The sequence below is a fragment of the Mytilus californianus genome, unplaced genomic scaffold, assembly GCF_021869535.1.
Source record: "Mytilus californianus isolate M0D057914Y unplaced genomic scaffold, xbMytCali1.0.p SCAF_12, whole genome shotgun sequence".
Taxonomy (NCBI): domain Eukaryota; kingdom Metazoa; phylum Mollusca; class Bivalvia; order Mytilida; family Mytilidae; genus Mytilus; species Mytilus californianus.
The window spans coordinates 20,871,895-20,943,983 of record NW_026262604.1 but is presented as its reverse complement, the minus strand read 5'-3'; the positions used below and the strand labels follow the sequence as shown (position 1 = coordinate 20,943,983).

At 33.6% G+C, this 72,089-nt stretch overlaps 1 protein-coding gene across 1 annotated transcript; it reads right to left on the bottom strand.

The window, feature by feature from the left end:
- Positions 1–39,766: 39,766 nt before the first annotated feature.
- Positions 39,767–62,710, bottom strand: LOC127721535 (zinc finger protein 160-like). The gene is made up of 2 exons (XM_052228295.1): positions 62,667–62,710; positions 39,767–44,220 (listed from the first exon to the last, which is right to left on the bottom strand). The coding sequence occupies exon 2, from the start codon at positions 44,177–44,179 to the stop codon at positions 42,425–42,427; it is 1,755 nt and encodes a 584-aa protein (XP_052084255.1). The 5' UTR covers positions 44,180–44,220; positions 62,667–62,710; the 3' UTR covers positions 39,767–42,424.
- Positions 62,711–72,089: the final 9,379 nt, after the last annotated feature.

The window sequence follows — 72,089 nt, the reverse complement described above, 5'->3', positions numbered from 1 at the left end:
CTCTATTCTTTATATAATAGTCAACAAAAGAAACGATACACAAGTTTGAACTCCAATTTATCATATAATATAATAAATGAGGGGCCTGATGGGTTATTTTCGTTCATCGTGATCGGCGTATTTTCGCTATCGTGATCCGTTTTTCTACAGATTTTTTTTTTTATATTTTCGTGATCCGTGTTCATGGAAATTTATTTTCTGTGAATCGTGATTGACAAAAAAATCAACTCGTGAATCGTGATGAGACCCCCCCCCCCCCCCCCATCAGGCCCCTTATAAATAGGAACAAGAGGCTGTCAGAGTGACAGCAAACCGGATTTTCCTGCAGAGGTCAAACCCTGAACAGTTGAGCAAGTATGGACACTTCATTTAAGCTTAAAACTGCTCTGAATTTGGATTGTGGTTGAATATTTGACACAGCATAGGTTTGTGACACAAAATGAATGTGGTCAAAGAAATGAAATATTTGAAATTGGACATTTACCTATTATGGTCCAATATCCAAAATCTAAGTACATTGTCAGAATCAGCATATCAAAGAACTCCAAAAATTCATTTTTTAATGAAATCAAACAAAAGTTTAATATAGGACCCTTTGGACAACAATGTGGACCAATTTGACAAAGGAGCTCACAATCCAAAATCTCTCAATACATGGTATGATTCAGCATTTCAAGGAACCACATAAATTCAATTTTTGTGAATCAAACAAAGTTTAATTTTGGACCCTGATTTGGACCAACTTGAAAACTGGGCCCAAAAAGTCAATATTAAAATACAGGTTTAGATTCAGCATTTGAAAGAACCCTATATATATTTAATTTAAGTTGAAATGAAACACAATTTAATTTTATCCATATATTTTCTGTACAAAGGGAAATAACTCAAACTTGATAAATAGATATGGTTATAATGAATACAGTGATGACTAAGTTATATAAAATTAGATATGATGTAATTTTTCAAATTATAATCAATTACATAATAACAACAACCAGTGATGACTAAGTTCTCTTAAATTAGATATGATTTAACACTCAAACTTAGTTAAAATCAGCATATCAAAGAACCCAAGAATTCAACTGTTGATTAAACAAAAGTTTAATTTAGGACCCTTAGTAACTCGATGTTGTATTATCTAACTAATAATGAAAATAAATACAGGTTTAGATTCAACATTTCAAAGAACCCTATATATAGTCAATTTATGTTGAAATCAAACACATCCTGATTTGAACCAACTTGAAAACTGGGCCCAAAATCAGAAATCTAAATACAACACTTAGAAAACAGAAAATTTTCAAATAAATCTGTCACTCAAGATAAGACATTAAACCATATGTTTAGTAAACTGATTACAGGACATATAAACAGCTGAAAATTATTTATAAAGGCTTAGTGTAATCAAACTTTATGTTTATAATTAACAATTTCTGTTCAAAGGAAAATAACTCAATCACAAAAAAGACCCCAGGGGACTCGACTTTTATTTCATTTGATTTGTTTTATTGTAATATACAAGAAGAAAAATGGTTTCAGGGTGGGGATCTTGACTGTTTACAAGTTTTCAAAAAAAAAAGAGGGTGGGGGTTACCCCAGGGGACTTCCCCTAAATTTCATTTGATTTCTTTTATTGTCCCATAAAAGAATTATATATGGTTTAGGGGTGGGGGTCTCAACCGTTTACAAGTTTTCAAAAAGAAGGGGATGGGGTTTACCCTCGTGGACTTCCCATAAATTTCATTTGATTTGTTTTATTGTCCCATACAAGAATATATATGGTTTAGGGGTGGGGATCTCAACCGTTTACAATTTCTCAAACAGAAGGGGGTGGGTGTTACCCCAATGGACTTCCCCTATATTTCATTTGATTTGTGTTATTGTCCCATACAAGAATATATATGGTTTAGGGGTGGGGATCTCGACCGTTTACAAGTTCTCAAACAGAACGGGGTGGGGGTGGTGACCCAAGGGGACTCACCTTTTATTTCATTTGATTTGTTTTATTGTAACATACAAGAATATATATGGTTTCAGGGTGAGGAGCTTGCACATTTACAAGTTTTCAAAAAAAAGGAGGGTAGGTGTGAACCTGAGAAATTCCCAATATTTCATTTGATTTGTTTTATTGTCCCCTACAAGAATATATATGATTTAGGGGTGGGAATCTCGACCGTTTACAAGATAAAAGCACATTCTCAAATTCTCAAATTGAAGGGGGTAGGGGTAAGAATATATATGATTCAGGGACACTTAATTATCTACAAAATGTCTAATAATGAACAGTAAATTTCAAACTTTATTTATACAGTCCTACTAGTAAGTTTCGAACTTTATATATACAGTCCTACAGATCTTATCAGAAAACAGAAAATTTTCAAATAAATCTGTCACTCCAATGATTATCATATGCTAAAATATTTCAAAGATCTAATTAATAATGAAAATGAATCATTATCATATGCTAAAATATTTCCCTGATCTAATTGAACAGAACTATGGTTTAACATAGTACTCTAACATTACATATATAATAATAATTAATAATGTAATAATCTTCAAAATGTCTAATGATATAGCTTATAATCATTACCACTTAGGAAATAGATAATTTTCAAATAAATCTGTCACTCCAATTTTTATTGTGAGATAAGACAAATCATAACATGATAACAAGAGTAAAATATTTTAAAAATCCACTTTTGGATATTAAAAATGGCGATAACTCAAAAAGGAGAAATACTAAAATCTTGAAAATTGAACTAGACCTTCATTGAGTCCCAGGAAACAACATATTTAAATTTGAAAAAAAATTGTTAAAGCGTTTTCATGTTATTGTGGAGACACTGTTTGGCAGCCGCCCGTCCTCCCGCCCAGCCGCCCGTCCTCCCGCCCAGCCGCCCGCCGTACATCCCCATTTTAATAACCGATATTTCCTTCGAAAATCCGGTTAAAAATTGTTGGAATATCCAATGAAAAACATTCATTTACAAAGCAAATGCATTTGATGAAAAGATTCTGCATGACCAAATTGGAAAGTTAGAAAATACCGAGTTATTGAACACATGGGTCAAATTTATTTGGCGGAAAATGATGACAAAAGTCGGCACTTAATTTCGAAGATGAGAATTAGTTTTCAAATAACTGCAAAGGCATTCAAAATTTTAAGCAGACCATGTTAAAGTTTTAAATTTAAGTTCTAATATCGATTTTTGAAATGAACAAAAATTAAAACAAAAATTTCGCGTGTTTGCTTAAAATCAATGGTTTTTATAAGAAAATAACACTCTGTAAAAATTAGACCAATTGGGCAATTATTTACTTTGGTACAGTGTATCCAATTTCATTATATACAGAAAATACATTGCCATATCGTTTCTTTTGTTGACTAGTATATTTTACCACCCTATTTTCCCTATTACTTTTTTGTCCTATTTGTCTCTATTTTTTATATTTTAACAACCCATTATTCTGCATTTTTGTCCATTATTCTCTATTCTGTAAATCCCATCCATACAAAAATATATTAAAAAGTTTTCAGGAAAAATTCTGGAACTGCTGGGAAAATCAGATGAACAGGTGCAGCATTTTAAAAATATCCTAATTCACTCCATAAACTATGCAAAATTGCTGCAAAAGGAGTACAACAAATGCATTTTAATAAACCTAGATTTGTTCAATCCGGCCTTGTGTTACTTTTTTTCTATAATTACCAGTTTTAATATGTCCCTTTTCTGGGATGAAGAAATGGTTCTGAAATAAGTGATTTAAAACATCACTTATTTAAGTATTTTCCTATGACTGTATATAATTTGTTCAAGTTTCGAGCAGGTATAAACGAACGATATACATGTACTAGTATTATATAACTAGATTACACTCGCGACATCGGGGGATCCGTGGCTCAATTAAAATACATAGGCCTTTTCTATAGCCTGGATTGTAATTCAGTTGCACTAAAAGATATAAAAAGTATTCAATTACGCTTTTTACATTTCTAAAATTGAGGAGAATGGAAACGAGGAATGTGTCAAAGAGACACCAACCCGACCAAAGAGCAGAAACAGCCCAAGGCCGCCAATGGGTCTTCAACACAGAAATCTCGCGCTCCGGGGCGGGCTTCCGCTTCAATATTTTAGGACAAAAATATTTTATGAAAGAATGTATATACCCTTTTTGTTATAGTATTTTAATTTTCAAATTTATATTTTTTAAAAAGGAGTATTAAAATTAAGTCCGGCTGTCCTATTTAGTTATTTAAAAAGTTGAATTCATTGATTCGTCGTTTTTACGTAATGCCGATCGGCTAACAAATTGGAACTCGTTATTCTAGTACTAGTATCGATTGGTATAACCATACATTCGTGATAAAATAATGCAGTCATTGTCTTTAATTGAATGATTGTTTTTGCGTAACGTGCAATGGCAAACATGTCATGCATGATCAGCATGAAGACAAATAAACACTGATTAATACAATAGGTGCTGTAATAGATGATCGACAGTCTAGAAGGGTATAACATTAGTAATGCCACTGGAAAATGGGTGTCATTGCACAAAGTCATGCGTTTCTCAGACCGTTTATGACGTCTTCACACTAAATCCGTTGGATGTGCATTGATTTATACTTTTGTCTGAGAAAACATGATTTATTTTTTAGTTGTAATTGACTTAATTTTAACTATCTTTTAGTAACTACTACTACTCTCATATCGGTGCTTAGTGTCTATTGTTTTTATGTTAGTTGGTCTATTTGTGCTTGTACCGATTTACTGCAATTAATTTTAACAGTTTGTTTTGTATGATATGATGTACCACCAATGTCCTTGGTTATGGGTAGGATTTAGCGCTATGCAACATGTTTAACACCGCTACATTTTGAGTCTATCCCAAGTCAAGAGCCTGTTATTAAGTGATTGTCGTTGGTTCATGTCTGTCATATATGTTTTTGTAAATTATATTGTATAAATTAGGTCGTTAGTTGATTAATTGGATTGGTTCACATTTTTCATTTTTAGTATTGGTGTCTTATTGTTGAAGGTCGTCGTACAGTGACCTATAAATGCTTTTATCTTTATCATTTGTTGTCTCATTGGCAATAAAGAATAATGGACAAAGAATCATGATAAAGAATAGAGAAAAATGGACCGAAAAAATAAAGAATAGAGAATAATGACGTGCTAAAATATTAAGAATACAGAATGATGGACAAACAGGATAAAGAAAAGAGAAATATGGCCCTAAAATTAAAGAATACAGAAATGAAGGACCATCTAATCTTCCTCAACCCCATCCAGAACCTCGAATATATGTTCTCAATCGCCTGTAAGTTTACATTTTATCATAACCTCTACTTAATACAATACATTTATAATGTTTTTTTATTTATTTCCAGTATGTGTTTTAATGTGTCTCTTTAAAGCATTTCTTTTTCGCCGAGCGCAGCTGGATACGACCGCAGAGGTCCAACCTTGAACAGTTGGGGCAAAAATGGACACAATACTCAAGCTTGATACAGGTCTGAATTTGGGTTCCTGTACATTGTAATTAAATATCTGACACATTATATAGGTTTCTGACACAGAATAAATGTAGTCAAAGAACTTGAAATCGGTTATATGATTTGAAATTGTATTTATATTTATATATTTCTTACTGTTGTGCAATACACTATGCTGTTGCGTAATACTTAGTAAATTTGTTTTCAGACTATGTACAAAGAATTAGCAAAATAAAAATTGGACCACATACATTACAGCCAATAAGGTTTACCAACTACATCACATTCATATGGTTAATATCCTGTATGTGTTCTCATGGATCTCTGTAAATAACTATGCCGACTAAACCCTTACCACATACATCACAGTCCTAACGTTTATCACCTGTATGTGTTCTCATGCGTCTCCATAAATTACCTAGCCGACAAAACATGTAGATTATCATGCTGACTAAACCCTTTACCATATGCACCACAGTCATAACGTTTATCACATGTGCGTGTTCTATAATGTGTCTATGTAAATAACCAAGCCGTTTAAACTCTTTACCACATACATCACAGTCATAAGGTTTATGATGAATATCACTTGTAAATTGCTAAGATGATTAAAACCACCTGTTAATCACCTGTATGTGTTCTGATGTGTTTTTGTAAATTACTTAGATAACCAAACCGTTTACCAAATACATAACAGATAGAAGGTTTGTCCCCTGCATGTGTTCTCATTTGTCTCTGTAAATTACTAAGCCTACTAAACCCTTTGCCACATACATCACAGTCATAAGGTTTATCGCCTGTATGTGTTCTCATGTGTCTCTGTAAACTACTATGCTGATTAAACCGTTGATCACACTCATGAGGTTTATCACATGTATGTGTTCTCATGTGAATCTATAAATGACTATGCTGACTTAACCGTTTACCACATTGTGACATACATCACAGTCATGAAGTTTATAACATGTATGTGTTCTCATGTGAATCTGTAAATGTCAGACCATGCTGACTAAACCGTTTACCACATACATCACAGTTATGAGGTTTATTACATGTATGTGTTCTCTTGTGTCTCTGTAAATGACCATGTTGACTTAACCGTTTACCACATACATCATTGTTATGAGGTTTATCACATGTATTTGTTCTCATGTGAATCTATAAATGACCATGCTGACTAAACCCTTTACCACATACATCACAGTTATGAGGTTTATCACATGTATGTGTGCTCATGTGAATCTGTAAATGACCATGTTGACTTAAACCTTTACCACATACATCACAGTCATGAGGTTTATCACCTGTATGTGTGCTCATCTGAATCTGTAAATGACCATGTTGACTTAAACCTTTACCACATACATCACAGTCATGAGGTTTATCACCTGTATGTGTGCTCATGTAAATCTGTAAATGACCATGTTGACTTAAACCTTTACCACATAAGGTTTATCACTTGTATGTCAATTAGTCAACATGGTAATTTACAGAGTCACATGAGAACACATACAGGTGATAAACCTCACAGTTTTTTTTTTTCATGACAAAATAAATAATTTGTTTAACGAATTAATTAAGTTTGTGTAATGAATAAATTTTAATATCTTTGAAAATTCAAATTGGTCTAGCTCTGAATCATTTAAGTGGGACTCACAAAAATCAAAACTAAAATTGCTTGACCACTTATCAGATAAAACTGTTTTAAACAATATTTTAGACTTTGAAATGAAAAACTTTAGTAGATCGAAGAGGTGTTGATGATGAATGTTGTAATTGTTGAATTCCGAGCGTTCATAATTTATAAATAAACACAATCTTTGTAGAAAATAACACGATTTATTCACACTGCATGTATTATACAGACATTACATAAAATACAAAACACACGGCATACACTCCGACAGTTCAAACCATTTCAGCCATCCTGTTCATTCGTACACATTTCCATCCAAAAACATCTCTCTAATCATGGACATGTAGACAAAGTCACAGTCACAACAATGAAACAAATAAACTTACAACTATTCTATGTAATTTAGCTCAAAACAATGGAAAATTCATGTGTAATTAAAACAATTTTTTTGTTAAGAAAAACAAACCAAAGAATAGACAACCATGGTCAGAAAATGCAATAACAGATTTAAAACATCAAATAAATGCCATCGGTAGAAATATTAAAGCAAATCCATTTGATAAATAATATAAAACGAGATATTCTAATCTGCTTAAAACTTTTAAAAAGATGGTTTAACATAAAAAAGCTAAATATAAAGCAGATGTTTTGAAATACTTGAAAACTGCTATAAAAATAATTCAGAGGAATATTGGAAAATTCTTAGAGAAATGAAAAAGACCACAAAACAGGAAGATAAATCTGAAGAAATATTTAAAAACTTAGAAGAGCTAGAACAACATTTTCAAACCCAAGGAAACTGCTCTACTGTCAACAAAGAATTTGAAAAACATATAGAAATAGAATTTAAAAACATTGAAGAAAAAATGCTATTTATAAACACCACTGACGAATCTTCTACACTGTCAGAGATTAAAATTGTTATAAATAAACTAAAAACAGGTAAATCTTCAGGACATGATAAAATTTTAAATAAAATTACTAAATTCAGTAGCCCTGTTACACTTAAAAATCTTTTACAAAACTTTTCAATGCTTTACTAAAATCTGAATGCTATCCCAAATTATTGGAAAAATCATATATTATTCCAATTCATAAATCAGAGACAAATATGATTTATATAACTATAATGGAATTGCTTTAATGAGCTGTTTGTCAAAAGTTTTTAGTGCATTGTTAAATAATAGACTCAATAAACTTCTTGAATCCAAATATTACCACTCCGAGTTTGGATTTCGAGAGAATCATAGAACTTTTGATAGCTTGTTTATTCTTAAATCTATTATAAATAAATACCTTCATAAAAATAACAAAATGCTTCGCTGAGCTCTAGCTGAAACGACCCCAGAGGCCAAACCCTGAACAGTTGGGGCAAGTTTGGACACAATATTCAAGCTTGATACTGTCTGAATTTGGATTGCGACAAAATTTTTGACATAATATAGGTTTCTGACACAAAATAAATGTGGTCAAAGATCTTAAAATTTGAAATAGGACATTTAATTTACCTAGAATGGTCTGATGTCCAAAATCTAACAACATGGTTAGATTCAGCATATTAAAAAAACAAAAATTTAATTTTAGTTGAAATCAAACAAAGTTTAATTTTGGACCCTTCAAACCGTTAATATGGACTTATTTAAAAACAGGGCCCAAAATAAAAAATCTAAATGCACATTAAAGATTCAGCATATCATACAGCTGCAATAATTCAGTTTTTGATGAAATCAAACAAAGTTTAATTTTGGACCCTTTTGACCTCAATGTAGACCAATTTAAAAATGGGGCCCAATATCCAAAAAAGTAATACAAGGTTAGAACCCCCAAAAATTAAAGACTTTAAATTAATCTAAAAGATTTGTATTTATTTTCAATTGAAGATTTCTTGCTATTGCGCAATACTGTGCAATTGAAGATTTCTTGCTATTGCGCAATAATGTGCAATTGTGCAATTGAAGATTTCTTGCTATTGCGCAATACTGTGCAATTGAAGATTTCCTGCTATTGCGCAATACTGTGCAATTGAAGATTTCTTGCTATTGTGCAATACTGTGCTATTGCTCAATACTGTGCAATTGAAGATTTCTTGCTATTGCGCAATACTGTGCTATTGTGCAATTGAAGATTTCTTGCTATTGCGCAATACTGTGCAATTGAAGATTTCTTGCTTATGCCCAATACTGTGCAATTGAAGATTTCTTGCTATTGGCCAATATACTGTGGTATTGTACAATACTGTGCTTTTGTGCAATACTGTGCAATTGAAGATTTCTTGCTGTTACGCAATACTGTGCAATTGAAGATTTCTTGCTATTGCGCAATACTGTGCAATTATTTGAAATTTCAAAAATTTTCAAAAAAAAATTATGAACCCCTAAAAAAAATTGGAAAAAAATCCCCCCCAAACTTTTTGACCCCCCCCCCCCCCCCCCCCTTTGGAGTAATTACCCCCAAACTCAATCCCAGCCTTCCCTTTGTTGTATGGAACCTTGTACAATTTTAGAGAGATCCATACACTTAAACACAAGTTATTGTCTGGAAACTAGAAAATGTTTGTTTTGGACCCTTTTTTGCAACTAATTACTGAACGTTTAGGGCAATAACCCCCAAACTCAATCCTAGCTTTCCCTTTGTGATATGGAACCTTGTGGTACAATTTCATAGAGATTCATACACTTACTCACAAGTTATTGTCCAGAAACTAAAAAAATGCTTGTTTTTTGCCCCTTTTTCGCCCCTAATTCCTAAACTGTTGGTACCATAACCCCCAAAATCAATCCCAACCTTCCTTTTAAGGTATTGGACCTTCTGGTTAAATTTCTTAGAGATTCATTCACTTATTATGATAAACTAAAGTTGTTGTCCGGAAACCAAATGTCTCTAAGACGCAGACGACATCATAGCATTATACGACGCAATAATTGTTTGCGGTCGTATAAAAATAAAATATATATTTGCTTCATAGACTTTAAAAAGCCTTTGACTCTCTTTGGAGGCTAGGACTAATGTATAAATTGTGTAAACTAGGAGCTGGTAAACACATCTTCAACATCATTAAAATACTATTCAATCATACTCTTGGTTCTTTTAAACATAAAAATTCAGAGACTAGACTTTTTATTACAGATAAAGGTGTAAGACAAGGAGATTCTTTAAGCTCCGCACAAAAAAAAATATTTTTATTAAAAATTAATGACTTAAGTCAGTGTAAGTCAGATATTTGAAAAGCAAAACTGTACCCTGTAAAACTTATAAATTCAGACATAGGAAGTCTCCTATTTGCAAATGATTTAATTAATTTAAAATATAAAACAATGATATTACAAAATAAACCCAGAAAAAGAAATACACCCTTTTTAAAATTTAACGGAAAATACCTGGAAAAAGTTTATGACTATAACATGTATTAATACCTTTGATGTGTTATAACATTTAATGGCACTTTAACTAGTTGTAGTTCAGATCTTGCAAAAAAGGCAAGAAAAGTTTTATTTGCTATCAATTCTTACTCATCAGGCTTTGGACAACTTCCTGTGAGAGTGTCTGGCAACCTTTTTGAAACATTGGTTAAACCTATACTAACATATAATAGTGAAATATGCTATAAGGACACTTATATTCAATTTTATAGAGCTAAACTGCGAGCTAACAAAAATAGCTCAACACCAGATGTCATTCATTTTATTGATAAAACTATCTTAGAATAAATTGCTTCGCCGAGCGCAGCTGGATACGACCGCAGAGGTCCAACCCTGAACAGTTGGGGCAAAAATAGACTCAATATTCGCACTTGATACAGGTCTGAATTTGGATTGTAATTCAATATTCGACACATAATAGGTTTCTGACACAGAATAACTGTAGTCAAAGAACTTAGAAAATTGGTTATATGATTTGAATTTATATTCATGTTTTTGCTTTTTGTGCAATACATGATGCTGTTGGGAATTGACCCCCCTCAAAAAAAAAAAAAATTATCTCCCTTTTTTTTTTTTGCTTTTGTGCTATACACTATGCTGTGGCGAATTGACCTCCCACCTCCTCTAAAAAAAATTGTTTACTCCCTTTCTTTTTAAAAAAATTTTGTGGCCCCTAATTCCGAAACTGTTCGGACCATAACCCCCAATATCAATCCAAACCTTCCTTTTGTGGTTATAAACCTTGTGTTGAAATTTCATAGATTTCTATTTACTAATACTAAAGTTATTGTCCGGAAACCAAATGTTGTCGGACGACGCGGACGACGACGACGTGATACCAATATTTATCATATACTTAAATAAAATAATGGTATAATTGTACCCCTTGATAAAACTTATTTGTTCATATATTTATTCATTAAATTTGAAGAATTGTCTTAGCCGTGTGATATGACTTTTGTTATCAACTGCTTCCGGTTTATATCAACTGCTTCCGGTTATTATCGCATGCCTTTCTGTAACGTTATCCTGTAGCATTTTGACGTCATTCTGCAAATTCCGGAAAATGCACCTCAATGGTACATTTTTAGTGAAAAACATAACTAAGTATGATAAAAAAAAACAAATATTAGGAAACAGGAAAAAATATTATTAAAAAATGCAAAAAAAATGATACGATAAAATCAGGGGTTCAAATTAGCGGTGGTCCGAGGTCCGCGACCTTCCACTATTGCAATCGGACTTTCGTTTTGGTTACTAGCTACGCCCGACGGACCTTCGATTTGAAAGAAAATAAAAATTAACTTTGCCGACCTTTTTAACCATCAGTATGGTCATTTCAAAGCCATATTACTATTGACATCGTATACCCCTCCATGGATTTTTCTGGCATTCCACAGGGTCCGGTATTCGGACCCATTCCCAATGGTCCGAGTACACAGTTATTTCGTAGTGCATTTCTTTTAGACAATAAATGGAAATTAAAAAAATCCCACCTGCGCTTTCTCAATAATATTTTTACAGTGTGTTGTACTACTTTTGGGACAAATTATATCAAAATTATAGAAAACTTCATCGGCTCTAACTCAAAATATGGACAATTTCATGCTAAGGGGGTCTTCAAATCTTTTGACAGCTTCCGATGTGCTAATTTTTAACATTTTTCAGCTGGACCAAATCACTACTTTACTTTAAAATTCATGACCCAAATTTTTTTACAGTGTCATTTCACCCCCCTACTTACTATTTGAGTCATAAAACATGGAGAAATAAATTCGGAAGGGGTATAAAAAAAATCGACAAGTAACACACTGTCCACACTAGGGACTATATTCGTGGACAACGAAAATCAAAGGACGATAACTGTGTACCCGGACCCAATGGCAAATACCCTACTGTGGCCTACATTTTTCCCAATTTTGGGACCAAAATTTCCAAACGATCTCAAAATTTATTTTCATCTTTATTATTCATGACAGCGATGTTCATTTTGTTTAACCGCTAGCTTTATACCGAAAATCGCCAACAAATAATGTGTAAATCAGAGTCAAATCGTATCTGACTGACAAAAACAACATTGAAACACAATGGATGCCATAAACCGGAAATGAAGACAATAACAATACCGGATCAGATTCTGGGGGCGGATAAGGGTAATTCCGAGTTTGCCGATCAAATACAATAAAAAAAAATAATTCCAGGCAGGTGACAAAATACATCTATGATGATGAAATATAAACACTAGAATTGAAAACCAAAAGATATATGGAAAAGAAAGAAAAAGCAGGAAAAATTTTATACAGAAACTCAAAATTACTTTTAGTTCACAAATTTTCATGTCAAAATCCAATAAAATGTGACAGTAATTTTCTTTATCATTAATAAATGTTGATATTACATGTAGATGTTTTATAGTGTAAACATATTACTACAATTCCAAGAGGTAATTTCTTCTCAATTTTGAAGGGCCAGTAAAAATCTGGAAGTTTCTTACTTTATTTTCACAGAGGAACTAATATAACAGTGCAACTAGATATGATACACTTAAACAGCTTTGAATTTGAACTGTCTGTTACTTTAATTGTATACTCGGGTATGAATTGAACAATATAAAAAAAGAGATACATATAGCCCTTTATATTATAGTAAAAACCAAACATTGTAGCGCCTTGAGTGAGCACTTCTCTTCCAAATCTCACCACTTCTCCCTATCAGTTTCAAAAAGAGAAGTCACTTCTCCCTATGATTCTGAAGTATTGTGAGCCCTGAGATAATGGTATAATTAGTAAAAAAGAGATACATATAGCCCTTTATATTATAGTAAAAACCAAACATTGTAGCGCCTTGAGTGAGCACTTCTCTTCCAAATCTCACCACTTCTCCGTATCAGTTTCAAAAAGAGAAGTCACTTCTCCCTATGATTCTGAAGTATTGTGAGCCCTGAGATAATGATATAATTAGTAATTAATTACCAATCGTTGAGACAACACACCCACCCACAGTGACACCCTCCACAATACCAAAAAAAAAGATTATTTGAATTCATAATATACAAGACAATTACATTTATTATTAAACATGTTATACAACTGAAACAAGCTAACCTAACACCAAAAGCACATTAATTTTGTATCTTACTGAGTTATGAAATATTTCAAGTAAAAGTAGGACCTGTAATTTAGGTTGTGGACCTTTCAGTTTGGAGTGTCAAAGGTCCTGGACCTTCCAGTACCAAATGTTAATTTGAACCCCTGTAAATGCATTTTTCAAAGTTTTAAAAAAAGTTCTTCTCTGTATGTCGTCTGCGGAAGTATATGATAAAAAGAACATAACATGTCATTTTTCATATCAGACCCCTTATCAGCCCATGGTCAAAATCATCCCTCGAGCCTGTCGGCTCTCGGGCTGATATCATGACCTAGGGCTGATAAGGGGTCTGATATGAAAAATGCTATGTTATAATCTATATATATACGACCGCAATTTTTTTTTTATTAAAAACCTGTCTAGCGCGTCGGCAACAGTGCAAGGCGATTTGGTGCAACGATATCTCAGTAGCATGAGTTCGAATCCCGGCCAGGGAAGAACAAAAAAATTGCGGAATTACAGATCTAACATTGTTGGGCTGTTATTTTAGACGAATTATAATATAGTTTTCAGCCTTGTATCACCTTCACTGGTGATCCGATGGATAAATTCTGTCATAGTGTTGTCACTGGTTCAGACGTACTTTTATGTATACAAATGCAAGAGTCTATCCTATCAGAGACATATATACATATGTGTATATATGTCTCTGATCCTATTAAGGTAAATTATATGGCCTTCCAAATACCGTTTCGATCCCTAACATCACTGAAGAGACATTAATTGTCGAAAATCGGATATGGTGTACAAATTTTTGCACCTCATGTTCGGTATACCATCTTTTCCGCAAGTTTATTGTTTTCTGTTTGGTATTAAATTGATATGTAAGATCCAGTTTTTACATCTGGTGATCAATTTATTTGGCAATCGCCAATGGCGGTCAGCAGGGTTTAAGAACATCAGTTGTTCGACCTGTTAGTCAAATGCGTTTTGTTAAAATATACTTTTTCACTTTTTGGTCTTCTGGAAAATGTTGTTTGTGCTGTATATAGACCCCTCTACCAAGAAATTTGTTTTACATGCACACGTATAAAAATTGCGGTTTTTATCCAACGCAATCATAGGACTGGTTTGAACATTGTTTTCAATTTATACTTGTTTATATTTTTTCGTTTGGGCTTGTATTATATTTTCCTTCGGGTTTATATGATCTGTTCATCCTATTTCGACTCTTTAAAATGCAAGAGTCTATCCTAAATTAAGGTAAATTATATGGCCTTCCAAATACCGTTTCAATCCCTAACATCACTGAAGAGACATTAATTGTCGAAATCCGGATATGGTGTACAAATTTTTGCACCTCATGTTTCGGTATACCATCTTTTCCGCAAGTTTATTGTTTTCTGTTTGGTATTAAATTAATATGTAAGATCCATTTTTTACATCTGGTGATCAATTTATTTGGCAATCACTAATAGCAGTCAGCAGGGTTTAAGAACATCAGTTGTTTCAGTCCCAGACACAATAATATCTCAAAGAAAGTCCTACATTGACTTTGTTTTAATACAGTTACTTCAGAGTGGAGTGGAGGGGGGCATCACTTTATCTAGATTCAAAATCCTGGATCCACATTTGAGAAAACAACTGCCGTCATACTGATCTTTACCCCACATCTCCTTTTACATTTGTCTGCATGTAGTTGATGCCGACTTAATCTACATATATTTTGGCTATTTTTGTCGGGTTGATGTCTCATCGACAAACCCCAATATTTCCTGTCTTAGATATCAATTTTATTGAATAGTCATTTTTTTTTTATTTTGCACTGAACACATATGAAAAAGAAGATGTGGTATGATAGCCAATGAGACAACTCTCCACAAGAGACCAAATGACACAGAAATAATTACAACTATAGGTCACTGTACAGCCTTCAACAATGAGCAAAGCCCATACGCATAATTTGTTTCACTTACATAGAGGTATTAATTTTTTCAGATTATAAATATCCTCATGCATTTCATTTGGTCCAGCATTGAACATTTTTTTTCTTAGAAGTGTTTTTTTTATCTTTTGTTTGATCATGTGTAGCATCTGTCATTTTCTGTCTGAACAGCTTTTCGATGGTTTTCTTTGCTGTTTTGGTCAACAATACACAAGATAACAACAATAAGAAATGCAAAATGTTTATTTAATTTTGTCATTTCACTGTTCTTTTTCAATTTTTCTTTTGTTCCATTCTTTTTATTTCTCTTGACTTCTGCTGGCTTCTGTAAAGAAAATGTTAAAAAATTAGTCCTGTTGTTTAGTGAGTAAACTAGTAGAGTTAATTTAAATTTCATCATGCAAATTACACAAGAAAATTCTATTTTAATCCAGTCTGGTTTCATAAAAATTGATATTGAAAAGCGACATCTAATCAGTGTGGCTGGATTCGGAAGGAATATGTATAGCTATTAGATATACACGTACATCTGTGGAGTTTCAGGTGTATTATTATCATATGAGTCTGTAACGGTACGAGTTCACCAGTACTAAAATAAAACTGTACAGTACCATTTTCCCAACTGAGATAACTTAAGGACCTGTAACCTTTACTTGGTCTTACAAAAAATCAACTCTCTTAATGGTAATTGTATATTTTAACACAAATACATTTTTGTGATATAGATTGAGGCTATAAAAGGATAAATACCTTCACACAATCTGCTCCTCCAGAATGTTTTTAATCTAGGCTTATAAATTTTGGCTCTTCTAATTGATTCTACAAAAGATAAAAAAAAAGTCAAAATATTAAATAAAATACAGTCAAGAAAAAATCACATTGTACTAGTCAGCTACAAAGGTCACAACATTCAAAAATGAAAGAAAATTCAAACAAGAAAACTAATGACTTGATTTTAAATTATAAAATAAGACAATAAAAAAACAAATATATATGTATATATATCAGAAATTAACCAACTATAATTACTAAATTAAAGGCTCCTGACTAGGATTGACACATTAACAATTATCTATACTTACAAAAAATGTATCTGGCCTGGCCTGAAGGGCTAGCGATTAATCACAGGCACTTGTCTCAGAAAAAAATGTCCTATATTCCTTAATATAACACGTGTTATATTAAGGTATATTTTACTATTTTAAATTACTTTTCTAACTAATACACTGTTGATGACGCTGAAAACAGCATACCTAATATACGCTATGTCTTGCTTTTGGACTCTGTCAAGGCAAGACAAAAAGGAAAGAAATCAATGATTCAAGTTCAAATACATTGATTGATTGTTGGAATCTTAATGTCCTGTGACAAATATTTAATGCATGTTCCAGCCTAAGTTTAATTAAACAAGCTAAGGAATGGTTTGAATTTTTTTAAAACATGTAGGTAAAGATTTTTTAAAGTACTATTACACATGATAGATTAAAATGTTAGGATTACAAAGGAGGTTTCTGCTTGCCATGAAATATTTGAAAAACAAGATATCAAGTGGATTTAATGGTATAACTAATGAAATTTTGAAAAATTCTTGTATGCTGAATGTTGGACATGATATGTATATAAAATTATGAAACACTACTTTTTTCTTAAAAATTACTAAAATTTTCTCTCTAGCAAGAAGTTCTTATTGGAGAGAAAATTTATTTAACCCATATTCAAAGGAAGATGTTTTAATAGCCCTTCAAACAACAGAGGTATAACCCTTTTTACTAGTTTAGGAACATTTTTTTCTATAGTATAATAGTTTAGAAAACTATTAAGAATCTTATAAGATTATCTGCCAAGAACAGATAGGATTCAAAAAAGGAGGTAGAACTATAGGGACCACATTTCTAAGTTTAAAAAATATTTAGTTGGGTTAGTTTTCATAATTATTTTCTAATCAATTTTGCAGAATTTGAAATTATTCCATATTTAAATAATTCCTTCAGTTGTTTGAACTTGAATTGCAAATAAAGCTTCATTATAGATGTACATCTCTTTGACACATTTCCAATTTCCATTCTCAATTTTACATATCTTTTAAAATTTTCAAAAATGGCCTCATCATGTTGTTTGTAAAAAGTTTGCAGAGAAGGGCCTTTATATTTTTTTTACAGTGTCTTTTTTTTTAGGTTGATGAAGCTGAAACACATTAAAAGATTTAAAGATTAAAAATGTAGAATCATGTCTTGTTTAAAAGTGGTATTGGGAGGATTTAATACTTTCCTTGTGTAATTGTCCCATATTCAAAAGTAATAAATTGTTTATATATAACTAGGACTATTATACTATTAGTATATAATAGTCCCAGTATATAACAAGTTAAATTTAATTTTCCCTTGCCCAGTCTGCATGGTCTGTATCACATTTCATGGCCAACAGATAATATCTGTATAGAACCCCTATTTTTAATTATTAATATACAAAATCATTTAAATGTATCCTAGAAAGTATAATTATACATTCATATTTTCTATTTATATGTTCAGTGGGTTTTTGCTTTTGTTTTTTTTTCTAACTTGGGGTACATGTATTTGTCACTTGGTATTATACACTAAATATTTCATATAAAATTGCATTTCAAAAGATTATTTAGGGGACATTTCTGATTTGATTTTATGCAACTTGGTACCATTGAACAGCAGAATAATTATTTGTTTATTTTCATTTTCTTCTGAGATAAACATAAATAGTATTGTCTATTATAAACAATCTTGCTATATAATTATATTTCAACCAAATTAATGGAGCTACCATTTGATTTTTATAAGGGGGGGGGAGGTAGGATGAAATTTGAAAAAATAGGCAGGACAGGAGTTTTGAGTAAAAAAAAAGGCAGGATGAGACACTTGCAAAAAAAAAAATCAGGACGACAATTTTGGGTAAAAAAAAAGTGAGGATAAACTAAAAAAAAAGGCAGGACAGAATAGAGTGAAAAATAAAAAGGCAGGACAGAGATTACAGCTAAAACAAAATACAGGACACACTTTTTCATCCTAGCGCCCCCCCCCCCCCCCCCCATAAAAATCAAATGGTAGCTCCCTAAATTGTAAAAAATAGTATATGTGTTCACATCAGGAGAAAATAAAAAAACAACTGATGACAGAGCTATGACATAACAATCAAATACTCTTTATATACAATTCAGCGTTTTTCAACACCATGAATGCCTCCAATAAACGTGTTTTTATATGAAATATATAGCCCAAAAATGTAGGTGGCGAAATCTTTTTGGCCATGTACTGTAGCGGCGTGTCCGCTTATAATAGAAGAAATCTCAATAGTTTTTAAATACATCGTTTACCTTTCTATAAGATCTATATTTCTATCTCAGATTCTCTTGTGACAGATCCACGTAACGTTAGTTCTGGAACAGACCAGGTGATGTAATCATCGGATGCCATACACCTTATCGCTAATCCCGCTTGACCCGAGAATCTGTCCCGCTCGAACTTTTGACGTCATACAACAATCACTTTTCCATTGTGGCGTCAGACATTTGGTATTATGACGTCAAAATTTTACGGGAACCTGTGTGATGTCCAGTAATGGCGGACAAATAGCGATAAGGTGTATTGTTTACGTTGTAAATACAGATGCAAGCGTTTAACGTGATTGAAGCGTTCAAATAAGCACTTATGGAACCGCAGCGCCGCCACGCGTGAAAAGTCGTGAATGATTCCTATTTACAGGTAGTCTCGATCATCCAGCCGCTTTATTTTACAAAGTATAGCGTCTGGATGACAAGTGAAATAGAAATGGTAATTTATGACAATCGGAATAATATCGGCTTTTTTAGCTTGTTTAAATGAATAATATCCAAGACGAATAACCAAGAAGTTGGTTATTGACTTCGGAAGAAATGACATTACGATAATATTATTGAAAAGCCCGAGCGTTTCGATTGTTGTTTAAAGCTATTTATATTTTTTTTGTGACGAAATACAAGTCATGGAAAACACCAGACAGCATGGCTTCCATGGCCGCGAAGGAAAATAACAGCACATCCAACCTTCGTAAGATGATATAACAACACAAACTGTAACCTAAAAATTGAGTAGTTATATTCTTTCATGCATGTCCGTGCTATGCAAACGAGTTAATAATAATACAATAAATGGCAATTTTTGTATCGACTGGGACCACTCGAACTGTCGTACACGCTATAAATACATTTTGGGGTTGATGTGTAGTATCTTTAACTTTATAAATACTTGATGGAAAAGTGCTATGACGCCGAAATATGACCTTCATCCAAGATCAGTGTGTTGTATCTATCTGTATAAGGGAGTTTGCATCTTGATATGTGTAAAAAAAGGGGGAGGAGAGATACACAATGATGTACACATTCAAAGGAGGGAACGCAATCCAAAACCATAGGTAGAAGAAAAACAGACAAAGTGTATCTAGAAGATACCATTTTGTACATACACCAAACGGTCAAAATGTTTTATACTCGATTTTTTTTTATAACAAATGCATTTACAGAGTTTGTCTTTAGTGCTGTGTGGAGACAGTAGAGTGCCTCCCCGTGCTTCAGGTTTATGCTCTTATAATATACTAGATTATGGAGTGTGTGTCCGAGCGAGAACTTCTCTAGTTCATTACTTTAGGAATATTTATCAAAAAGTAGTATTTCAATATGCAGCCCCATTCTACTATTTAGTCAGACGTCAGTCGCTACCCTGATATACCCTTTCTTTTTCGGGTAATTAATACGGATAGCGTTTGACATCTTTAGCCGAACAGATTTATCATTTTTACATAATTTAAGACCTGTTGGTGACCTTCTGCTGTTGTCTGTTCTGTGGTCGGGTTGTTGTCTCTTTGACACATTCCCCATTTCCATTCTCAATTTTATTTAGCTTATACAATACAGATTAGAAACAGGACACGTTGTTATGAAAAGTAATTTCGTTTAACTCATATTTCACTATCTAAAAATTTAAATATACTGTTAGTAAACAAAGTCTGGACCGGTCAACTTAAAATAGAAAAATACATTTTTTGCACTATTAAAAGGCATTTTTTCACACACAAAAAGTTCATAAATGAATAAAAATGTTATCAAGGAAGATACCAAGTGGCAATCTAAACCTATATATTTTTTAATGTTGAACAAAACTGTGGCTTGAGAAAAACACTGAAAATTTGATTTTCTGCAAAACAATAGACAGTAAAACAATAGATTCCGCATCAATGAAAGGAGGTGTCATTGAGGCAGCCGTGAACCGGTGAACCCAATGACATAAATAACCAAAAGTAGACATCAAGAGGTCATCATGTAGACTAAAACAAAAAGTGAAGATAAAAGTACCAAAATGTCAACATTATTCAAAAAAAGGAGATGCGGTATGAATTCCAATGAGACAACTATATATATATCCACCCAAGTTCAAATGAAGTGGATGTGAGCAATTATAGGCAACTGTATGGCCTTCAACAATGAGAAAAACCCATGCATGGTTTGGATAGAGAATAGAAACAGGGAATGTGTCCAAGAGAAACCAACCCGACCAAAGAGCAGGAAACAGCCCAATGCCACCAATGGGTCTTCAACGCAGCGAGAAAATCTCGCACCCGGAGGCGGGATTCAGCTTGCCCCTGGACAATAATTTGTACAATTTATTTCTATGATGTTTTTTTACAAACAATTTATTTTTCATATATACTATGCTGGTGACCAAAAATTAATATGATTTTAATATTTACTTTCTTTTGTAGACAAACCAATGATGATTTCTGGACACAGATTTTATGTGAAAAATGTGAAGAATTAAAAAAATATATAATGTTCAGGATATTCATTGTATCATGCTTAAACAGCTTCAATTTTATAAGAATACGATTCAAAGATTTTTTTTTTTAAAAACTGAAGTATCGATCAGTATAAATAAATCACAGTACCAAAAATGTTGGGTAAACATTATTTTGACAGCAACCACAAAGCGAAAAAAGGTACACAGACGTATATTAAGTAAATAAAACAAAAATCAAGAAACACATTGTTGTCAGACATGTTAGAGAATTAAGATTTGTATAAACAAATTAAAAATCATATAAACAATTAAACAGTTAGTTTTCCCGTTTGAATTGTATCTCATTTTTCATGTCGGACCCTTTTATAGTTGACTATATGGTATGGAGTTTTCTCAATATTGAAGGCCGTGCAGTGACTATATTTGCTTATATCCACGTCATTTGAACTCTGCTGGGTTGTTGCCTCGTTAACAATCATACCATATCTCCTTATTTTTATATAAAGGTTCACAGGAGAAGATATTGTTCTTGTGAAGCTGTCCTGTATTGCATGCTAATACATGATGGATAGTATAATAGTTGGAGAAGTAGAATAAACTTTTGAGATATTGGTTTTTTTTACATGTTACCATGCAGTATGGGATAAATCCCATTCCATCTTCTCCATGTGCATGATACAAACATGCATTCATAGAGTATTGGGTTTCATGAATGACTGGTTAAGTTCTGTATTTCTTTCATAGACACGGGGTAACATGGCATTGTGGTATTGTGTGAAGGTTGGTTCCTAAATATTTTCTTCCCAAAAGGATTAGGCGATATAGATTATTGGTGTAAAAGCTAAGAAAAATTCAGACTATTCTGTCGTTTGCAGTTAAGATCAGTTAATTTTTTAAATGAAAATTGAGTTGGCTCATTGTGTGATCTCACTGATCTGCCAGTAATAGTTGTTAAGGAAGTTTTTCTACATTGCAATCTTAGTATGTGTATGAGTTGTTTTTCTTTACATAGACGTAACTTGATGTGTGCTTTTTTGTAAGCTAAGTGTATCAGATATCTGAAAGAATATATAAAAAGGACAGCATAAATTATAACAGGAATTTACAGAAATATGAATAACGAGACAAAACTAAGAAAAAAGGATAAAAAATAAAGAATAGAGAATAGTGGTGTGCTATAATATGAAAAATAGAGAATAATGGTATTTTATAGTATGAAAGAGAATAACGTGGTATGCTATAATATAAGAATAGATTGATTGTGGGTTGCTTGGTTATCGTCTTGTGGTAAATAGTGGTAATGTTCAGGATGAAAAGAAATTAACAATAAATATAAGAAGGAGGTCCTGAATTAGAGGCCGTTCGGGATACAGGTCGGAGAAAAAATTACTCACTAGAAAATTAGGGTATATTGTATTGGAGCCGAAATTTAGCTTTAGTACAACGGTCCACCTACGGACCCCTCTCTTAGCGCGCAGAGAGAGTGGTATCATCTATACACGAGCAGTGGCGGATCCAGAACTTTTAATAAGGGGGGCCCCGCTAGTCATGCTTCAGTGATTCCCTATATAATCAACCAAATTTTTACCACGAAAGTGGGGGGGGGGGGGGGGGGGCGGGCCCCCCCTCCTGGATCCACTTATGACGAGTGCTATAACATTTAGACCGGGTCGTAACTAGGCCTCAGAATCAGACGAAGCAGGTGTTTCGGTGCAGCCGACTGAGGCACTCGGGTAATGGGGGAACCAGGGGGCAAAGCCCCCCCCCCCCCCCCCCAGCCCAAAATTGTTAAATGAGGGATCAAAATATACCTTGTTACATCCGTTTTTGTATCATATTTACCGTTTTTGTTTCATATTTACCGTAACGAAGAACTGCATTAGGCTATCAGAACAGGCTGACAGATACTTGCCTCGAATCTTGTTCCATCAAACATGTATCCATTTACAGAAGAGGTTCATGTTTGATAGTTGAAAAAGCGGACAAGTGGGTGTGGTCAACGCTTCATTAAAAATAACACAAATTTTCAATAACACTTTATAAATAAAGCCCAAAAGAGTGGAACCTAGTCACTGTCTGTGAGTGCTAGTTCGACCTTTCTTTACCAATTCTTTTTTTTTTCTTTTTAAAAAAATGTACATGTACAAAATTCAGGTAAAAAAGATCACCGTTAATTAGTTTTTAATCGTTTTTGTAGAAATTTAAGCTAGAAAAGTAGTTAATGATAAAGTCTTAGATAAAAAGCATGATAAAAAAAAGATTAAAACTTATAAGTACTTTTAATCAACGAAAAAAATGTCCGAAATCTGAATAAGTACGACTGACCAAAAGCTTTATTTTGACTGTAGATCTTTATTAAATGTTTATAAATCATTGAGACAAGAATACGTGTGAAATGGTATTTGACATCACGTCTCTATTGAAAATGCCCATCATCAAGTTGGGCAACACAGGGTGATCTACAAGAATGTCAGTTTAATAATCACATATACATATAATATAGTACACTGCCTACTGTTTTTTTTTTTTTTTTTTTATTATTATTTTGGTGATAACGGAAGTGCTATTTATAGATATGTTCTATATTTAATTATTTGTTACGCCCCCTATAAATATCTGACCAGTCCGGTTAATCACCCCAGACGCTATATTTACCGTATCACCATGGTGATACGGTCTGATTAGTTAGAGGCTGGACGTCTGGAATGTGGTAAATCTGTTAACGGTATCTCATTGGTTATAAATAACATTAAATGGCTGCCTCTCAGCTGCTTCCGGACTGCTTCTGGGCATATGGCAAAATTTGGGGTAATTTGCTAATTTGCATAGCGGCCATTTTGCCTTATCATGACGGCAGCCATTGCAATAGGATTATATAAGCCCCTTAAATAAAAATGCCAATATGCCAATACCTATCTCGAATGAACAATTTGTTCGCATATAGGTGAATTGTACATGTTTTTAGGCTTCTGTCCGTGTACAAATGGACATTGTCTACTCTGAAATCTTTCGGCCTTTTTAGTTTAAAAATCGGAAGCGTAGTCATTGTATAATTGCTATATAAGATCATATAAAATGACGGAAAATCGTAAAATAGCAAGATTCAAAACAGAAATACATATGCAAGAAGATATTGTTCATGATTTGTTCGCATATAGGGAAACACCTTGTAGGTTGAATTTTAAAGTTAAATAACTTTTAACTTACCTTCTTTCTTAAGTTTTCGGCCAAATTCTTTTAAAAAAATGATGATTTCAACCTTCCCATTTCGTAAAAAGTCAAATTTTAAGCATTTTCCCTTAGAATTACACAGCATTTTTTGTAAATATCCGCCAAAGGGAGTTTTTAAAGATACATTAGTTTTAGATACATGACGGAAAAGGAACGTGATTATCCGCAAATCTAAAATAGATTATATTTTCAATCTTAAGCTAAGGGAGGTAATTTGATCAAAAGGGACAAAGTCACGTGGTGCAAATCATTTGAATAAAGTACCTTTGATTTTGCCATATGGGGAAGTGAAGGATATCTTAACGTCTGATTGGCTATTATTGAGTTGTATGCATTATATGTCAACGCGTCCGTAAGTGGGGTCGGATAAAAATCATGATAGTAGATCATCGGTAGAAACTATAATGAAGTGTTCAATTGCTATCATAATTTTAGCCAAATTTAGTTTACGAAGACGTCAATTTGAGCAAATAATATCATTCTGTGATGATGAAATTTATGTTATCTTGGAATTTTGTTGCAATTTTGGTACAAAGGTGTGTATTTATGGATTATTAATGTTCTTTAAAAAACAAAACAATAATACATCTAATCTTCACTTTATAGTGCGTATTGAAACATATTTTGCTATATTTCTTCATAAACTATAATTTTAAATAGTAAATACACAAAACGTGTGCTCTATGATTAAAAATGTTATCCTCATATTTTTCATTGCTTGAACATATTGATTAGAAAATATTCAAATCACGGAATTTATCGATACCGTATTGATACGAAGATGTCCTTTCGTTTCCCCGCGCATTCACCGCTTCGTTGATTTCTGATGTAAACAAAACAGACAATTGCCGATAAACAGCTGATTAGAAGAATAGAAAACAAACAAGGTGAGTAATATGGTTGCGTGTGTGCAAGAAAGCAAACACCCAGCATCACGGTTTAGTTATGGGCAAATGTTTCAGTGACAGTGCACTATAGTTTGTTTAATGACTACGACTATAGATAGATGAAATTAAAAATGAGCAATTTGAATTAATATGCCTGAAAACCCAAGATACTTGCAACACAGCGAGGTCCCAAATGATGTTCGCATGTGGGGTAGACAGTTTAATGTCTTCGTATATGATGATTTATTCTTTGGAGTCGTTGTACACCCCAGGCGGATCCAAAAGGAGGGGGGGGGGCTGGGGGCCGCCCCTCATCTTGGTTGATTACATAGCCCCCCCCCCCCCTTTTTGAAAAGTTCTGGATCTGCCACTGTACACAGTGGCGCTTAGCAGTCATTGTTAATTGATATATCAACAGCACTGAGAACTGCATTTGACAAATGTTTGATATAGATAAATCCAATTCTAATTTGTTCACATTACAATGTATCATGCATGCAGGTCTTACAGTATATTTCGTCGTGATGATAATTACTATTTGCTTTGATTCACATGCTTGAGATAATCTAGGTTTCCCATTTTCAGATGGTGCTGCTATTTTGCTAACCTTTTCAAATCTGAATGAGCTGATACTATATGTACATGATGTATAATCATCAATATACAATGGTGCTGAGTTTAATCTATCGGCTGTATTTGTATAAGTATTTGTAATATGTGATATTGGCAGATCGAACTGACTATGTAAAGGCTCTAGTTTATGACTTGGATGCATTAACAATGATGGTGGTTGATAAGGAAATCCAGATCCAGGATGTTAATCCAAAACCTGCAGGTATTTTACGTATATATATTAGAATTCATCCTCCTGAACATAGTACCCATTTATAATAACCATACACCTAATCGCTTTATGGAATTCTGTCCCAGCTGACCTGAGAATCTGTCCCGCTTCAACCATTGACATCATACTACAATCACTTTTCCATTGTGGTGTCAGATATTTTGTATTATGACGTCAAAATTTTACGTGAACCTTTGTGATGGCCAGTAATTGCAGACAAATAGCAATAAGTAGGATTCAAAGCAATCTTTAATAAATCAACTCTAATGAAATATTCTTATATATATAGATGATCACATGACATCATGAACATAGACGTCGTTTAACTAGTGCCGAAAATAAATTTTTCAAATGCATCTATTGAAAATAAATTATTGCATGCCTTTCATAAGTTCTGCTTTGGACATAACTGAATAACAATGCCGAATATAATGGAAGCATACATTAAGGTAAATTTCTTTATTTTTCACATAGTACTGACAGCATTGAATGATACGATATGAATCAGCAGATTTATTGTTGTTTTAGAAGTTCAACGAGAAGTTATATATTTTACTTAGTTGGGTAGATAACATTCATTATTTACTTATTTGGGTAGATAACATAACATTTATCTTTTCATTATAATATAAAAAAAGAAGATGTGGGTATGATTGCCAATGAGACAACTCTCCAAAAAAGACCAAAATGACACAGAAATAAACAACTATAGGTTACCTTATGGCCTTCAACAATGAGCAAAGACCATACTGCATAGTCAGCTATAAAAGGCCCCGAAATAACAATGTAAAACAATTCAAACGAGAAAACCAACGGCATAATCTATGTTTGCTCAGCATTCATCATGAAAACGATCACATTACAAATCATTTTAGGAAAGTGCTGTGTAAGCAGACATTTCAGGAAGCAACAAGTCTGTAGGCTGACTGTTTATTATCTGAACAAGTTCATTTCTTGTCAACTTCATAATTATTTCAAACATTTTAATAGATGTCATCCAAATTTGGTCTACTTCTTTTAGCTTAATATTCTTGCTTTTTCAAAGTCATGTTCATTTATTTTTCAACTGCGCCCAGAAATATGCGGTTACCTTTAATTTCAGAAAAGGATTTAGGGAAAGGCGATCTGGGTCCCCCTTTTAAAACCTACATTTAATGTTAATGCAGACATATTACTTGTTCCAAACCAAACCTTGTCAAGTTATTGAAAATGAAACCACATCTTGATGGTCCCACAAAAATGTTGATAATGTGTACATTTCATTTTTTTTTCTAGCTCTTCTCATATGATAGCAGTACCTTTTTGGTCACTATTCTGTGTTGCATCTAAATATTAATTGTAACACTTTAAAGTGACTGAACAGGTAAAATAAATACTTCTCAAGAAACAGAAAAAGAAGACTACTTGGAACAGCACCAGACTATGTATGAATAAAAACTCAGATCGGAATAGCCTGGATGATATATTTATACATTTTGTACATCATTGTGAATAAGCAAGGAAAGCTATTAATAATAGTGCATTTTTTAAAAGTTTATTGGGATTTTTATTCATAGTCTGTTCGCATTTTCACACAATCTGTCAAAAGGCAAAACTAACTTTTCTGAAACTTTCAAACAATATGAGAAGAGTTTCATTCACCAAAACACTCTTGCGATTCTGCAAAAAAAAATCATGAATGATTTTGTGAATGAAAGGGGAAAGAAGATCCTGACACAGCGCACCTGAGCATGTCAATTTCGAAATGACCCAATAATTTATATATCACGACCAGTCAACTGATACTGACATTATCAGAGAGTACACATCAAAGGAAAAATGCACAAATTACCGATAAATTGTTAAATATGATATCATAGAATTAGATATGTTTTTTACAAAAAAATGTGTTCTCAATCTTGTCAATAGATATAACAGAATGTCATATCAGTACCAAAGACAACTCTCCATCCAAGTCACAATTTGTAAAAGTAAACCATTATAGGTTGAAGTACGGTCTTCAGCATGAAGCCTTGGTTCACACCAAACAGCAAGTTATATAGTCCATATCAATCATGACAATAAACATAAACAAACAAAACAACTATCGCTTACTAATAATCCTGACTATATGTATTACATGAACTTGTTGCCATCAGAAATGAAAATATAAATATTCCAACTAACAAAAGCATATGCTTACACATGCAACCAAATATAAAGCACTAAATGATAATACCAATATGAAGCTCTCATCTACATGTATAGAACTTACAAAAAAAATGTCAAGATTACAAACCCCATCAAAATAATAAAAAATATAAGAAGCCAGCTGACAACATGTTCTAGAAAATTATTTGCAATTAATATTTTATTCCAAATCCATTACCACAAAACTTCTTCTTACAGTTATACTACATCTGGAAATTAGTAATAACATTAACAACACTTAACCTGTACCTTAAAAACTAATTGCTTCTTCTAAGACAAAAGCCAGATGAGATATTCATCACTTGAAGTGCTCCAGCTAGAAATGGAAAGGGGCAGGGTGTCAGTGAAGGGCAGAGCACTTTTTTATGATAGGAAAAGGCACTTCTCATTTCTTTTGTCTACGTTTCTGTGTGTATCACGAGTTCACTTTTTTTTTTACTGTATATGTTGTTAATAAAGATGCATAAGTTGTTGTTTTGATTATTTACTCTATAAAATTTGCATTAGAAAAGTCATTCATACTACATCTTCATAAAACATGGCAATACACATTCATACATCAGATTACTATTAACCAAAAGAAGCGAAATAAACTTACTATTCTCTCCCCCCCCCTTGGAAAAAGGCGTCAGGGAGGGGCGCAATTGAAGGCACCCAGGGCGTGGCTAAGGGCACCCAGGGTGCGGCGCCCTTTTAATTTGGGCTAAAGAGATCACTGTCTTCTATACATATAAGATGTAATATTCTCATATTCGAACGGCCAACTATAGTAGTCAGAGGCGGATTTAGAGAGTTTTTCAGGGGACCCCCCCCCCCCCCTCCCCCCTTTCGTGGGGAAACTTTGGTTGATCATATACATGTAGTGAATCACTGAAGCATGACTGGAGCTGGCCCCCTCTTATGAAAATTTCTAGATCTGCCACTGGTAGTCCATTTTGTCTAGCAGTAATCCTCAAAAGTAAATAATACGTTTTTCTTATCAACTTGATTATAACCTTGCTAACTATTACATAACTGTCAAGACACAGTATGCATGTTAAAACTACTTGCATTGTCATAAAGAGTAAACAATCATATTCCACAAAACAAACAAAAAAGTGTTTGTATCGTTACTCTAGCTATTACAAACCATATATATATATTATCATATGTGACTATCAAGCCTCCTTCAATGATAACCCTGATTCACCAATACTACAACTAAAATAAAAAAACCAGGAGAAAAAAGACACTATATATTCTAATGCTTGGAGCGCAAGATTCCAATAAAAAACCCTATACCCACAAACCACCGATCTCAATACATGTATAAGCAGCTAAAATACGGCAAGCTTTTTAGAAAAGCTATTACTTGTTATATATATGCGTCTGGGTAATCGAGACTAATTTACAGGGCAAATAAAAGTCGAGGGAATGAGACCAACGGTATCATCTTTGTACATGTCGACTTCCTAATCTGTAAGTTTCGCCTCTGGCAGGAGCACCATCAGTAGCAGGTATTTTCGTACCTTAGCCATTTCTTACCTCTGCCATTTCGTACCCAAAATTACCATTTCGTACCTAAGATTTACCATTTCGTACCCACGATAAAAACTATTTCGTACCCTATCAACCAAATTCATCTGCCATTTCGTACCTCATGGACTTTAAACATGTTTTATACTATTTCGTATCATATATTTGTAGAAGTTCTAACTATTTTTAAGATATAAAACATTTTGAGATAATTTTTTTTAATATAACATAAATAAATTGCACCCAGCCGTAGAAATTTTATAAAGACCCATGATTGGTTTGACTTGCAAGTTTTAATATTTTGTAATCACACTTTGATTGTTTGCCAGCTGTTTGCTCCTTAATTAATTTTCAACTCTTAAAATATCAGGTTAATTAACCAACAAAGGAATAATTAGCTGCAACTGTTTATATGATAGTCCATTTGTAATTCATTATAAATTTTAAACAGTGGTTTTCGTCATGAAATGCAGTGAAAACGGACACGCTGCTATTCACACAAGAAGAATGCCATAAATAAAAATGTTTGCATAAGAATTTGCTCCTTATATTACTAATCAAAGAACTTGCTATGACTTTTCAATTCGAGAAATAAAAAAAAAAGATATATACATTTAGGTTCAACTACACCTTACGAAAATCAATTGAATATATACCAATATTTAGACACACGTCACAATTTCAAATGGCACGTGTATTCAATAAACGTCTTTAATCCAATTAGAAAGAAAGCTACCTTTTTAAAACAATATGCCTGTCTCGAGACGCCAGTACGGCGCATGTCTTTAGTTACAAGTTTACAAAGTAACAAAATCAATGTAATCGGCATAAATACGAACTGGTACTAAAGCGCTAGCTAATACTTGTATTACTTGAAATAACTTGATATCATTAATTTTAGCCAAGAAATGAAACTCATACAAATCTTCCATGAGGTACGAAATGGTATAAACACAAATCTTCCATGAGGTACGAAATGGCATACATATAAAGTTTCCATGAGGTACGACATGGCATATATATATACATATAAATCTTCCACGAAGTACTAAACTGCATACATATAAACTTTCATTAGGTACGAAATGGTTTACATAAAAATAATCCGTGAGGTACGAAATGGCCAAGGTACCAAATGGTCAGGGTACGAAATGGGGGAAGGGGGGGGGGGGTTACGAAATGGTTAGGGTAGTCACACGCCTCTCTGCATGGTGAGTTCTAGCTGACTGTCAGGCAACATCGAACACCAACACCACATTAATTAGGTTTATCACCAGTATTTTGTTTACATGTCTCTCTGTGAGTTCGGGCTGTAAGTAAAAAATTGAGCACTTACACTACATTAAATATGTTTATCACTAGTATCTGCCCACATGTCTCTCTGTTCGGGCTGAAAGTAAAACATTGAGCACTTACGCTACATTAATTAGATTTATAACCAGCATGTGTCCACAGGTCTCTTTATGTGTTCCAACTGTCAGTATTACATTAAATAAGTTTATCACCAGTGTGTCTACACATGTCTTTTTGTAAGTTCTGGCTGTCAGTAAAATATTGAGCACTCACACCACATTAATTAGGTTTATCACCAGCATGTGTCCACATGTCTCTTTGTTAGTTTTAGCTGTCAGTAAAACATTGAACACTTACACCACATTAATTAGGTTTATCACCAGTATGAGTCCACATGTAAGAACTGGTTGTCAGCAGATATATATTAAACAATCATTATATGTCTCGGCAGCCGATGAGCCATGATCCAAGAACGCTTGCACTGGATTATTAAGGTTTTTACCTTTGCGTGTTCACAAATCTGTGTATGTTCTTACTGTTCTCATGTCTCTGTATTTCTGACTGTTATCACCTCTGTAAGTTATGACTGTTGTCATGTCTCTGTACGTTCTCGCTGTTACCATCTCTGTTTAGTTATGACTGTTCTCATGTCTGTAAGCACTGACTGTTCTCATGTCTATAAGTTCTGACTGTTTTCATGTCTCTGTAAGTTCTGACAATTCTCATGTCTATATATATATTTGAGTTCTGACTGTTCTCATGTCTGTGTAAGCTATGACTTTTCTCATGTCTATAAGTTCTGACTGTTTTCATATCTCTGTAAGCTCTGACTGTTCTCATGTCTATGTAATTTCTGACTGTTCTCATGTCTGTGTAATCTCTGATTGCCATTTACCAATTTGCCACGTGTACATGTCTTCTTATGTCCTTACGCGTGAACTGTCCCATTAACAAAATGAACATTTACAACACATTCATATGTGTTCACATGTCTATAAGTTCTGACTGTTATTGAAAATATTAAATATATTTTATGTTTATGTAGTTTATTTTCTTTGAACTAGTACAAGTTTTGTTAAGGGGCCAGCTGAAGCCTGCCTCTGGGTGCGGGTTTTCTCGCTGTGCTGAAGACCCATTGGTATCTTTATATCGGCTGTTTCCTGCTCTTTGGTTGGGTTGTTGTCTCTTTGACACATTCCCCATTTCCATTCTTAATTTTATTTCATCGGGTATCGACTTTTAATAAAACATAATGGAATGGAATAGATTCACTGAATATTTACACAACATTTACAGTCTTAGGTCTCTTGTGCGCTGTAATTGAGCCATTTTCATGAGATTTTAACCAAGAAACGAACTCTCTCTAGTTTCCAAATCCATAGATGATCTGTGACTAATCAAACTACTTCATATTTTAAATATTAAAAAGTTTGAAATTTTGTCAGAATGATTTCATATATGAAGTGACGTACATCACCTTTTCGACTAAACTGTTCATTAAATGTGTATACCATTGGCATATGTGTTATTTTTATCACCAGCATGTGTCCACGTCTCTCTCTGTGAATTCTGGTTGTAAGTTAATTATTGAACCTTTACACCACATTAATTAAGTTTATCACCAGCATGTGTCCATGTGTCTCTCTGTGAGTTCTGGTTGTAAGTTAAACATTTGACCCTTACACCACAGTTATTAGGGATACACCAGTATGAGTCCACACGTCACTGTAAGACCTGGCTGTCAGCAGAGATATATAATACAATCATTATATGTCTCGGCAGTCTATGATCCAAGAACGCTTGCACTAGATTATTAAGGTTTATACCAGTCATGTTCACATGTCTGTGTAAGTTCTGACTGTTCTCGTGTCTCTGTATTTCTGACCGTTATCACCTCTGTAAGTTCTGACTGTTGTCATGCCTCTGTAAGTTCTGACTGTTTTCATGTCTGTGTAAGCTCTGACTGTTCTCATATCTATAAGTTCTGACTTTCATGTCTCTGTAAGTTCTGACAATTTTCATGTCCATGTAAGTTCTGACTGTTTTCATGTCTGTGTAAGCTCTGACTGAACTCATGTCTATTAGTTCTGACTGTTTTCATGTCTGTCTACGCTCTTACTGTTCTCATGTCTATGTAAGTTCTGACTGTTCTCATGTCTGTGTCACATTATTTTGCCATTTACCAATTGACCACATTTAATATGTGTTCGTTTGTCTGTAAGCGTTTACTTAACCATCATTCAAACAAGAGTGCACATGATGAAATGTCTCGCCTTCTTTACTAACCATTGATTTTATGTTGATAGTCCTAACTATAAAGTTTTACTACAAGTATCACATAAACTTAACATGATCCAAGAAAATGAGGTCAAGGTCAGATAAACCAAATGAGAAATACATGTACACCTCACAATCATTCAATACACCAAATATAGTTGACCTATTGCTTATAGTTTCTAAGAAACAGACTTAACCAAGAAATCTAAACATTAACCAATAAACCATGAAAATAAGGTCAAGGTCAGATGAACCATGCCAGACAGACATGTACACCTTACTATCAATCTATGCATTAAATATTCTTGACATATTACTTATAGTATCTAAGAAACAAACTTAACCATGAAAACTTAACATTGACCAATGAACCATGAAAAAGAGGTCAAGGTCAAAGAAAACCTGCGAGACTGACATGTACATCAAAAAATATTTCCATACACCAAATATAGTAGACCTATTGCATATAGTTTAAGAAAAACAGACCAAAACACAAAAACTTAACTATAACCACTGAACCATGAAAATGAGGTTAAGGTCAGATGACACTTGTCAGTTGGACATGTCCACCTTACAATCCTTCCATACACCAAATATAGTAGACCTACTGCTTATAGTATCTGAGATATGGACTTGACCACCAAAAACTTAACCTTGTTCACTGATCCATGAAATGAGGTCGAGGTCAATTAAAAACTGTCTGACGGGCATGAGGACCTTGCAAGGTACGCACATACCAAATATAGTTATCCTATTACTCATAATAAGAGAGAAATTAAACATTACAAAAAATCTTAACTTTTTTTTCAAGTAGTCACTGAACCATGAAAATGAGGTCAAGGACAATGGACATGTGACAGACGGAAACTTCATAACATAAGGCATCTATATACAAAGTATGAAGCATCCAGGTCTTCCACCTTCTAAAATGTAAAGCTTTTAGGAAGTTAGCTAACGCCGCCGCCGGATCACTATTCCTATGTCGAGCTTTCTGCGACAAAAGTCGCAGGCTCGACAAAAATGACCATTTAAAACACATTTATATGTGTTCACATGTCTATAAGTTCTGACTGTTATTGAAATATTGAATGCTTGTATTCATGTTGTTTATTTTCACTGAACTAGTACACATTTTGTTAAGGGGCCAGCTGAAGCCTGACTCCGAATGCAGTGTTTCTCGATGTGTTGAAGACCCATTGCTGGCTATCGGCTGTTTTCTGCTCTGTGGTCGGGTTGTTGTCTCTTTGACACATTCCCCATTTCCATTCTCAATTTTATTTAATTGGGCATCGACTTTAAATAAAACTTAATTGAATTGAATTGAATTGAACCATTGAATATTTACACAAATTTTTTTTTCCGTTTGCATCGATTTACATTTTATCACATTAGGGAGGGGGTGGGGCTTTTTTTACCTGCCTATACGATATATGGGTTTTGCTCATTGTTGAGGCTGTACAGTGACATTAATATGTGTTTTCATTTCGTTGTAAGTTCTCACGTCAATGGTCATTTTACACCTTCATCACATATGTAATCACTGTGCGTACTCTCACGTGACTATAAGTTTAATATAAAACCTTAATTCTTAATCACACACCTATTTTAAAGGTTAAAACTTTCAAATGTTTAAAACCAGGCTCAAATCTTACTGATTGACTAGGTATGTCTGTTTTCCTACTGAAGTTCGTTGGTTCGTGCATGCATTCCAGCCACACCGGCTTCCTCCACCAATAAAACCGGGCTTCCACCAATTAGCTAATATTGATGAAAGTGGTGATTAATACCAAAAATCCACCAATCAATTTATGTTTTAACAAAGTTTAATACCCAGATGAACTCTCATACAATCATAATAATAACTAGAGGCTCCCAAGAGCCTGTGTCGCTCACCTGTACTTACTGATGCTTTGGAAATCATGTAAAATAAGGTTGAAATCATAATTAATAGTATTAGATATTATAATGATATCTAAGATAATAACAAAAAACTGCAAAATTTTTGTAAAATTACTAACTCAGGGGCAGCAAACCAACAACAGGTTGTCGGATTCGTCTGAAAATTTCAGGGCAGATAAATCTAAATCTGATGAACATTTTTGCCACCTGTCAGATTTGCTCTAAATGCTTTAGTTTCAGAGATATAAACCAAAAACTGCATTTTACCACTATGTTCTATTTTTAACCAAGTCGGTCATGATGGTTGGAAGGCGGGGTCATCGGACAATTTTTTAAACTAGATGCCCTAATAATGATTATGGCCAGGTATGGTTAAATTTGTCTCCGTAGTTTCAGAGAAGAAGATTTTTGTAAAAGATTACAAAAATTTACGAAAAATTGTTAAAAATTGACTAATAAGGGCAATAACTCCTAAAGGGGTCGACTGACAATTTTGGTCATGACAACTTATTTGTAGATCTTACTTTGCTGAACATTATTGCTGGTTACAGTTTATCTCTATCTATAATAACATTCAAGATAATAACCAAAAACTGCAAAATTTCCTTAAAATTACCAATTCAGGGGCAGCAATCGAACAACTGGTTGTCAGATTTGTCTGAAAATTTCAGGGCAGATAGATCTTGACCTGATAATCAGTTTTACCCTATGTCAGATTTACTCTAAATGCTTTGGTTTCAGAGATATAAGCCAAAATCTACATTTTACCCCTATGTTCTATTTTTAGCCATGGCGGCCATCTTGGTTGGTTGGCGGGGTCATCGGACACATTTTTTAAACTAGATACCCTAATGATGATTGTGACCAAGTTTGGTTAAATTTGGCCCAGTGGTTTCAGAGGAGAAGATTTTTGTAAAAAGCTAACGACGACGGACGACGGACGCCCAGTGATGAGAAAAGCTCACTTGGCCCTTCCGGCCAGGTGAGCTAAAAATAAATTCTTTATTTAAAAAGAGTATAAACACAGCTAGTTACAACAAACTAATCTTCCCTGGGTCAGCACACACACATTATAATACAATCAAAAACAGATATTTACACATAGTTTATTTACAGTCAAGTACTTCAATTTATTATTATTAACATGATAAGATATATTACTGTTCAAGAGGTGCATGTAGTAAATAAACTGTTATCACAGAGATATGTCTCACCTTTTTGTAATTTTGATAATGCAAATGTTGAAATTAAAATAGCAATACTTTAACATGTAAGTTATGCAAACATTCAAAGTCGATGAACCATGACTGAAGGTACATGGCTAAACAATCTCCATGGAATGAGATGTGCCAATGCTAATACAACTGCTTACCAAATACCATTGACTTATTATAAGTCGTTCCCTTTAAACAAACCTAAACACAAACATTAACTTGTAAACTATGTAAAAGTTTCAAAGTCAATGAACCATGATGAGGGGGTGGGGCTATATAATCTCCATGGAAACGATACTTGCAAATGCCAATAAATTTGCATACCAAATATCAATGACTTAACATTAGCAGTTTATCTTAAATTGATCTAATCACAAACTAATACATGTAAACTAAGCAAAAGTATCAAAGTAAATAGACCATGACTGAGGAGGCGGGGCCAAATATTCTCCATGGAAATGAGATGTGCTAATGCTTATACAACTGAACAGCAATTAACATTGGCCTACCACTAACGGTTCCCCTTGAACTGACCTAATCACAAACTAATACATGTTAACTTAGCAAAATTTTCAAAGTCCATAGACCATGACTAAGGGGGCGGAGCCAAATAATCTCCATATAAAATGAGATAAGCCAATGCTAATACAACTGCATGCCAAATAAAAATTGCCGTCGAAAAATTCGGGATGATAATCGTAACTCGCAAAAATGATAATCGTAATTTCGGTATTAATAAATAAGAAGATAATCGTAACTGGATAGTGTTTGATTGGTATTGACACGAAAAACGTCTATCTAATAGCATATGATGAAAATATGGTGATGAATTAATCACGAAAACGTTCCCACATCTTATGACATTTCTTTTTGTGCATATATGATCAACAGTTATTAGGTTTATGTAAACAGCTACATACTAGTATATATCATAAAATTGGAAGCTTCAATAAATTGGTAAATGGGGAAACACGAACTATGTTAAAATGCTGAAAACTCCAGGAAATAGGACCGTCACAAAATATGGGAGAAAATTTTAAAAAATGTCATCATGATCTCTTCATGTTTAGAGTTAAAAAGAAATATTGTTTGGTATTCTATTTAAATACGGACTTGAAAACAAATGTCACACCTTTTTGAATGTGTAAAAAGTTGTATAGCCCATAAATGCTATAAAAATGCTTAGCTACTTCATGACCGTCACTGACATTTCGATATCTCAGAAAATAACTATAAATTTTAACAACACCAATTTAGTTTGTCATTCTAATGATATGACATCCTTAAAACGTTTAATGATAATATAAAAGTAGAGAAAAGTTGGAATGCTTTGTGTGTTATGGAGTTAAGCACATGATGACGTGGAGTTCATTGGCAAACATGGACTTGTATTCTTTAATAGTTTGGCCAAAAGCCCGAAGATCAAGAAATGAAATTGATGTGGCCTTAAATTACATTACAAGCTATATCTATCCAAAGAATGACTGCAACTTTAAGAAATCATAGCGCATATTCCGCCATATCAGAAACAAACTGATTCAAGAAATCATAAATACTTGGTATATGAAAAATATGCTGCATACATATGCATGGAAGTTATTGTAGAGAAAAAATATTGAAGGTAACAAAGAACATTTTTGTACTTGCATAATTACCATATACTTAGTACTTTTCTATCAAATGAAAACAAAAATTAGCCTTTCATAATTGTCATGAATTTTTCTGAAGCACAAAATATTTGTTTGATTATCTATTAAAGTCTTTGTAATTAAACCAGTTTCGACCGTGACGATCTTCATATTATGCCTTGTGAGGACCAATATACATATATATAATATATATTTGTGGGTTTTTTTTCAGTCCTTCAAATGCTTCGCAAGACTATACGCGCCATTTAGTTGAGGCTAATAAAAACAATAAACACAAGTAACAATAAACACATGGAACAATAAACACAAGGAACAATAAACACAAGTAACAATAAACACAAGGAACAATAAACAAAAGGAACAATAAACACAAGTAACAATAATCACAAGGAACAATAAACACATGGAACAATAAACACAAGGAACAATAAACACATGGAACAATAAACACATGGAACAATAAACACAAGGAACAATAAACACAAGTAACAATAAACAAAAGTAACAATTAACTGGTAACTATTCTAGATCCTTTACCATCCACCCAGTTTAAAGAAACGTCCTAAAATACATGGGTATTTAATCAAAATATTTGAATTTAATTTTTAAAATCATATAAAATATCAGTGTAAAACAGAACAAAAGTGAATTCACTTGAAAAATATGAACGGCTATTTTAACCGGGATACATTTCACTCTATAGGACACAAAGACATGATGATTAATTTATTGTGGAAGGAAGAGAAGCGACACACAAAATGAGGTCTTCTCGTTTAATAGTATAGATGTATTTCTATTGAAATATAAGGAAAAGGGCAAAATGAAAACCCATATCCACCAATCAAAGTATCAACTGTTAAATCCAATAATGCAGTTAAGTAACTGATGGAAAATTTTGTTCATTTTGAGCAGAAATTTAGTATAAACGTTCAGTTTATAGCACACCCCCTCCCCCCATTTCCCTTTTAAATAATTTGTGGACCTATCCCCGAATATAAACAACAGGGAACTCAAAACTGACAGAAATGAGGTCTGTATAAGGCACGGGGGAAGGGGTGGTGTCACTTCTGGCGTGCTGCTGAAATTTAAAAAAAAATATCCCCTTTCATATATTGCCGAAGATCAAAAATCTGATCCATGTTATAACTTATATATTTATATAGGAAGTAACCCACAGCCACCCCCGTGGTATAGGGAATATTGAGATAGGGGATGTTAACTTGCCCTTTTTATTGATTTAAAAGTCGATTGGATATATGCAATATTTGAGGCAAAACATATGGCATATTGAAATGTGGTATACAGGACTTTCATTTGAAAGGATTGCACTTTTGGGATATGGGATAATGATATACCCCCCCCCCCCCCCCCCCCCTCCCCACTTAAATTTCCCCACTTCCAAAAAACAACCCTAAACGGGAAAACAACATTGAAACTTTGAAAGAATTTAAATTATCTATTTACCACAATAACTGACTCGACAGCTGCTTCATTTTCCATATCTTTAACAGGTACATGTATATATTAAAATGTTATGCATATTGTTGTCAGTTATAAATCGAGATATATATACATATAAGTAAATTTGTCCTAAATATTAACCTGTAAGTTGCTTCATTATTTTTTATTTTTGCGCGTTAATTTTCATCGTTTAACTGGACATTGCAGTTTTTACACACAAAATACCATTGACAAACTGGAAGACACATTTATTATTTTTCAGTTACTATTATCCCATAAAGAAAATTTACGATTATCAAACAAGAAAAATGCCATCGAATTACGATTATCATCCCGAATTTTTCGACGGCAATTTTCTAAGCGCTTAGACAGTTATAGTGCACCGTTACGATTCAAATAAGATGTAATGGTATACAAAAACCTTGCAGCTGAGTAACTCTTGACAACAACGGGCTACATTTGAGAATAAACTGCTTCGCTAAGCGCAGCTGGATACGCCCGCAGAGGTCCAACCCTGAACAGTTGGGGCAAAAATGGACACAATATTCAAGCTTGATATAGGTCTGAATTTGGATTGTAATTAAATATTTGACATATTAAAGGTTTCTGAATAAATGTAGTCAAAGAACTTGAAATTGGTTATATGAATTGAATTTATATTCAATTAAAGATTTCTTGCTGTTGTGCAATACACTGTGCTGTTGCGCAATAGTAAGTAAATCTGTTGTCAGACAATAAACAAATAAAGTTCAATTTCTTCTCAATGTTATATTTGAAATTTATGAAAATCAATAGGGAGATTACATCAATAGCTATAAATAATTCACCAAAGTTTCATGAGAACTGATGAAAGCATTTTTGAGTTATTGTCGAAAAACTGGAAAATCCCCCCTTTTTTAATGAATAAAACCCTATAACTCAGAAATGTAAAATCTAAAATTTATAAAATTCTAAAGGGAGCTTACATCAACAGATATAAACAATTCACCAAAGTTTCATGAGAACTGCTGAAAGCATTTTTTAGTTATTGTCAGAAAACTGGAAAATCCCCCTTTTTTATGAATAAAACCCTGGAACTCGAAAACGTAAAATCTAAAATTCATAAAAATTGAAAGGGAGCTCATGTCAATAGATATAAACAATTAACCAAAATTTCTTGCAAGTTGGTGAAAGCGTTCTTGAGTTATTGTCGGAAAACTGGAAAATCCCCCCTTTTTTAATGAATAAAACCCAAAACTCGGAAACGGTACATCTGAAATTTATAAAAAACGAAAGGGAGCTCACGTCAATAGATATAAACAATTCAATAAAGTTTCATGCATATTGGTTAAAGCGTTTTTGAGTTAATGTCCGACATGTTGACGACGGACGGACGGACAGACGGACTGACAGACGGTCAACGGTATACCATAATACGTCCCGTACACGGGCGTATAAAAATGACTGAAAAGATTTTACCTATTTCTGCCGTCGCCATATTGGGATCGTCGTAATTCCAGTTACGATTATCAGTTTAACACCAGTGATCTTGGCCTGGATATGATCCTTATTCGAAGAAATAACATTTGTTAGGTAATTAATAAATATATTATAAGTTATTTATGTTCATATCCGTAGATATGGACATTTTAACACCATTAAGTATCCAAGTACATCCAGAGGCGAAGCCGAATGGTGTACAGGGTACTGAAGGGTGTTAAAATATCCATATCTACGGATATGAACGTAGATAACGAATTTATACCCGGTCTTAGTCCAGATTCGGCGATTTTTAGAGAAATTCGACCACAAAGTGTAACGTGAAAGCAACGTTTTTTTTTTTTTCATTTTGTAAAAATCTTTTATAGAAATTTGGGAATTTGATATATTTTTAACGGGTGTAGGATATACTATCTTTGGTAGATTAGAGAAACGGAAATGGGCCGAATTTGGCGCTCAGTGTTGTGGGAGTAACATCATAGACGTTGTGCCGTCAACGTGGGTCATTTGCATAGCTTGGTCAGTAGTCCCATTCATTGGCAATCAGCCAAGTGATGCATTTACTAAAATGAATGCAAATGATCGACATAATAAGATAAAATCCGGTTAGTTGATTAAATATTTAATTACAGACATCATAAATAATCTACAGAATTCGATATTTTACAAGGAACAACCATGGAACTAAGAAAACGCGCGTGACGTTCCTCGGTGTAATAGGTAGCAACGCCCGGGTATGTGGGTTAGCAACAACCAGGGGCAATGGGTTTTGTAACGACCTGCTTTAACCAATCAAAATCCTAGAAATATACTAAGCCGGGGATAAATATATAATACGAATTGTCAAGCATATGTCTATATAAATTACCAGCTTGGCTTGAACACTTTACCGTGTTTACTCTTTACCACGTACATAACATTCATGCGGCTTATCACCTGTATGTGTTCTTATGCATCTCTGTAAACTACTACTAGTATGCTGATTAAACAGTTAATCACATAAATAACACTAATGAGGTATATCACCTGTATGTATAGTCATATGTCTCTGTAAAGTAGCATGCAGACTAAACCTTTTATACATCACAGTCATGAGGTTAGTCACCAGTATGTATTCTCATGTGCCTTTGTAAATAACGAAGAAGACTGAACCGTTCACCACATACATCACAGTCATGAGATTTATCGCCTGTATGTGTTCTCATGTGCCTCTGTAAACTACTATACTGATTAAACCGTTGATGACATAAATCGCACTCGTGAGGTTTATCACCTGTATGTATTATCATGTGTCTCTTTAAATTAGCATGCTGACTAAACCGTTTACCACATTCATCACAGACATGAGTTTTATCTCCAGTATGTATTTTCATGTGTTTAATTAGGATACTACCTTGGGAAAATTTTCTACCACAAACATCACATTTATAAGGTATTTCACAAATATGTGTTCTCATGTGTCTCTTTAAACTACTATGCTGATTAAACCGTTTATCACATAAATCACACTCATGAGGTTTATCACCTGTATGTATTGTCGTGTGTCTCTGTAAAGTAGCTTGCAGACTAAACCCTTTACCACATACATCACAGTTGTGAAGTTTGTCACTGGTATGTTTTCTCATGTGACTTTGTAAATAACGAGTCTGACTGAACAGTTCACCACATACATGACAGTCATGAGGTTTATTGCCTGTATGTGTTCTCATGTGCCTCTGTAAACTGCTATGCTGATTAAACAGTTGATCACATAAATCACACTTATGAAGTTTATCACCTGTATGTATAGTCATATGTCTCTGTAAAGTAGCATGTAGACTAAACCCTTTACCACATACATCACAGTCGTGAGGTTTGTCACCGGTATGTTTTCTCATGTGACTTTGTAAATACCGAGGACGACTGAACCGTTCACCACAAACATCACAGTCATGAGGTTTTTTGTCTGTATGTGAATTCATGTGTCTCTGTAAACTACTATACTGATTAAACCGTTGATCACATAAATCACACTCATGAGGTTTATCACCTGTATGTATCATCATGTGTCTCTTTAAATTACTATGCTGTCTAAACCGTTTACCACATAAATCACAGGCATGAGGTTTATCACCGGTATGTATTCTCATGTGACTTTGTAAATAACGAGACTGACTGAACCGTTTACCACATACATGACATTCATGAGGTTTATCGCCTGTATGTGTTCTCATGTGACTCTGTAAACTACTATGCTGATTAAACAGTTGATCACATAAATCACACTTATGAAGTTTATCACCTGTATGTATAGTCATATGTCTCTGTAAAGTAGCATGTAGACTAAACCCTTTACCACATACATCACAGTTGTGAGGTTTGTCACTGGTATGTTTTCTCATGTGACTTTGAAAATAACCATGACGATTGAACTGTTCACCACATAGATCACAGTCATGAGGTTTTTTGTCTGTATGTGTTCTCATGTGACTCTGTAAAGTACTATACTGATTAAACCGTTTATTACATAAACCACACTCATGAGGTTTATCACCTGTATGTATTATCATGTGTCTCTTTAAATTACTATGCTGACTAAACCGTTTACCACATAAATCACAGGCATGAGGTTTATCTCCAGTATGTGTTCTCATGTGTACCTTAAGGTTACTACTGCAATAAAATTCACTAGCACAAACATCACATTTATGAGGTTTTTCACCAGTATGTGTTCTCACATGTCTCTTTAAGTCACTGCTTTGACTAAGTTCTCTAGGACAAACATCACATTTAAGAAGTTTATTACCAGCCTCTGTTCTTATGTGTCTCTGTTGAGTACCATTGGTCGTAACTAAATCCTCTACCTCATACATCCTATTAATAAGGTTTATCACCTGTGAGTTCTTGTACAACTCTGTAAGGAACAAAAAAAATTAAGACATAAACCTTTTGATAACTTCCCGTAAATTACACATAAAATATGAGGGGCCTGATGGGGGGGGGTCTCATCACGATTCACGAGTTGATTTTTTTGTCAATCACGATTCACAAAAAATAAATTTCCATGATCACGGATCACGAAAATATAAAAAAAAAAATATGTAGAAAACGGATCACGATAGCGAAAATGTGCCGATCACGAAGAACGAAAATACTCTGCATTTATGCATCTGCATGTTTGGGGAATTCTAATTCCATACTATATACAACATGTACAAGAAGTATATATGCTGTACTGCCTCATTGATGTGTACCTCACGTCTTCTTTGTTCATAAGGAAAAGAATGTTGGTAATGTCAATATAATTTACAAGCTCCGTGTTGAAGGCCGTACTTTGACCTATAATTATTAACTTTGAATACATTGTGACTTGGACGGGGAGTTGTTTCATTGGCACTCATACCACATCTTCTTATTTATAATAAATAAACTGTTGACTCAGAGATATGTCTCGCCAGTCTGCAGAAAATAAAATCAGAAAAGACAATCTGATGGACAGCAACATTGCTAATCAATATGAAGTTGCTGGACCATGAACTTGGGATAGGACCTCAAAATAGTCAACAAACTGAGATGTACTGATACTGATAGTAATGCAACTTTATACAAAATAGCATTGTCTATCATTAGTAGTAACTATCAAACTAACTAAGCAGAAAATTTAATGTTGAAAATTGCTTGCTTATTAATTGAAAGACGCTGGACCATGACTTAGAGGACAGAGCCTTGAAATAGCTGTCAAAAAGATATGCTTGGATTGAAGATGGATAGGTATGCTAATAAATTCAGTTGTCAAACTGATATGCTTGGATAAGTATGCAACTTTATATAAAATATCATTGATCTATCACAATTAATTCCTATCAACTAACTTAAGCAGAAAAAATAGGGTACCTGTAAGGTGCGAAGCGAAATAGAAACGGCACGGAACGGAACAAAACGAAACAAAACGAAATAGCGCAAAACGAAACAAAATGAAACGAAATAAATAGTTATTTTATAATTTTAACTTAAATCTCCGCCAAATGTCTTATAATACAATATGTTTGTGTGTTGCAAAGTTTGCGTGCATCTGAATTTCGTTGTTTTAGTTGGAACAAATCAAATGAAACTGGCAGAGGGGCCGGAACGTTTATTTTCAGGGAGGGGGGGGGGGGGGGTCGTACATGCCGGTGCTTACTGCCTAAGTGTTAAGTTTTCACACGTAGTTTTGAATGATAAAGGTGTTTACGGTAAAATATTACCCTAGAAAGAAAAAGGGGTGGTACACCTGAGATAAATAATATAAATGGGACTATATTTCAGAACTGGGATATTGAGGACACGCACGTGGGTCTCAATCTAGATTTGGGGTTCTATGACTAAATGAAGGTATACACAGACGTGCCGCTGGAATGTGTCCCCTTTATATATTTAAATTATATTAATGGCATATACTAAATTTTACTGAGGTCAACTACATGTATCAATGGGTCAGTAATTTTCATCCTCCGAATTATAATAGATAATTGTTTAAATGCTATTTTATCGTTTTTATTCAAATTAAGATATCAAAACTTGTACTTGGATAGAGAGTTGTCTCATTGGCACTCATACCACATCTTCTTATTTATATTGTATAATACATGTATGGGATTACTGAGAAAACTATGAATGGGTCATGATTTTGCCATTGGAAACATATTAAGTGTCGTGATTTTTTTGGTTTTAATTTATGAAATTTGGGTGTTTTCCCAGCTGCACTTCTGTACCAAAAATCCCATGTTTAGATCGACCCCTACTTCCCGTGTTTGAGAAATAACCTTCATTACATTAGAGTGGCTAGAAAGATTTTGAAGCAAACTATTTCAATCCTAATATTATTGAAACTTAATACGTTTTGGGCTAAACGTTGCGGAAGTTTTTTTGATGCCCCCGCTTGCATATCATATAGTTATAAAGGGACATAACTGAAGAACGGTAAAAGTGACGCTACCCTAATTTGAACTTGATCTGAGTTTTGTGATAATAAGCATTGTGTATTAGTTTTATAACATTTGGTTGAGACAAACTAAAGTTAGAGAACGGAAACTAAAAATTCAGCAATTTTTATGTTTATAAAGGGACATAACTCAAGATTAGTAAAAGTGTCGCCCCAAAATTTCGTAATTAATCTGTATTAAGTAGTCATAAGCATTGTGTATAAGTTTCATAACATTTGGTTGAGGCAAACTATAAAGTTAGAAAACGGAAACAAAAAATGTGTACTTGATCTTAGTTTTGTGGTAATGAATATTGTGTATAGGTTTCATAATGTTTGGTTGGGGCAAACTTAAGTTACAGAATGGAATCTAAATATTTTGCAATCTTTCGATTTATAAAGGGGCATAACTCAATAATGGTTAAAGTGACACTATCAAAATTCAACTTGATCTGTGTTTTATCAGTGGAAGTCAAAATTAAACATTGCATTGTATAAAGCATTGATTGTAGTTTATTCAACTATAATCATGGACAAAGGAAGATAACTCCAATTTTAAAAATAACTTGATATTTAAAAGAAAAGAAAAATTTTGCAATTTTTCCATTTCTAAAGGGACATAACTCTAGAACGGTTAAAGTGACGCCACCAAAATTCAAACTCTTGATCTGTGTTTTGTGGTAATAAGCATTGTGTATAAGTTTCATAACATTTGGTTGAGGCAAACTTAAGAAAGAGAACGGAAACTAAAAATTTTGCAATTTTTCCATTTATAAAGGGGCATAACTCTAGAACAATTAAAGTGACGCCACCAAAATTCAAACTTGATCTGTGTTTTGAGGTAACAAGCATTGTGTATAAGTTTCATACTATTTGGTTGAGGCAAACTTAAGTTAGAGAACAGAAACTAAAAATTTTGCAATTTTCCATTTATAAAGGGGCATAACTCTAGAACGGTTAAATGACGTGATGTGTTTTGTGGTAATAAGCATTGTGTATAAGTTTCATAACATTTGGTTGAGGCAAACTCAAGTAAGAGAACGGAAACCAATTTTGGCACGTACGGACGTACGTACCGCCACGTACAGACGGACAAGGGTAAAACTTAATGCCCCCACCGCTACGGCGGGGGCATAATAAATAATTGAATTTGACCTTATAAAAAAATTTATCATTTTACCCACAAAATATTGAGAATTGAAGTAAAGAACATGCGTATTAAATTGCACATTGAGAACACAATGAAATATCCGTACCAATGTTAAAATCGTAATACAAATAGACAGGAACTTGATACGAAAAAATTTCAAAAAGCATTGCATAACAATTATATCCGCGAAACGTAAATATATATATTTATTAAGGTGCATATCACTTATGTTTACATCATTGTTGTTTTCTGACCTGAAGAATGCTCATAAAACTTATCTGGTGCATCTATCTCCTCTACAGAGTTATATTCGTATTTAGCAGTCTGTGCCCAAAAAAGAACAACCATTTATAAAATTACTATCTTACTTAACTCCGAGGTTGTATCAACTATGGAATATGTATAGATGACCTGCTCGTTATTGCCTTATTGAAAATTATCACTAAAAAATATGTTAGTGTGGTCGACACGTTACTTAATGCTGTATATCACATATGACTGAAACGCAACATTAAATTTTATTGAAATGTAAACATTCTTTTAAGAGCAAAGAAAAGTATGCAGTTAAATGGTTACAAAATGTTGATTATGGCAACTCAAATGTTCCTAAACCGCATTTTTCTTCACCAGCAGACTGTACTATAGCAATATACAGTAAGATTACTAAGTGTACGCACACTCGGCGGAGGAAAGGAGGTTTAAACCAAAGATAAATTCCACTTCAATGGGCTTTATTTTTCGGGATTTTAGCAATTTCTGCTTATTATCGCGTGCATAGCGGAGAAGTTGAATCTCACTGAGGATAGCATCCATGGCGTACTCAAATCCTTAATTGATTGAAATTATAAAACCCTACCCGAAATAATCCGATTGAGTTCACTAAAAAGATCAGAAATTATCCAGCATTTGCATATTTAATTTAAGAGACCCTTAAGTATCAAGAAAATAAACAGATCATACCCTAAATTATCCGAATTTAACTTGACATAAATCCAATAAAATTTTACTTGGACAAACATGTGACAAAAGGGAATTTGCATAGAATTACAAAACACGTACCCGAAATCTAAGGCTACCCGAAATCTGCTTTTAAGGACCATTGCAGACCCGAAAGACCAATGCCAACCCAAAATTACTTGAAACTCACAAAAATGCCCAGAATTTTCCTCATAAACAAACTGTAGTTATCCCGGGCCCAATCCCTCTCAGTTCACCGAGAAGACAGCCATCACTCGTAACCAACCAATGTCTACACATCCATACCTAGACCTGACAGCAAAATATAGCGTAAACAATGATCTATTATTAATGCTTTCGTTCGATATGGGTGACTCGCGGCTAAATGTCAGTCCGGGCCCGAGCAATTGTTTCATGTTCACGACAATAAATAAACCAACATTACGATGTGTAATGTTCTTTACATGTAAATATAAGCCGAATGTAAACCTGCTCAGACAAAAAGAGTCCACAAATAAACTGCTTCGCTGAGCGCAGCTGGATACGCCCGCAGAGGTCTAACCCTGAACAGTTGGGGCAAAAATGGACACAATATTCAAGCTTGATACAGGTCTGAATTTGGATTGTAATTAAATATTTGACATACATCTATTATAGGTTTCTGAATAAATGTAGTCAAAGAACTTGAAGTTGGTTATATGAATTGAATTTATATTCAATTAAAGATTTCTTGCTGTTGTGCAATACACTGTGCTTTGCGCAATACTTAGTAAATCTGTTGTCAGACTATAAACAAATAAAAATTATAAAATTCTAAAGGGAGCTTACATCAATAGATATAAACAATTCACCAAAGTTTCATACGAATTGCTGAAAGTATTTTTGAGTTTTTGTCTGAAAACTGGAAAATCCCCCCTTTTTTAATGAATAAACCCCATAATTTGGAAATGTAAAATCTAAAATTTATAAAATTCTAAAGGGAGCTTACATCAATAGATATCAACAATTCATCAAAGTTTCATGAGAACTGCTGAAAGCATTTTTGAGTTATTGTCCCAAAACTGGAAAATCCCCCCTTTTTTTTATGAATAAAACCCCATAACTCGGAAACGTAAAATCTAAAATTTATAAAAATCCAAAGGGGGCTCATGTCATTAGATATAAACAATTAACCAAAATTTCTTGCAAGTTGGTGAAAGCATTCTTGAGTTATTGTCCTAAAACTGGAAAATCACCCTTTTTTTTAATGAATAAAACCCCATAACTCGGAAACGTAAAATCTAAAATTTATAAAAAACGAAAGGGAGCTCACGTCAAAACATATAAACAATTCACCAAAGTTTTAAGCAAATTGGTTCAAGCGTTTTTGAGTTAATGTCCGACATGTTGACGACGGACGGACGGACAGACGGACGGACGGACGGACAGACGGACGTACAACGGTATACCATAATACGTCCCGTAAACGGGCGTATAAAAACAATCAGATCCCGATAATCCCACTTTTCAGACCCATATATATCAGTTCACACTGTCTTTCCCTATATTGGTACATATAAAGACATATTGGTACTTATCTTATAGATTTCTGGGGATATGATTGGTTAAAGGACTACACGTGGTGACAACATTTATTTGATATAGGTTGTTCTAAAAAATATTGGGTTAGTTACCATATGGGGGTTAGTAAGGAGTTACTTCCCTTTTAAAACAAAAAAGAAATCTGAAAGGTTTCAACAGACGAAGAAATTGATAATGAACGATTGAAATAAATTCATTAAACAAATTTAAAGCTAACAAGTTGTTATTGTTGACATTTGTTTTTTGTAAAGACAAATGGAAGTAGGTTCTTAATACTAAGTATTAAAGACTTAATCACTTTGATATGCCGCTAGTCTAAATACCACATGTGAAGATAGTCGGTAAGATAAATTCGTTACACGGTGTGCTAGTGACCTAATACGATATGTATGGGGTCAGTTAATTCCATATGGGGATTCGAGCTTCGCTCTCACCCCATATGGAATTTACTGACCCCATATCGTATAAGGTCACTAACACACCATGTAACTAATAATATAAAGACATTGAGCGGGGACATTTAAGTTGAAATTTAAAAAAATATATATTTATTTCGTTTCGTTTTGTTCCGTTCCGTTTCTATTTAGTTTCGCTCTTTACAGGTACCCGAAAAATTAACATTGAAAATTGCTAATAAATTCAGTTACTGGACCATGACCTAGGTTGCAGGGCCTCAATATAGTTGTTTAACTGATATGTACTGATAGTAATGTAACTTTATAGAAAATACCATTGATCTAACACTAGTAGTTTATATCAAAATTAACTAAGCAGAAACCTTAACAGTTATTGAAGCAGTAGTCCGAGATTGCTCTGACGTCCAACGGCTGTTTTGCCAGACAAGCACGGCCCCAGAAATCTCGGACTATTGAAGCAGTTGTTGCCATTGTTGACGGCGAGACAATAACCAATTATAATAGAAAATCGTATTCAAGCTTGATGTCAGAATTTTCTGATTAATCATTACTAATGATTCATTAGTAATTTTCCAATCGATTCCTAACATTTATTGTAAGCAAAGCCTGGACAAACAAACAGCTGTATTTCAGTCAGATCAGAATAAATTGACAATGTAGATTTTGATTAATACGATACCAACCATTCTGCTTTAAAGATAAACTAGTTTTTTTTCAATTAAATACAGGAACCATGGTTCAACAGAAGAGACATCTGACTCCCGCCGGAAGAATCTCATGTCTGACAGTCATCAGTGGGAAATCTACATAATCTAGTAACAAAATATTACCTAAACTCGGTCCTACTAAAAAGCGCCCGGGAAAAGAAAAAGCGCCCGGGGAAAAGAAAAAGCGCCCGGGAGAATAAAATAATAATATTTTATAACAATAAATGTTTTCCTGAATAAAAAAAAAATAATCATTGCTTGTTTTGTCCTTAATATAAATGGGGATATGTACGATGATACATCTAAAGTGTGTAGATAGTGTTGTTGCACTTTTACATTTTAGATTTCAAAATTGTATATAAGTAAGTAAGTAAATATAAACAAGAGTATATAGAAGAATCATGAACGATATTGTCCTCGATCATGTCGATCAAAACGTATATTTCGTTATTTAAAAAAAAATCACTGCCGGCCAGGGTGTAATATTCGCAACTGCATGGTGAACACTTTTCAATGTTTTGTATGTTATTAAACACACTTGAATTGACGGTGGAAGATCGTGGAAGGGTTTCAACATGCCTGCCACTAAGAAAAGAAAAGTTAAAACCACTGCTAAAGCAAATATGATATTCTGGCCTTGTGGAATATGCCGTAAAAATTGTAAGATTGCAAGCATCTGCTGCGACAATTGTGATACGTGGTATCATCTACGATGTGAAGAGTTGGAATTGGCAGACTTTGATATGTTCCTCACAGACAAATATGTGAATTATTCATGCAAAGGGTGTTTTTCCCCATGACCTGGAACTGGACCCCTGTTGTGTTCACTTATCGCTACACTGTGCGAAGCTATAGATGGAACGGCGGACCAGTTTAAATATTACCTCCCCTGTAAACACAGAAATCTTAATCTTTTCAATGTTTGTTTTGTTTAAGCAAGAACGTTAAAAATTGAATAAGAATGCGAAGTCATATATTATAGGACTAGGACGATAGGTACCAGGACGCTATTAATAATAAATTCACAAGACAACATTCAGGTAAATAGTAACAATAGATTGATATGGAAACAAATTGTTTCTCATGATATGTTATCATTTACCTACTACGCATTTCCTATAATAGCAAACGTCTAGTACAGCAGGTTATAGGTTATAACCCCGCCACATGCTTTATATGTGCCTGTCCCAAGTCAGGAGCCTTAATTTCAATGGTTGTCGTTGAACTTGGGTCATGTTTGTCATATATGTTTTTCGTAAACTGCATGTTTTGTTTAATATAAATAAGACCGTTAGTTTTCTCAATTGAATTGTTTCATATTTTTTCAAGTCGTTGCCTTTTATAGCCGACCATACATAATGTGTTTTTCTCATTGTTGAAGGACGTACGGTTGTCTATAATTGCTTACATCCACTTCATTTAAACTTTGGTGGATAGTTGTTTCATTGGCAATCATACCACATGTCCTTATTTTTATATAGAAGCTTTGTGAATAAAATGGTTCACTGAGCGCAGCCTGATACGACTGCAGAGGTCGAACCCTGAACAGTTGGGGCAAGTTTGGACATAATATTCAAGCTTGATACTGTCTGAATTTGGATGTGATCAAATTTTTGACATAATACAGGTTTCTGACACAAAATAAATTTGGTTAAAGATCTTAATAAAATGCTTCGCTGAGCGCAGCCTGATACGACCGCAGTGGTCGAACCCTGAACAGTTGGGGCAAATTTGGACACAATATTCAAGCTTGATACTATCTGAATTTGGATTGTGATCAAATTTTTGATTTAATATAGGGTTTCTGACACTAAATAAATGTGGACAAAGATCTTACAAATCTAATGCGCAATACTGTGCAATTGAAGATTTCTTCTCGAAACTTTTCAAAAATTTGAAATTTTGAACCCTTTTAAAAAAAAATTGGAAACCCCCACTTCCCCCTAAACTTTTTGAATCCCCCTTATAGCATTAACCATCAAACTCAATTGCAGTCTTTCCTTTGTAGTATGGAACCTCAGTCCTGTAGTACAATTTTAGAGAGATCCATACACTTAATCACAAGTTACTGTCTGGAAACTAGAAAAAATGTTTTTTTTTTAACCATAAAAGCCCATTTAAATACATCATAAAAGTATTAAAATAGAAAATGACATCATAGTCATGGCTTAAATTAAAAAACCTTCATCAGCAACTTTTAATAGTAATATCTAAAAATAAAATTCCTTCATCAGCATTTAAAAGTAACTTTTAAAAATAAATTGACAGCTAGGATTTTGCAACCATAAAAACCCATTTAAATACATCATAAAAGTATTTAAATAGAAAATGACATTATAATCATGCCCTAAATTAAAACACTTTCATCAGCAACATTAAAAAGTAATATCTAAAAATAAAATTCCTTCACATACATAATCATGGCTAAAATAACATAATTTTTAAAATAGAAAATGACATCATAATCATGCCTAAAATTAAAAAGCCTCCATCAGCAACATTAAATAGTAATATCTAAAAATAAAATTCCTTCACATACATAATCATGGCTAAAATTAAATTACCTTTATTAAATATTTTTAAAATAGTAACTTATAAAAATAAATTCAACAGCTAATCACCTAAAGACAATACATTTCTTTATAAATAATTTACAAGCAGTGTAAGGGAGGTAATTTGACAATATGTGTTTGAATTACCTCCCTTACACTGCTTTAAAATTATGTTTTGTACTTAGGTAATTGTCCATTAACCTGAAAACCCTTGTTTTCCCCCTTTTTTTGCCCCTAATTCCTAAACAGTATGAGCCATAACCCCATAAAGCAAATTCTTACCATCCCTTTGTGATATGGTAACTTGTGGTATAATTTCAGAGAGATCCATACACCATTTCACAAGTTATTTTCTGGAAACTATAAAAATGCTTATTTGGGCCCCATTTTGGCCCATTATTCCTGAACTGTTAGGACCATAACCCCCAAAATCAATCCCAACCTTTCTTTTGTGGTCATAAACCTTGTGGTAAAATTTCATACACTTAAACAAAAGTTATTGTCCGGAAACCAATGTGTCTTTGGACGACGACGTGATACCAATATACGACCGCAAAAATTTTGCGGTCGTATAAAAAATTGAAATGGGACATTTAATTTACCTAGAATGGTCTGATATCCAAAATCTAACAACATGGTTAGATTCAGCATATAAAAAAGGCAATGGCTATTTTGATTTCGACGCTATCAATCAAATTATGTTTTTCTAATTTTAACACTATAAGGTATAAGGAAAATCTGGATTCAGAATAATTTTTTTTTGTCATCTGCTTGACCAGAATATTTTTTTTCATCAAATTAGGGATCATAATATTTTTTATGGAAAAATTCGTAAGGGTTCCGCGGAACCCAGTGTCTCGCCTACTTTTTGCTGTTAATCACAGGCTCAACAAAAATGAGGAAAAAAATTAATAAAAATATTCCTCTCTATACTATCTTTTGATTATAAGTAGCTTCTGTCCAAGTTTGGTAAAAATTCAGGATAGTTTATGAATCTAATAAATGTTTTAAAAACTTAAACTGCAGACTGTATGTAATGTTAACTGGAAGAAAAACTAAGTCCATTTATAAGTAAAATACGGAAAAAATGGAACAAAATTTCCTTCTAGATACTAGCTTTTAATCATAAACAAGCTTCTGTCCAAGTTTGGTACAAATCCAGGATAGTTTAAGAAAGTTGTTAAAATTTTAAAAACTTTAACCACAGAGTGAATGTAATGTTAACTGGTAGAAAAACTAAGTCCATTTATAAGTAAAATACGGAGAAAAAATGGATTTTTTTTTTTACAAAATTTACTTCTGTATACTATCTTATGATCATAAACAAGCTTCTTTCCAAGTTTGGTAGAAATCCAGGATAGTTTAAGAAAGTTATTAAAATTCAAAAACTTTAACCACAGAGTGAATGTAATGTTTCCTGGCAGAAAAACTAAGTCCATTTATAAGTAAAATACTGAAAAAATGGATTTTTTTTTTACAAAATTTACTTTTGAATATTATCTTATGATCATAAACAAGCTTCTGTCCAAGTTTGGTAGAAATCCAGGATAGTTTAAGAAAGTTATTAAAATTTCAAAAACTTTAACCACAGAGTGAATATTTGTGGACGCTGCCGACGACAACGACAACTACGACGCCGACGGAATGTAGGATCGCTATGTCTCGCTTTTTCGACAAAAGTCGAAGGCTCGACAAAAAACCATACCCCCACCTTCCCCTTGAAGTTAAATGTTGTCTGCTCTATGGTCGGGTTGTTGTCTCTTTGACACGTTCCCCATTTCCATTCTCAATTTTATGTTCCCTAATGCTACAGGTAAGCAGAAGAATGAAATCTCAGATTTTTTAACTGTATGTAATAACTAGAGGCTCTAAAGAGCCTGTGTCGCTCACCTTGGTCTATGTGCATATTAAACAAAGGACACAGATGGATTCATGACAAAATTGTGTTTTGGTGATGGTGATGTGTTTGTAGATCTTACTTTACTGAACATTCTTGCTGCTTACAATTATCTTTATCTATAATGAACTTGGCCCAGTAGTTACAGTGGAAAATATTTTGTAAAAATTTATGAAAATTGTAAACTAGAGGCTCTAAAGAGCCTGTGTCGCTCACCTTGGTCTATGTGCATATTAAACAAAGGACACAGATGGATTCATGACAAAATTGTGTTTTGGTGATGGTGATGTGTTTGTAGATCTTACTTTACTGAACATTCTTGCTGCTTACAATTATCTCTATCTATAATGAACTTGGCCCAGTAGTTACAGTGGAAAATATTTTGTAAAAATTTACAAAATTTATGAAAATTGTAAAAAAATGCCTATAAAGGGCAATAACTCCTTAAGGGGTCAATTGACAATTTTGGTCATGTTGACTTATTTGTAGATCTTACTTTGCTGTACATTACTGCTGTTTACAGTTTATCTCTATCTATAATAATATTCAAGATAATAACCAAAAGCTGCAAAATTTTCTTAAAATTACCAATTCAGGGGCAGCAACCCAACAACGTGTTGACTGATTGGTCTGAAATTTTCAGGGCAGATAGATCTTGACCTAATGAACAATTATATCCTTGTCAGATTTGCTCTAAATGCTTTGGTTTCAGAGATATGAGCCAAAAACTGCATTTTACCCTATGTACTATTTTTTAGCCATGTCGGCCATCTTGGTTCGCGGGCGGGGTCATTGGACATATTTTTTAAACTACATACCCTAATGATGATTGTGGACAAGTTTGGTTAAATTTGTCTTCGTAGTTTCAGAGGAGAAGATTTTTGTAAAAGATTACAAAAATTTACGAAAAATGGTTAAAAATTGACTATAAAGGGCAATAACTCCTTAATGGGTCAACTGACCATTTTTGGCAAGTTTGACTTATTTGTAGATCTTACTTTGCTGAACATTATTGCTGTTTACAGTTTATCTCTATCTATAATAATATTCAAGATAATAACCAAAAGCAACAAAATTTCCTTAAAATTACATATTCAGGGGTAGCAACCTAACAACAGGTTATCCGATTCATCTGAAAATTTCAGGGCAGATAGATCTTGACCTGATTAACAATTTTACCCAGTCAGATTTGCTGTAAATGCTTTGGTTTTAGAGTTATAAGCCAAAATCTACATTTTTACCCTATGTTCTATTTTTAGCCATGGTGGCCATCTTGGTTGGTTGGCGGGATGGACGGACACATTTTTTAAACTAGATACCCTACTTATGATTGTGGCCAATTTTGGTCTAATTTGGCCCAGTAGTTTCAGAGGAGAAGATTTTTGTAAAAGTTTACAGACGACGGACGCAGGACGCAGGACACCCGACGACGGACGCCAAGTGATAAGAAAAGCTCACTTGGCCCTTTGGGCCAGGTGAGCTAAAAAACTAGAGGTTCTCAAGAGCCTGTGTCGCTCACCTGTATTTACTGATGCTTTGGAAATCATGTAAAATAAGGTTAAAATCATAATTAATAGTATTAGATATAAGATAATATAATGATACATTTTACCACTATGTTCTATTTTTAGCCATGGCGGCCATCTTGGTTGGTTGGCGGGGTCATCGGACACATTTTTTAAACTAGATACTCTAATGATGAGTGTTGCCAAGTTTGGTTAAATTTGGCCTAGTGGTTTCAGAGGAGAAGATTTTTGTAAAAGCTAACAACGACGGACGACGGACGTTGGACACCAAGTGATGAGAAAAGCTCACTTGGCCCTTTGGGCCAGGTGAGCTAAAAAGTTAAAAATCTCATTGCATCATAAAAATTTGATAAAACATTATACAATAAAACAAAGTCAATCACATAGCTTCAAAAATCCAAAATGTTAAAATTAAACTTGCTTTTGGAATAATAATCAGTTTTTAGAATTGCATATATGTGTAAACAAAATGGTTTTTAACTTGGCATCCACTTACCTAATGCCAGCAAAATAACATATTTTCTATTTTTCCAGCCCTTGCAACAAATTCCAGATATTGCTGGTGCCGGTAAAATAGCCATTTCTATAGAAATAGGCTATTTTGCCCGCTTGAATTAAGATATTTTAACCAGGGCCAGCAAAATAGCCACTACCTATAAAAAAAACACCAAAAATTTAATTTAAGTTGAAATCAAACAAAGTTTAGTTTTGGACCCTTCAAACCTTAATATGGACTTATTTGAAAACAGGGTCCAAAATAAAAAATATAAATGCACAATAAGATTCAGCATATCATACAGCCATGATTATTCAGTTTTTGATGAAATCAAACAAAGTTTAATTTTGGACCCTTTTGACCTCAATGTACTATGAATGAAGACCAATTTAAAACTGGGGCCCAATATCAAAAATTGAAATACAAGGTTCGATAAGAACCTCCAAAAATTTAAGACTTTAAATTAATCCCATTGAAATTGGTTAAAAGATTTGTATTTATTTTCAATTGAAGATTTCCTGCTATTGCGCAATACTGTGCTATTGTGCAATACTGTGCTGTTGCGCAATACTGTGCAATTGAAGATTTTTTGCTATTGCACAATACTGTGTTGTTGCCCAATACTGTGCTATTGCGCAATACTGTGCAAATGAAGATTTCTTGCTATTGCACAATACTGTTCAAGCAGGGACATAATATATTGACAGTATACTTTTCCCAGATTTAAAGCAGCTGAGAAAAATGTATTCCATTAAAATCTAAATAAAATGCTTCGCTGGGCGCAGCTTGATACGACCGCAGAGGTCGAACCCTGAACAGTTGGGGCAAGTATGGACACAACATTCAAGCTTGATACAGCTCTGAATTTGGATTGTGATTAAATATTTGACACAGCATAGGTTTCTGACACAGAAAGAATGTGGTCTAAGAACTTGAATTTTTTTAATTTACCTATTATGGTCCAATGTCCAAAATCAAAATACATGGTTAGATTCAGTATATCAAAGAACCCCATATATTCAATTTTTGTTGAAATCAAACAAAGTTTAATTTTGGACCCCAACTTGGACCAACTTGAAAACTGAGCCCATAATCAAAAATCTAAACACATGTTTAGATTCAGCATATCAAAGAACCCCAAGAATTCAATTTTTGTTAAAATCAAACTAAGTTTAATTTTAGACCCTTTGGACCTTAATGTAGACCAATTTAAAAAACAGGACCCAAAATTAAAAATCTAAATACACGGTTAGATTTGGCATATCAAAGAACCCCAATAATTCAAGTTTAATTTTGGACCCTTTTGACCTCAATATGAACCAATTTGATAGCAGGGTCCACAAATAAAAAATCTAAATACATGGTTAGATTCAGCATATCAAAGAACCCCATATATTCAATTTTTGTTGAAATCAAAAAAAAGTTTAATTTTGGACCCCAATTTGGACCAACTTGAAAACTGGGCCAAAAATCAAAAATCTAAATACATGTTTAGATTCAGCATTTCAAAGAACCCCATATATTCAATTTTTGTTAAAATCAAACAAAGTTTAATTTTGGACCCTTTGGACCTTAATGTAGACCAATTTGAAAACTGGACCCAAAATTAAAAATCTAAATACACGGTTAGATTCGGCATAACAAATAAATAAATGTGGTCAAAGATTTTACAAATCTAATGCGCCATACTGTGCAATTAAAGATTACTTCTTGAAATTTTTCAATATTTGAAATTTGAAAAAAAAATAAATATTTGAAGAATAATTCTTTTTAATTTCTGAAATCTGAAATGAGAAAAAATTGACCGCCCACAATTTCTTTTTACCCCCCCCCCCCTTTTTTCCCCAAAAAAATTCTTTCCCTCAAGATATGGTCATAATCTCAATTCAAATTTCCTATGGAATTTGCAACCATAATTACCCATTTAAATTTACCATAGTGCTAACTTAATCTATTTTATAATAGAATTTAAAATATAGTGTCAAATCTTTCATATGGATTTTTTTGTAAAAAAATAGATGCAACATTTGGAGATATTTTTACTGGTCTTCCTTTATAAATATGCATTTCTTTCAACATAATTTAAAAGCAGTGTAAGGGAAGTAACCAAAACGTTGTATTTGGATTACCTCCCTTACACTGTTTTTAATTATCTTAATTGTTCATTAACCATTACTTTATACATACCGGGTAATTTAAAAGCAGTGTAAGGGAGGTAATTTCAATGATGTATTTGATTTATCTCCCTTACACTGCTTTAAATTATGTTTTGTACTAAAGTATTTGTCCATTAACCAGGACAACCTTGTTTTCCCCCCTTTTTTGCCCCTAATTCCTAAACGGTTTGAGCCATAACCCCCCAAAGCGAATCCTAACCATCCCTTTGTGGTATGGAAACTTGTAGTATAATTTCAGAGAGATCCATACACCGTTCCACAAGTTATTGTCTGGAAACTAGAAAATGCTTATTTTTGGCCCCTAATTCCTTAACTGTTGGTACCATAACCCCCAAAATCAATCCCAACCTTCCTTTTGTGGTATTTAACCATATGGTAAAATTTTAAAGAGATCCATTCACTTAAACTAAAGTTATAGTACGAAAACCAATGAGTCTTCTGACGACGACGACGACGCCAACGCCAACGTCATACCAATATACTACCGCAAAAATTTTTTGCGGTCGTATAAAAATGATGACAAAAAGGACAGCATAAATATTTTAATAAAACTGAAGTACACAATTATTTTTATACATTAAATACATGTATGTTTTTTAATTTTTTTATATCTATTCCCACCGACCGACCAAGATTTTTCATACCTAAAATCTGTAAATCAACTACGGTAATCAAAAAAAAACTGGCTGTATGGATAGGCTTTATATATTAGAGAATAATGGTTAATAAACTGCTTCGCTGAGCGCAGCTGGATACGCCCGCAGAGGTCCAACCCTGAACAGTTGGGGCAAAAATGGACACAATATTCAAGCTTGATACAGGTCTGAATTTGGATTGTAATTAAATATTTGACATATTATAGGTTTCTGAATAAATGTAGTCAAAGAACTTGAAATTGGTTATATGAATTGAATTTATATTCAATTAAAGATTTCTTGCTATTGTGCAATACACTATGCTGTTGCGCAAAACTTAGTAAATCTGTCGTCAAACTATAAACAAATAAAATTTATAAAATTCTAAAGGGAGCTTACATCAATAGATATAATCAATTCACCAAAGTTTCTTAAGAATTGCTGAAACATTTTTGAGTAATTGTCCAAAAACTGGAAAATCACCCTTTTTTTATGAATAAAACCCCGTAACTTCGAAACTTAAAATCTAAAATTTATAAAAATCAAAATGGAGCTCATGTCAATAGATATAAACAATTAACCAAAATTTCTTGCAAGTAGGTGAAAGCATTCTTGAGTTATTGTCAGAAAACTGGGATTTTCTGGAAAATCCCCCTTTTCTTAATGAATTGACTCGGAAACGTAAAATCTAAAATTTATGAAAAACGAAAGGGAGCTCATGTCAATACATATAAACAATTCACCAAAGTTTTATGCAAATTGGTTAAAGCGTTTTTGAGTTAATGTCCGACATGTTGACGACGGACAGACGGACAACAGTATACCATAATAAGTCCAGTAAACGGGCGTATAAAAAAAGCTGAATAAAGAGGAAAAAACAAACATAGAGTACTGAGAGGAAGAAAGACAAAAAATGGAGAATAGTGGGTTGCTAAATTATAAACAATAGAGAATAATGGACAAAATAGATAAAGAATATAGATCAAATGTATACAAAAATAAAGAGATGAAGTGATGAAGGACCCCCCCCCCCCCCCCCCCCCCCCCACTTTTCTAGACCCTTCTCTGTTTGTTACTTCTTCCAATAAATTATTTAGCACAAATATAAGATTAATGTCATTTTTCACTTATAAATTTGATAGTATACATGTGTTCTCATGTGTCTATGTAAATGATCACTCATACTGAACCCTCAACCTCATACATCTCATTTCAGAGTGTTATCCCCAGTATGTATTCCAATTTGTCTGTTTGAGTCAACTTGCTGACTAAAAACTTTACCACATACAGTCCTGTATGTGTTCTTATGTGTCTCTTTACATTTCCAAGCTAGCTAAACGTTTTTACCACATACACCACAGTCATAAGGTGAATTGCCTGTATGTATTCTCATATGTCTCTTTAAACTACTAAGATAACTACACCGTTTATCACATATGTCACAATCATTATCACATATGTCACAATCATGATGTTTACATGTACCACCTGTATGTATTCATGTGAGTCTTTAGGGAGCTGCCATTTGATTTTTATGGGGGGGCTAGGATGAAAAATTTTGTCCTGCATTTTTTTTAGTTGTAATCTCTGTCCTGCCTTTTTATTTTTCACTCTATTCGGTCCTGCCTTTTTTTTTTTTAGTTTATCCTGACTTTTTTTTACATAAATTGTCATCCTGCCTTTTTTTTTTTGCAAAGTGTCTCATCCTGCCTTTTTTTTTACTCAAAACTCCTGTCCTGCCTATTTTTTTCAAATTTCATCCTAGCCCCCCCCCCCCCCCCCCCCCCATAAAAATCAAAGGGTAGCTCCCTTAAATTAAAATGCTGACCAAAACCTGTACCACATACATTACAGTACTAAGATAAATCGCCTGCATGTGTACTCATATGTCTCTTTAAACTACTAAGATGACTAAACCGTTTACCACATACATCGCAGTCATGCGGTTTATCACCTGTATGTATTCTCATGTGTCTCTGTAAAGTAGCATGCAGACTAAACCCTCTACCACACACATCACAGTCATGAGGTTTATCGCCTGAATGTATTCTTATGTGTCTCTGCAAATTGCAAAGATGACTAAACCGTTTACCACATAAATCACAGGTGTGAGGTTTATCTCCACTATGTGTACTCATGTGTGCCTTTAGGTTACTACTTTGAATAAATTCTCTAGCACAAACATCACATTTATGAGGTTTGTCACCAGTATGTGTTCTAACATGTCTCGTTAAGTCACTACCGTGAGTAAATTCTCTAGCACAAACATCACATTTATGAGGTTTTTCACCAGTATGTGTACTCACATGTATCTTTAAATCATAACTTTGAATAAATTCTCTAGCACAAACATCACATTTATGAAGCTTTTCGTTTGTGTGTGTTCTAATGTGTCTCTTTAAGTCACCAGCTTGACTAAATTCTCTAGCACAAACATCACATTTATAAAGTTTTTCGTTTGTACATGTATTTGTTCTCACATGTCTCTTTAAGTCACTACTTTGACTAAATTCTCTAGCACAAACATCACATTTATGAAGTGTTTTACCAGTCTGTGCTCTAATGTGGCTCTTTTGAGTACCATTGATTTTGACTAAATCCCCTTCTCCCTCATACATCTTATTGATAGTGTTTATCTCCAGTATGTGATCATGAGTTCTTGCACAACTCTGTAAGGAACAAAAAAAAACCTAGAGGTTCTAAAGAGCCTGTGTCGCTAACCTTGGTCTAAGTGCATATTCAACAAAGGACATTCTCCAACATTGCTCCTGTCAGATTTTCTCTATTCATAATGGTTTTCAAAATAATAGACAAAATTTGCATTTTACCTTATGTTCTATTTTTAGCCATGTTGGCCATCTTGGTTGGCAGGCTGGGTCAGATGACACTTTTGTAAACATGTTTAACTAAATACTCCAATGATGATTGTGGCCAAGTGTGGTTAAATTTGGCCCAGTAGTTTCAGAGAAAATTTTTGTAAAAGTTTAGATCAAATCAAATCAAATCAAACTTTTATTGCCATATAAACCAACTTATACGATTTGTGACAAAAACAACATTAACTTAATGACAAGAAAAAAGCATGCATAATGATATTAAACAAACTAATGAAAATAGTTCAAAATTCAATTATGAGTCCCCTATCCTTAGTGCCAATGGAAAATCAACATTAAAGGGCAATAACTGCAATAAGGAGTCGTTGAACGATTTATACATTTAGTCTCGAATGTAGATCTTGTCTTGCTAATCATTTTTGCATATCTAAGTTTCTATCTATCTATTATAATTTTGAAGAAATAAGCCAAAAACGCAATAAATTGATTACAATTGTCATCAAAGGGCAATAACTCTAATAAGGAGTCGACTGATCAGGGCTTGACAATAACGCTTGTCCGGTACCAGAGGAAAAAAGGTCGGACAAGTAAAAGGCACTGTTGGAAACGTTTCGGGACCAAGACAAGCTAGTACCTCGTCTCCCTAGTTATTCTGTTGCTTTTAACAAAAATATTTTGAAAATAAAAAATGAAGAAATTATTGATCATAGAATTCAGAAAATCATATTTGATCATATTTAGACAAACAATATTTTAATGTCTTTGAATAAACATTTCAATATATTAATAAATTGCTTCGCCGAGTGGAGCTGAATACAACCGCAGAGGTCCAACCCTAAACAGTTTGGGCAAAAATGGACACAATATTCGCACTTGATACAGGTCTGAATTTGGATTGTAATTAAATATTTTTTTGCTTTTGTGCAATACACTTTGCTGTTGCAAATTGACCCCTCTCCCCCCACAAAAAAAATAAATCTACCCCCCTTTTTTTTTTGCTTTTGTGCAATACACTATGCTGTTGCGTATTGACAAAAAAAATGATTTTTGAAGAATTATTCTTTTTAATTTCTGAAATCTGAAATGAGAAAAAATTGACCCCCCATAATTTCTTTTTACCCCCCAATTTTATTTTCACCTACACCCCCCCCCCCCCCCCTTTTCCCCCAAAAAAAATTCTTTCTCTCAAGATATGCTCATAATCTCAATTCAAATTTCCAATCGAGTTTGCAACCATAATTACCCATTTAAATACATCATAAAAGTCTTAAAATAGAAAATGAAATACATAATCATGGCTAAAATCAATATTCCATAATAGTAACTTTTAAAAAAAAAATTGACAGCTAATCATCTCAAGACAATACAACATTTCTTGATACATAATTTAAAAGCAGTTTAAGGGAGGTAATCAAAATGTTGTGTTTGGATTTCCTCCCTTACACTGCTTTTAAATTGTCTTAAGTAATTGTCCTTTAACCAGGAAACACTTGTTTTTTCCCCCTTTTTGCCCCTAATTCCTAAAGGGTTTTAGCCATAACTCCCGAAGCCAATCCTAACCATCCCTTTGTGATATGGAAACTTGTGGTATAATTTCAGAGAGATACACCGTTCCACAAGCTATTGTCTGGAAACTAAAAAAAAAATGCTTATTTGGGCCCCTTTTTGGCCCCTAATTCCTAAACTGTTAGTACCATTACCCCCAAAATCAATCCCAACCTTCCTTTTGTGGTTATAAACCTTGTGTTCAAATTTCATAGATTTCTGTTTAATTATACCACAGTTATTGTCCGGAAACCAACTGCCTTCGGACGACAATTACAATGTGTTACCAATATACGACTGAAATTTTTTTTGCGCTCGTATAAAAACAAAGCTGATTGTAGTAAGACATTAATCATAATAATAAATATTTTATCAACATAAAAGACCAGGATACAAACCAAATGAGTGTAGACTGACAGGCCTCCCAGACTGTGCCTGATGTGCAGAGTCTGATGAGACTTTGGCTTTGATGAAAACTAGAACCTAAGTCCTGTGACTAAACATGACTAGATTCAGTTCTCGACTCATATTTTTGAAAATGATATCAAGAGATATGGATCAAATTCTATTCTATTGTTTTAATTCATTTTGTTCATTGAATCAACCTAAAAAAAATGGAGAATGTGTCCCCATGGACACAGATGACGCCTCCGCTTGCATACAACATTATAAAGGGACATAAATCAAGAACAATAAAAGTGACGCTACCCAAATTTGTACTTGATCTTAGTTTTGTGGTAATAAGTATTGTGTATAGGTTTCATGTTTGGTTGGGGCAAACTTAAGTTACAGACCAGAAACTAAAAATTTTGCAATTTTTCGATTTATAAAGGGCATAACTCAATAATGGTTAAAGTGACACTACCCAAATTCAACTGATCTGTGTTTTATCAGTGGAAGGCAAAATTAAACATTGCATTGTATAAAGCATTGATTGTAGTTGATTCAACTATAATCATGGACAAAGGAAGATAACTCCAATTTTAAAAATTACTTGAACGATATTTTTAGAAAAAAAATGAAAAATTTAGCAATTTTTCTATTTGTAAAGGGCATAACTCGAGAACAGTAGAAGTGACGCCACCAAAATTCAAACTTGTCTGTGTATTGTGGAAATAAGCATTGTGTATCAGTTTCATTCCATTTGGTTAAGGCAAACTTAAGTTAAAAAATTTTGCGGTCGTATATTGGTATGACGTTGGCGTCGTCCGAAGACACATTGGTTTTTGCACTCTAACTTTAGTTTAAGGGAATGGATCTCTATGAAATTTTACCAGAAGGTTCAATACCACAAAAGGAAGGTTGGGATTGATTTTGGGGTTATGGTACCAACAGTTAAGGAATTAGGGGCCAAAAAGGGGACAAAAATAAGCATTTTTGTAACTATCAGACATAACTTGTGTGTTAGTGTATGGATCTCTCTGACATTGTACTACCACAAGGTTCCATATCACAAAGGGAATGCTGGGATTGATTTTGGGGTAATTGCCTCAAAATTTTAGGAATTAGGGGGCAAAAAAGGGGCAAAAAAAGGGGCAGAAAACAAGCATTTTTCTAGTTTCATGACAATAACTTGTGTGTAAGTGTGTGGATCTTTCTGAAATTGTACTACAAGGTTCCATATCACAAAGGAACAGCTGGAATTGAGTTTGGGGTTATTGCCCAAAACATTTAGGAATTTGGGGCCAAAAAGGGGCCAAAAATAAGCATCTTTCTAGTTTCCAGACTATTACTTGTGTTCAAGTGTATGGATCTCTCTGAAATTGTACTGCAAGGTACCATACCACAAAGGGAAGGCTGGGATTGATTTTGGGGGTAATTGCCTCAAAATTTTAGGAATTAGGGGCCAAAAAGGGGACAAAAATAAGCATTTTTGTAACTATCAGACATAACTTGTGTGTTAGTGTATGGATCTCTCTGACATTGTACTACCACAAGGTTCCATATCACAAAGGGAATGCTGGGATTGATTTTGGGGTAATTGCCTCAAAATTTTAGGAATTAGGGGGCAAAAAAGGGGCAAAAAAAGGGGCAGAAAACAAGCATTTTTCTAGTTTCATGACAATAACTTGTGTGTAAGTGTGTGGATCTTTCTGAAATTGTACTACAAGGTTCCATATCACAAAGGAACAGCTGGAATTGAGTTTGGGGTTATTGCCCAAAACATTTAGGAATTTGGGGCCAAAAAGGGGCCAAAAATAAGCATCTTTCTAGTTTCCAGACTATTACTTGTGTTCAAGTGTATGGATCTCTCTGAAATTGTACTGCAAGGTACCATACCACAAAGGGAAGGCTGGGATTGATTTTGGGGGTAATTGCCTCAAAATTTTAGGAATTAGGGGCCAAAAAGGGGCAAAAATCAAGCATTTTTCTAGTTTCAGGACAAAACTTGTGTGTAAGTGTATGGATCTTTATAAAATTGTACTACAAGGTTCCATGTCACAAAGGCAAAACTGGGTTTGAGTTTGGGGCTAATTGCCCTAAACGTTTAGGAATTTGGGGCCAAAAGGGGCCAAAAAACAAGCATTTTTCTAGTTTCCAGAAAATAACTTTTGTTCAAGTGTATGGATCTCTCGGAAATTGTACTGCAAGGTACCATACCACAAAGGGAAGACTGGGATTGAGTTTGGGGGTGATGAATCATGAGGGGGTTCAAAAAATTGGGGGGGGGATTATTTTTCCTTTTTTTTCTTTAAAATTTTCCATTTTAAATTGGTTATTTCTGATTTATATATAAAAGCAAATAATAATGATATGGTTTGAATAGGTAAATTAAAAAAATTTTAAGTTCTTAGACCACATTCATTCTGTGTCAGAAACCTATGCTGTGTCAAACATTTAATCACAATCCAAATTCAGTGCTGTATCAAGCTTGAATGTTGTGTCCATACTTGCCCCAACTGTTCAGGGTTCGACCTCTGCGGTCGTATCAAGTTGCGCCCAGTGGAGCATTTTATTCCATTTATAAAGGGGCATAACTCTAGAACAGTTAAAGTGACGCCACCAAAATTCAAACTTGATCTGTGTTTTGTGGTAATAAGCATTGTGTATAAGTTTGATAACATTTGGTTGAGGCAAACTTAAGTTAGAGAACAGACACCAATTTTGGGTACGGACAGACAGACAAGGGTAAAACTTAATGCCCCTTCCACTTCGGCAGGGGCATAAAAATCCCCCCAATTTTTTTTAACACCCCCCCTTGGAGTAACTACCCCCCAACTCAATCCCAGCATTCCCTTTGTGGTATGGAACCTTGTAGTACAATTTTAGAGAGATCCATACACTTTAACACAAGTTATATTATCTGGAAACTAGAAAAATGCTTGTTTTTGGCTCCTTTTTTGCCCCTATTTCCTGAACATTTGGGGCAATTACCCCCATACTCAATTCCAGCCTTCCCTTTGTGATATGGAACCTTGTGGTACATTTTCAGAGAGATCCATACATTTACAAAAAAGTTATTGTCCGGAAACTACAAAAATGCTTGTTTTTGGTCCTTTTTTGGCCCCTTATTCCTAAATTGTTGGTACCATAACCCCCAAAATCAATCCCAACCTTTCTTTTGTGGTATTGAACCTTCTGGTAAAATTTCATAGAGATCCATTCACTTAAACTAAAGTTATTGACCGGAAACCAAATGTGTCTTCGGACGTCGACGACGACATCATAGCATTATACGAATGCAAAAATTAATTTTTTGCGGTTGTATAAAAATTGGTTTAAAATGTTGCTATGCAAATCAATTCAGAATTCCTAGAGTATCAACTTCAATATATTTTTCTACTGGCTGTATACCTCTCTGCCAATTACCCGTAAATTTATGCAGCTAGATCAGAGAAGTTCAAGCGAAAAAATGGAATTGATTGATATGCAGAAATGAGCATAGGTTAATAGTCTTGAAAGTAAGTTACTAAGCAAATTTAAACGGACCTTATCCTGGTGTAAACATTGAATGTGAATAGATTGAGAAGACTGTAAAACATGTACAGAAATCAAGACGACCTTTTCTTAAAATTGTATAAAAAAAAAGCAAAAATCTTTTAACCAATATTTAAAAAAAATAGTCATCTTTATTTTTTAACCTGCACAAACATGATTTTAAATAGTGATATTCATGAAAAAGACAATATTTCTATATTATAAGTTCACATGACAAGAGCAGACAGGTGTACTTGAAAACTTAAAATGTGAAAAATAGGTATATTTTGGGAAATTGTGACATGCTGTTATACATGTTAAAGTAACATGAGTAAGGACTATGTGGAACACTCATCAAATATTGACCTGAAAGATATTTAGATTTTGTATTTTAATGATGTTTTCCAATTTTTTTATCAATAATGCAGCAAAGAACAACATCTTTAAAATTTCAGCTTCACAAGCTTCTAATGCCATTATGTATGTAATTAATGAACATAAAAAATCGAGCCTTTGCACATGTTGCATATATATTGCTTATAACACATTTTCACAAATATTTTGTTTAAACATGTTAAATGTACTATTGTTTTTTTTAGAAATAACCTTTAATCAGTATTGTCACCTTCATTGTTTCACTATTGATTTTCTTTACTTTATCATAAGAAGAGGTAATTTTCTATTGTTCTCGTTCATCAGTTTAGCCACTGACATGTCATGCATGTCTTAACAAATATGGCTGTGTTTACCATGGTTTACTTACATCACAAATTTTACTCTCAGTACAGATAATCCAGTACTAATCCAGGACCTAGAGGTAAATAAAATCCAAATGAATATTTTCTTAAAGAATTAATTAAAACATGGATTTGTATCCTTGATTAAAACTATCCTGGATTTTAATATGTATTTTTTTCAGTGTACAAAATAACAGTCAGACAGTAATCTAGTACAGTGATGAATCAGTACTTACCTTTTTTTGGGGGGGCATTACACAATATTATGTTTTCTCCAACTGTTGATGACATCTTTATGCTAAATCCATTGAATGATGGATGTGTGCTGATTTTTTTTAGTCTATAGATACATGACATTCTTTATTAGTCATGTTAGCTAGTAGTTACTGTAAATTCAGAAATTATTGCGAAATTTTATTTAACATGATTAATGTGAATAATGCAACTACTTGAGTATTGCAATAATAAGAACTCGCAATTCGGACATCAAATACATACATATATATATGTATGTGGCTTTTCCTAAAATCAGAATATTCAAACTCTCATTTTTTGTTAATTCTTCAAAAACACAATAATAAATGCACACAATAATTTCTGAATTCACAGTATTGGTCTTAGACTAACTTTCAGTAAAACTAACTGATATGTGCTTTATGTCTTTTATGTTTTTGTTAGTTTTGTGTTGTGTATTGATCTGACGAGTTAATTCCTTTTTTCCTAATTTTTAAAGTTTGTCCTTTATCATGTTTATGTCACAAGTGCTGTTACAGCACTGTCCCAGATTGGGGGAGGATAGGGCCATTAGGGGAAGGGTTGGGTGCCTGCAAACATGTTAAACCATGCAGCCAAAAGTTTCTTCATGTGCCTGTCCAAAGTCAGGAGCCTGTGATTTGTTAGTTGTTATTTGTTGCTGTATATCATATATGTTTTTCGTTTATTGTTTTGTACTTCAATCAGGCCGCTAGTTTTCCAAATTTAACTGTTAAACATTTGTGATTTCATGTCCTATTATAGCTTGCTATGAGTTATGGGGTTTTCTCAATGTTGAAGTCCATGCGTTAGCCTATAATTGAACTTTGGTGGATAGTTAGTTGTCTCATAACATGCATAAATTGACATAATTTGACAATCAAAACACAACAGTCAACATGTTATTTACGGTCTTAAAATGGCAAATATCAGTCTGAACAAGTAGATACTAGCTTCTTAGTTTTCACATTATAAACAGTATTAAGTCTACCCATATATTGTTCACTCCAGTTTGTAAAAATAAAGATAAATCATTGTCTACTCATTAACTTACTTTGTCTTTTACAGGGAGAATATAAGTCGAGGGAAAGAGACCAACGTTATCATTCTTTATACAGGTATGAATCGCCGTTTTATATAGGTGCACTCCTTCATAGTATCTACGTAAATAATGCACACATCGTGTCTTTGCTATTATGTAAAGATATCCGCCTTTTCGATAAATAAATATCAATTGCTCTTTATATAAAGAATTAAAGTGATTGAACATTTGAGAAAAATACTAAAACAGGGGGGGATTCAGGCGGGGCGTGGCGGGCGTGCGCCCCGGCCTAACTCTAATCTGCAAAGCATAGGATGTCTCTACACTCTAGGAGAATATTTCGATAATTTTACCTCAAAAATTTTTACTTTGCCCCCCCCCCCCCCCCAACATAAAAATCCTGGATCCGCCCCTGTAAAAAATATTCTTAAAATAAAACTTCAGTCAGCTTAGACACACAAGACATCATAGTCCTATAATATAAGACTTCGTAGGTTCATATCGTTTGCATTCAACGTTTTTCATCGGACATTTTTTTAGTAAAAATTAATATCCGATGAAAAACGTTAATAAACCTACGAAGTCTTATATTATAGGACTAAAGACATCAATAACATCAAAAGATAAAGAAAGGAGACAAACATCTCGCAGAAAACTACGGACCTGTCAGTAATCCTTAACATCTGTCACCAGCAAAATTCTAGAACATATCATATGCAGGCACATCCTAAAACATCTGGAAAAACAAGATCCTAACCAACTTAAACCATGGATTTAGGTCAGGATACTCTTGTGAAACCCAACTCATCACTACCATCAATGACTTCCTACAAGAGCATGACAAGGGACATCAAATTGACGTAGCCATATTAGTCTTCTCCAAAGCATTTGATACAGTACCAAACAAAAAATTACTCCATAAACTAGACAAATATTGAATAAAAGGAAATACACACAAATGACTATCAAACTTCCTAACTGCCAGATCAATGCGCACCATCGTGGAAGGGTCCTACTAGAAAGCGCCCGGGGAAAAGAAAAAGCGATTGGAGAAAAGAAAAGGCGCCCGGGGAAAATATATAGATATTGTATTGACATGAGACAACTTTGGGTCGATGAAATAAGTTATGCACATTGATTTTTTTTTTTTTAATTTTAGACAAGTATTCTCAGTGCAAATTCAGATAATAGACATTTGTAATAAAGCACAAAAACAAGTATGAATGTTTCAATTTTAACAATAATATATGAATACTATTTCGAAAGACAGATAATAATGGATCACAGTTTATGCTGAAGATTTATAAAATGTTAGATATCAAAAGACATGTTTTTCAAAAACGATATCAAAATGAAAAATGCAAAAACAACTTAAATATCACAGATAAATATTAATTTTAT

What these genes read in the sequence shown, in the direction of transcription:
- LOC127721535 (XM_052228295.1), bottom strand. Translation starts at nt 44,179, where the DNA reads ATGTATGAGGTAGAGGATTTAGTTACGACCAATGGTACTCAACAGAGA.